Raw genomic sequence first — 61,109 nt, 5'->3', positions numbered from 1 at the left:
GCATAGGTACGCGAACGCGGTGAAGTTTATGCGAACGCGATGAAGAAACTGGCCTCCCTCCAAGATTACACTATGTGAACGCGAGAGGGAAGCCGCGATCGCGAAGAGGAAAAGTCTGCAACAGCTGAGTTCAGCTTTCTGCAATATTTTCCAACTCCAAAGTGCTCCGTTGAGCACCCGGAACACACCCGAGGCCCCCGGGACCTCAACCAAACCTATGGACATATCCCGTAACATTATTCAAACTTGTACCAATCCTTAAGCCACCTAAAACAATGCCGGAAACACGAATTAATCAAGGATTCAAGCCTAAGAACTTCAAATTCCAACCAAACACGCTTTCGATCAAAAACCTACCCGAACCTCATCCGAATGACCTGAAATTTTGGACACACATCCCAAATAACATGATGGAACTACTGCAACTTCCGGAATTCCAATTCGACCCTCGGATCAAAAACTCACTATCGGACCGGAAACTTCAAAAATTCAAACTTCGGCATTTCAAGCCTAAATGAGCTACGAGCCTCCAAAATACATTCCGAACACGCTCCCAACCCCAAAATCACCTAACGGAGCTAACGGAACCATCGGATTTCCATTCCGAGGTCGTCTTCACACTGTTCTGATTACGGACTATTTTTCAACTCTTAAGCTCTCATTTAGGGACTAAGTGTCCCAAAACTCTCCAAAACTCAACACCGAACATCCCGGCAAATCAAAATAGCAGAAATGAACTTAGGGGAAATAGTTAATGGGGGATCGGGGCGTAATTTCCAAAAACGACCGGCCGGGTCGTTACACTTTGTACTTAGGCATATGTCTGGATTTGTATTTGGAGGTTCCTAGGATGATATGACTTTTTTTGTCAAAAGTTGGCAATTTAAAGGTTTAGAAATATCATAAGTTTGACCATGAGTTGACTTTGTGGCTATCGGGTTTGGATTATTATTCTGGTACTTGGAATGGGTCTGTTTTATCATTTAAAACCTGTGTTCAAAGTTTGGTTTCATTTTGAGTTGATTTGGTACGCATCAGACGCTTAATTGTGAATATCTGAAGTTCTTGAATTGGAAGGTTGCATGATGAGTTTTGGTGTTCGATTCCTGATTTTCATGTTATTTATGATGTTTCGAGCTTTCGGATAAGTTTAGATAACATATTTGGACTTGTTAGTAGGATTATACGGGGTTCCGGGGGCCTCGGGTGTGTTTTGGATTGGCTTCGGACCATTCGAAAGTGTTTTGGTAGGACTGGTACTAGAGTCGCACACCCGTAATGGTTTTTGCGCAGGTGCGAGGTCGCAGAAGCATTGGGTGGTCACACCTGCAAGGAAATCCAGGGATGGTAAGACCGCAAATGCAGAGTATTTACGCATCTGTGCAACAGTAGGAGCAGGTATGTGTTCGCAAAAGCGCAGATGCATGAGTGAAACCTTTGTTGAGAAAAATATTGGGGTCTGAGGTGAGGTAGCTCGCATAAGCGAGGTTTTGGCCGCATATGCAATTTCGTAGAAGCGGGTATCTGAACCGTAAATGCGATATTGCCTAACAGCATGTTATAATTCGAGGGCTCACTCATATTTCATTATTTTGAGAGTGGGAGTGTGGATCAAGGTGATTTTTTAGGAGATTTTTACCCACTTGGATTGGGTAAGTTTTCTTGACTCAAATTTGATTATTAGTCATGATTCTATCTTTGATTTTGGCATTTGATTAGTGAATCTAAGAGAGAAACTAGGGATTTTAGCAATACTTTTCTAAAGACAAAAAATGGAAATTTCAACTCTGATTTGGAGTTGGTTTTGGATAAAAATTGTATATTTGGACTCGAATTCGAATGGAGTTTGAGATTTATGAGTTTTCTTAGTTTCAGGGTGCGGGCCTAGTTTGACTTTTGGTTGACTTTGAGTATTTGATTAAAGATTCGACCATTATTGTTTAGGTTTGATTCATATGGATTTATTTGATCTTATCGAGTTCTTTTTTGCTAGATTTGAACCGTTTGGGGGTCGATTCGCATGGGAAGATATTTTTAGAGTATTGATTTGGCTTATTTGAGGTAAGTGTCTTGCCTAGATTTGGTTTAATTTTTTCTAATAATTAATATTGTTTGCTACATGTGGCGGTGATATATATATATATATGAGGTGACGAGCGTATATACATGTGCCATGGGTATTCATGCTCGGAGTGAATTCTATATTACTCTATGCCTTGTTGGTTGTGTGTTCTACTTGATTTTATATATTATTCAGTTAATTAACTACGTGAGTATAATAAATCATGCATGAGCTAATGTTAAGGTTATTGGTTTCTTAGTTTGAACATGATAAACTAATCTTGAGAATGACACTATACTACCTCGGAAATAGTCACATGTATGTTATGAACACACATCTGTACTTGTTGCTCTCGTGTTGTGCCTTGAATTGAACAGGTGCTCTCTGTGATGTACGTGTGATCCTTTGTATGACTACGGGGGTTCATCCCTTTTTCATGCTAGATCATGTTTTAGGATTACCATTTCCTAAATTGGCCAAGTTGGGCATTTGTGGAATCGTTTCTAAGTTGATTTAGCCATAGGCATGCTTTATATATTTGACCCTCACATTCATTTATTTTCATGTCCTTGTGCACTTTGTTGATAAATTATGAGCATATGTCTTTGATGATGATGGTGATGATGGTGTTTATTGAATTGTTGTGATTATGGCACATGTGGACATGTTGGTTGGGTGTTGGCACGAAGTTTTTGTCGTGCGATTGTGATTGATATTTGTATTGTGTCAAGGTATAAAGCGATAAGGGTATATATTTTTATTATGTTAGGGTACATAGTGATAAGGGTTGATATTGTTATTATGTCACGTGCAAAGCGATACGGGTGGATATTGTTATTGTGTCGGGTGCAGAGCAATAAGAGTGAATATTATTATTGTGTCCGGTGCGGAGCAATAAGGGTGGATATTGTTATTCTATCGGGGTGCAGAACAATAAGAGTTGATATTGTTATTGTGACAAAATATGGAGTACGAGGGTTAAATATGCATATAAATCCTTTATGTTTGTCATGCATTTCTACATGATTTTATGTTGTATCTAACATGTTAATTTATGCCTCTATTATTATTTGATGATTTGGTTGTCAAGATGGATTTACCTATGTGGAGTTGATATCTCATGTCTTTTTGAGTTGTCGGTAGCGTGTCAGATCGGTATGATAAAGAAGCTGTCATCGTGCATTGATATATTTGATTCTTGGAAGGTTCTCTTGAATGTTTTATTTGGAAATTGATACAAAATTGAATCTTATTTGGCACAAGTATACAGTCATGTATGAGTATTGAACATACATATTATATTGTGCATACCTCTTCGGGAGCGAGGTTGGTGTAAATTGTATTTGTTGGATATATCAAATTGGTAGAGTTTATTTCTTACCCTATCCTAGTTGTACACCTTTACTATTGATATTCTTTATTTTGTGATTGTCTTTATAAAATATTTTCTTTGCATTATACATGTTATTAAGCTACATAGGTTCTGCTAGTGAGTTTAATTTGACTTAAAAATCTCGTCACTACTTCTTTGAGGTTAGTCAAGATACTTACTGAGTACATGAGGTTGATTGTACTCATACTACACTTTTGTACCTTTCGTGCAAATTTTGGAGCTAAGTAGATGTGGAAAACGAAGCCTTGCATTGAAAACTTATCAGGATACCAGATTCATGCTACAGTTTGTTCATGGTAGTTTAGGATTTTATTTTTGTTTATGTAAACTTCAAACAGATGTTGTAATATTCTTCATAACCACTTGGTAAATCTAATCTTAGTGGCTCATGACTTGTACTACTAGTCTTTGGGATAGTTATATTATTTTTTTTTACAATTTATTAATAATATTTATGATTTTCTCATTATGGTAGTAAGTTATATAGTTTGGCTTACCTAGCGGATTAGGTTATGTGCCATCACGACTTGGTAGAATTTTTTATCGTGACAAATTGGTATCAGAGAACTAAGTTCATAAGTTCTATGAGTCATGAGCAAGTTTTTAGAAGAGTCTTGCAGATTGGTACTGTTACGTCCATAACTATCTCCGAGAGTCTACAGGGTATCTAAGAAACTTCCCTTCTTTCTTTCCTTCTTGTACGACCTTTTTATCTTGAAGTATGTATCTTTAATTTCTTCCTATTTGTCTGTATGTGATATTGAGCACTCAATATAGGTGTGCACCAACAGGTTGTGATGTTGCGCATGGGCTACAAAGGGCTATGGATGCCTGGTCATCATCTCGATATGTTATACAGTTTCAGGATGTGGATATGTTGGTGGATCTTTCAGTTGTTCACATGTGGACCAAAGTGGATTCTTATATTGTGTTGACGAGTGTATCCTCGGGAGGATTAATTGGTTTTCTTGTTGTTGTGGCCATGGTAGGTCATGGTAAGATATCAATTTGAGACTAGCTGGTGGGTTATCTCTAGCGAGAAAATGTGAGGTTGTATGTTTCTTATGAGTCTTACTATTGTTTTGGAGCACTTGAGGAAGTTGGCTTGACTGTCACAATGATGAGTATGTACTTGGCAGAGTCTTTAGAGTATTTTATGACTAGTGTTGCATGATTTTATGAAGTATTCAGCTAATTAACAATGCGGGATCGAGGCAGCTATGAAGGAAGGGTACTGTGGGTTACAGACGATATGTTCTATGGCTTCGAGCCAAGTGTGGGGAGTCTGCTATCGATTATCGGATCACATGGTCATGTGTTATATCAGTTCTGGACTAGGGGAAACTTGTGGATTTGCTATGACTTGAAAGGGATGACTTCAAGGATGATTTGAGCAAGGGATAGGCTGGATGCATGATGTACTATACTTTGTGGGTATATAGAAATCTTGAAATGATTAAAGTTTGATATTCGTTGTGGATGTAGTAAGCAAGAAAAAGAAATCACTGGGTTACTTCTTTTGGATATTCATATGTTGGTGGATCACATGTTGTTTGGTACATATTGTTTATACATCAAAGATTGGAGCGGGGTGGATGACCATCGAGAAGGTTCTTATGGGTTCAATATTCATATGTGGTATTTAAAGATTTTTGGAATTGTGTATGGCTAGGACTTGATATCTATATTAGATGGTGGTGAGACTTGTGGTACTTCTATATTATTATTGATTCTACATTACAGTATTTGAGAGATGGAAGAAACAACTTCGAATTCACGAAGGTCTCTTCAGAGTGAGCATTTTGATTTGAGTTACCTTTGGGTCTGACAGTCTGTGTGATTTGGTTAATTCAGAGAGATTTGGTCCCGATGGCCGAATGGGTTTCGAAGAGTTCATAACAATTTTGACTACGGCTTGAGGTTGACGTGTTCTTCTATAGGTATAGAAGGTTGTTGTGTGCCACCATGTTCTCCTAGATTGAGTTAAGTGGATGGTTCTTGGTTAATGGAGTGTCTATCCTTCTCGTGATTCAAAGTTGATGATGAAATTATCGTGTCTTCATAAGTTAACATTGATAGTTGCGGTGCACACTGGGGGATGGAGATTTGCATGGACAAGGTTGTAGATCAGTATCAAAAATAAGGTCATTAGTTTATACAGCATGAGTGATTTCAAATGCTTAGAGGATGCTAGCACTATCTTGTGTCGCTTGAGAAGAGTGAGTGTTGGAGAAGATGCATTGCGTTTTAACTTGCGGATGCTTGACTAGTACTACAAAGATCGCCTGGTTGTTGATTGTTGATGATTAGGTTTTGCTACGTGGTGCGGAAGACTTATGGAAGTATTTCTCATGAGGTGATCGTATGAGTGATGTGTCAGTCCTTTGAGTGGAGAGGCGGGATCATATATGGGGATTCCTGTATTCTTGAGATTTAGAGACAGGACGTTATCAAAGGCAGACTATTCCTTAGTTGCAGATTGTAAAGGTATATTAGGAGTTAGGCAGCTGATGATATGTGTTACGGCTAGCTTGCTACATACTTTGGAAGGTTATTTACCTATTTTGGTACTATCAGAATTGATTTGGGGCCCATTGATAGACCTAATGAGAATATGTATTCTGCATCAGAGCAGGTTTGTTGGCTCAGCACATCCATTGCTGGGGTGAGACAGCGGCTATAGTTGATCTCATTCATATCTTGATATATTCCATGTGTTACTCCTTTACGCTATGATGGGCTACGAGACTACTTGACTATTCACACACATGATGTGGTTTTGTTTCGGCTAGGTGGCGAGATTTGGAGCGAGATGTCTCTTAGGGTGTCGAATTGTTTATTGCGCCTTGGTTATGGTTTTCCTGTCTATGTTATATTGCTATCCGTTTCTCCATAATTATGGTCATGCAGTTCGAATGTTTGTTGTTGATATGCATGTGGTTGTTGATTGTGAGCATTATGGCTCAATAGGTATTCCATGTGGATTAGTGTGTTTGGATCGGGCTATGTGCTACAACAGGAGTATGCTAGAATTATTTGTGGTTATTTTGTATGTTTTGCTTGTCCCTTGTGGGATGGATTCATAGCATGGTGTCATTAGGGTTGTACCTGTTGAACTTGTTGGGTAGATATCTTATTTGGTCCTCCTTCTGTCTTTGGTTATATTCAAGTTGTTGCTTGTTGGGTGCGAATTGAGTCATATGTGGTTCTAAGTGGCATTGGATGTGGCTTGTTAGTCGAGCAGATTGTACTAGGTAAGATAAGGTTATTGGACCTGGAATTAGAGCAATCGTATTGGGATAAGATATGTTTAGAAGAATAATGTCATCAGTCAGCTTAGAATTTGGCAATGATTCTTGTTGGGCAAAAGAGCTCCACGACTTGTTAACCTGGAGAGTAGTTATGAGTTTCTACATGTTTCTTTCATCATTAGATGTGCTGCGAAAGTTTGGAATAAGGTTTTACATGATATGAGGTATGTAATCAGTACCGGATTTGGCAATAACCAGCTATTACAGTCTGAAATATTATTATGAGTACATGAGTTATGTAGTTGTCACGACCCCAGTTCGCCCTCCGTGAACTGTCGTGACGGTACCTAGTCTCTACGACTAGGTAAGCCTAACAAGTGCGGAAAAATAAACTAAACTTGCGGAAGGAATAATCAAAAACAAAATAACTGAATGGAAGCAATAGTTATAATGCCACTCGGCATATACAACACAACATTCTCAAACCAAGTACACTATCCAAAAACGCGGAATCTCATGAATCCACAAGCCTTTGAATATCTAACAAGGTCTATCTCCAGATTTGTCTAATCAAAGAAAAGAAATACAGAAGGGCTAATACTTAAAAGCGAGAATAGAAAGGGATTCCTCGGTCTGCGGACGCGGCAGATATACCTTGAAGTCTCTACAGAAGCGCCTCGCCTCAAGGATGATAAGACTGAGCGAAAGTACCTGGATCTGCACATGAAAAACATGCGCAGAAAGGGCATGAGTACACCACAGCGGTACTCAGTAAGTGCCAAGCCTAACCTCGGTCGGGTAGTGACGAGGAAGGTCAGGGCCCTACTGAGGTTAAATAAAATATAAGGGTTAACAGTGTGAAATAAAAACAGTATAAAGAAGTGCAACAATAAGAAATAACATAGAATTGAAAGAACAACAACAACTAGAACAAAGACAACAAACCACGGAAAGAAATACAGCTCAACACAGAGGTAACAACCGGGGCACCTTCCAGGATACTGTCCTGTAGTCCCAATTACAACTATCCAGTGGATCTCCCAGGATACCGTCCCGTAGTCCATCATATATATGTCCGATGGATCTCCCGGGATCCCGTCCCGTAGTCCAACTATCAATGCGCGGGGGATCTACCGGAATCCCGATCCGTAGTCCCCAAATATAAATACCCAGTACTGGGAGAAATCTACCGGGTGCATTCCCGTATTTCCATAACTGTGCAGGGGGATCTACCGGAAATTTAACCCGTTGTCCCAAAGTAAACGTGCAGGGGGATCTACCGGGAATCTAACTCGTAATCCCAAAGTAAACAGACAAGGGGAAAGCTACCGGAGTCCCACATCCGTAGTCCCAATGTAAATATACCACAACAGCAAGAAAATATTCAGAGAAGGGAAATTTCACATTAAGGCAACCAATAATTCTAGCCTAGCATACTGCACAGGGTTCAGGTAAACAGATTGAACAATTAAAGCAATTAAATCACTTAGACATGCTTTCCTAAGCTAACAACAGGCTTAATAGTACAAGTAATAAAAGCAGGAGAAGAACATACTAATAAGTACTTAAGAAAAGCCGGATTTCCAATAATTTGCACAAGTACGCACTCGTCACCTCACGTACAAGGCATTTTAATTACCAAATATATCAAACCTAAGGGGAAGCTCCACCACACAAGGTTAGACAAGCCACTTACCTCGAACAAGTGCATGTCAACCCGAAACCACGCCTTTGCCACGAGTATCCGACTCCAAAAGGCCCAAATCTATTCAATTCAATTACATATCGTAAATAACATCTCAAGCAACTGATTCTACTATTAACTTTAAAGCTAAGACGCGAATTTAGGTAAAATGACCAAAACGCCCCTCAGGCCAATGTCTCGGAATCGGATAAATTTTACATTTTCAGAACCCTCGCACTCTCACGAGTCTAACCATACAAAAATCTCCCAAATCGGAGGTCAAACACCCACTCAAAACTCAATAATTCGGTCTAAGAAGTTTCTTCCAATTTTTCCCAATTTTTGATCCCCAATCCGAATTTAAATGATAAAATTAACTATAGATTGATGAAATAAAACTAGAAAGGATTAAAGAAACGTTACCCAATGATCTCCTCTTCAAATCCCTCTCAAAATTGCCCTCTCCCGAGCTCCAATTTGATTTTTCTAACTTTTGAAACTAAACCCTCGAATTTCATATTTCAGTCCAGTGATTTCCGCTTCTGCGGTCAAGGGACCGCATCTGCGGCACATGTGCCGCTTCTGCGGCTTTCATTAAGGACTCAAATTTCCGCATCTGCGGTCTTGATCTCGCAGATGCGGTTCCGCTTCTGCGGAAAATCCACCGCATCTGCGGAAGCTGCTGAACCACCCTAAACCCGCTTCTGCGGTTTCCTTAGCCGCATCTGCGGTACCGCATCTGCGGTTCCCAAACCGCAGATGCGAAAATACCAGAAGCAGCAAAAATCTGCCATCTCTCAACTTCAAAAATCTTTCCGTCAACCACCCGAAAACATCCCGAGGCCCCGGGACCTCAACCAAAAGCACCAATAACACCTAATACCTCATTCAAACTTGTACCAATCCTTAAACCACCTAAAACAACGTCGGAAACTCGAATTAACCAATGATTTAAGCCTAAGAACTTCAAATTCTAACAAAATACGCTTTAGATCAAAAACCTAACCAAACCTCGTCCGAATGACCTGAAATTTTGCACACACGTCCCAAATGACATAACGAACTACTGCAACTCTCGGAATTCCATTCCGACCCTCGGGTCAAAATTTCACTATCGAACCGGAAACTTCAAAATTCGACCTTTCGGCATTTCAAGCCTAAATTAGCTACGGACCTCCAAAACACAATCCGAACACGCGCCCAAACCCGAAATCACCTAACGGAGCTAACGGAACCATCGGATTTCCATTCCGAGCCCGTCTTCACACCGTTCCGACTACGGTCAACTTTCCAACACGTAAGCTCTCATTTAGGGACTAAGTGTCTCAAAACTCTCCGAAACTCAAAACCGAACATCCCGGCCAATCGAAATAGCAGAAATAAACTTGGGGAAAGTAGTTAATAGGGGATCGGGGCGCAAATTCCAAAAACGACCGGCCGGGTCGTTACATCCTCCCACACTTAAACATTCGTTCGTCCTCGAACGAGCACAAAGACATGCCTGAAGTAGTGAAAAGATGAGGGTACTGGCTGCGCATATCCTGCTCGGTCTCCCAGGTAGCCTCCTTGGCCTGTTTGTCCAATATTGCCACTGGCTCCTCAACATAAGATAGATCCTTTTCCAACTGGACTGAGCTGAAATCTAACACGTGCGACGGATCACCGTGATACCTCCGGAGCATCGAAACATGAAGAACCGGATGAACTCCTGCCAAGCTGGAGGGGGGGGGGGTAAGGCAAGCTCGTAAGCAACCTCCCCAACACGCCTCAATATCTCAAAAGGGCCAATAAACCTCGGACTCAACTTCCCCTTCTTCCCAAATCTCATAACGCCCTCATAGGCGAAACCCGAAGCAGAACCCGCTCTCCAACCATATAGGAAACATCACGAACCCTCCGGTCCGCGTAACTCTTCTGTCTGGACTGGGCTGTACGGAGTCTATCCTGAATCACCTTGACTCTCTCCAAAGCATCCTGAACCAAGTCTGTGCCCAATANAGCTGTTGTTGTAGGCAAACTCCGCCAATGACAAGAACTAATCCCAAGAACCTCCAAACTCAATCACGTATGCACGGAGCATATCCTCAAGAATCTGAATAGTGCGCTTGGACTATCCGTTCGTCTGGGAGTGAAATGCCGTGCTCAACTCCACCCGGGTACCCAACTCCTGCTGTACGGCTCTCCAGAACCGCGATGTGAACTGAGTACCTCTGTCTAAAATAATAGAAATTGGAATACCATGCAGACGAACAATCTCCCGGATATAAATCTCCGCCAACCGCTCCGAGGAGTAGGTAGTACACATAGGGATGAAATGCGCAGACTTGGTCAGCCGATCCACAATAACCCAAATGGCATCGAACTTCTTCAAAGTCCGTGGGAGTCCGGATATGAAGTCCATGGTGATCCGCTCCCACTTCCACTCCGGAATCTCTATCTGCTGAAGCAATCCACCCGGTCTCTGGTGCTCATACTTCACCTGCTGACAATTAAGGCACCGAGCTACAAACCCAACTATATCCTTCTTCATCCGCCTCCACCAGTAGTGCTGCCTCAAATCCTGGTACATCTTCGCGACACCCGGATGAATGGAATATCGCGAACTGTGGGCCTCCTTTAAAATCAACTCCCGAAGCCCATTGACGTTTGGTACACAAACCCGACCCTGCATCCTCAATACTCCGTCATCACCAATGGCCACATCTCGAGCATCGCCATGCAACTACTTGTATTTGAGGACAAGTAAATGAGGGTCATCATACTGCCGCTCCCTGATAAGGTCAAACAAGGAAGACCGAGAGACCACACAAGCTAGAACTCGGCTGGGCTCCGAAAGATCCAATCTCACAAACTGGCTAGCTAGGGCTTGAACATCCATCGCCATAGGCCTCTCTGCTGCTGGTAAATAAGCCAAACTCCCCAAACTCTCTGCCCGGCGGCTCAAAGCATCGCCCACCACATTGGCCTTGCCTGGGTGATACAAGATAGTGATGTCATAATCCTTTAGCAACTCTAGCCATCTCCTCTGGCGCAAATTAAGATCCTTCTGCTTGAATAGATGCTGCAAACTCCGGTGATCAGTATATATCTCACAAGGCACGCCGTACAAGTAATGACGCCAAATCTTCAAGGCATGAACAATGGCAGCTAACTCAAGATCATGGATAGGATAATTCTTCTCATGTATCTTCAACTGTCTGGATGCGTAGGCAATCACCCTACCGTCCTGCATCAATACCGCTCTAAGGCCAACTCTCGAGGCATCACAATAGATAGTATAAGATCCCGAACCAGTAGGCAATATCAAAACTGGTCTGAATCAACTGTAGGGGTATCAATACTGACATCTGTCACATAAGCTGGATACACGTCGCACTCCTTCTCAACCACACGCTGAGCCTTATGGAAAGAAATAAATCTACTGGGAGTGTGACTTAAATCACCTCTCCACTCAATACGTGGTACACCTGGCATGGCCAGTGTCACGGTTTTGGCGTGACAATCAAGAATAGCGTAATGGGGCGACAACCAGTCCATGCCCAAGATAATATCAAAATCAACCATGCTGAGCAACAATAAGTCGGCTCTGGTCTCAAAACCACTAAGAATAACCAAAAATGACCGGTAAACGCGGTCCAAAACAACATAATCTCCCACAGGAGTAGAAACATAAACTGGGGAACTCAAAGAATCCCGAGGTACCCCCAAATATGGAGCACAATAAGAAGACACATAAGAGTAGGTGGAGTCTGGATCGAATAGAACCGATGCATCTCCGTGACAAACCAAGATAGTACCTGTGATGACAGAATCGGAGGCGGCGGCCTCAGTACGGGTAGGAAGGGTAGTAACTGGTGCTGGAATCATAGCCTGGAAACTCTGCGGCGCACGCTGTGGCTGAGAAGTTTACGGAGGTGCACCCCTCCTGAGTCTGGGGCAATCCCTCACCATATGGCGTGTGTCACCACACTCAAAACAAGCTCTGGGAGGACGTGGCGGCTGTGACTGGCTCGGGCCAGGTTTGCTGGACTGACCACTGGAAATACCCCGTGTAGGAGGCGCACTAGAGACTAGAGGTGCATAATAAGGCTCCTGAGGCCTAGGTGGAGTTGGAATACCACTGTCTGCTGGAAGAGATGAATGAACGGGGCAACCCATATCACCCCTACCATGACGACCTGCAGCTGGGGAACGGGCACTAGAATAATAGCCCGACTCTCGAGACCTCTTGGCCTCCCTCTCCTCTCTGTCCCTAGCATGCATACCCTTAATCCTCCTAGCAATGCTCACCACCTACCGATAATGAATATTAATCTCCAACTCGCAAGCCATGCTAGACCTGATGCTGGGAATAAGCCCCTCAATAAACCGGCGAACCCTCTCGCGAACAATAGAAACCAAGGCTGGTGCATGTCTAGCCAAGCTGGTGAAATGGACAGCATACTCTGAGACAGTCATAGTACCCTGGCGCAATTGCTCAAACTCTGCGCGCCATGCGTCCCTGAGGCTTTGAGGAACATACTCTCTCAGGAACATATATGAAAACTGAGTCCAAGTTAGGGAAGCTGCCTCATCCGGACTGTCTAACTCGTAAGCACGCCACCACTGATAGGCAGCTCCTCGAAGCTGAAAAGTAGTGAAGGAAACCCCGCTCGATCCTGATATTCCCATAGTGCGGAGAATACGGTAGCACTCCTCCAGAAATCCCAAGGCATCCTCTGATGCTAACCTACTAAATACCGGAGGATCATATTTCTTGAACCTCTCAAGTCTCCGCTGCTCATCCTCTGAAGCCGCTGCCCTATCCTCGGGCTGAACTAGTACTGCAGGTGGCGCAGGTATAACCTCTGGGGCCTGCTCAACATGCAATCGCTTCTCAGGAGTGCGGGCGGCGGGAGTTTGCGCTCCTCCCCCAGCCCGGGATGTGGCTGCAGCAAGGGGAAGCAACCCTGCTTGAGCCAAAGTGGTGTACATGCTCATAAACTGTGCGAAAGTCTCCTGGAGTGCTAGAGTAGTAGTGGCAGACGTATCCGGTGTCTGGACTCCGGCTGGTACAGCCGGTGCTACCTCGGCGGCAGCTCGCGCGGGTGCTCTGGCTGCACCACGAGCGCGTCCTCAGCCTCTACCCCGGCCCCGGCCTCTGACGGCTCCAGTAGGGGGCGCGGGTGCCTGGCCATCTCGAGTAGCACGTGTCCTCACCATCTTGAGAGAATAGAAAGACAGAAGTTTAGAATTAGGATATCAAAAATCTCGCACGACAAGGAACTCAAATGAAGTGAAATTTTACCTAACAATTACATAGCCTCTCGTAGATAAGTACAGACGTCTCCGTACCGATCAGCGAGACTCTAATAAACCGGCTTGTGATCCATGACTCCTATGAATCTAGAGCTCTGATACCAACTTGTCACGACCCCAGTTCGCCCTCCGTGAACTGTCGTGACGGCACCTAGTCTCTACGACTAGGTAAGCCTAACAAGTGCAGAAAAATAAACTAAACTTCCGGAAGGAATAATCAAAAACAAAATAACTGAATGGAAGCAATAGTTATAATGCCACTCGGCATATACAACACAACATTCTCAAACCAAGTACAACGCGGAATCTCATGAAACCACAAGCCTTTGAATATCTAACAAGGTCTAACTCCAGGTTTGTCTAATCAAAGAAAAGAAATACAGAAGGGCTAATACATAAAAGCGAGAATAGAAAGGGACTCCTCGGTCTGTGGACGCGACAGATATACCTTGAAGTCTCTACAGAAGCGCCTCGCCTTAAGGATGATAAGACTGAGCGAAAGTACCTGGATCTGCACATGAAAAACATGCGCAGAATGGGCATGAGTACACCACAACGGTACTCAGTAAGTGCCAAGCCTAACCTCGGTCGGGTAGTGACGAGGAAGGTCAAGGCCCTACTGAGGTTAAATAAAATATAAGGGTTAACAGTGTGAAATAAAAATAGTATAAATAAGTGCAACAATAAGAAATAACATAGAATTGAAAGAACAACAACTAGAACATAGACAACAAACCACGGAAAGAAATACAGCTCAACACAGAGGTAAAGATCGGGGCACCTTCCAGGATACCGTCCTGTAGTCCCAATTACAACTATCTAGTGGATCTCCCGGGATACCGTCCCGTAGTCCATCATATATATGTCCGATGGATCTCCCGGGATCCCGTCCCGTAGTCCAACTATCAATGCGCGGGGGATCTACCAGAATCCCGATCCGTAGTTCCCAAATATAAATACCCAGTACTGGGGGAATCTACCGAGTGCATTCCCGTAGTTCCATAACTGTGCAGGGGGATCTACCGGGAATCTAACCAGTAGTCCCAAAGTAAACAGACAAGGGGGGAGCTACCGGAGTCCCACATCCGTAGTCCCAATATAAATATACTACAGCAGCAAGAAAATATTCAGAGAAGGGAAATTTCATATTAAGGCAACCAATAATTCTAGCCTAGCATACTGCACCGGGTTCAGGTAAACAGATTGAACAATTAAAGCAATTAAATCACTTAGACATGCTTTCCTAAGCTAACAATAGGCTTAATAGTACAAGTAATAAAAGCAGGAGAAGAACATACTAATAAGTACTTAAAGAAAAGCCCGATTTCCAACAATTTGCACAAGTACGCACTCGTCACGTCACGTACAAGGCATTTCAATTACCAATATATCAAACCTAAGGGGAAGGTCCCCCACACAAGGATAGACAAGCCACTTACCTCGAACCGGCTCAAAATCAACTAGAAACCACGTTCTTGCCACGAGTACTAGACTCCAAATGGCCCAAATCTATTCAATTCAATTTCATGATGTAAATAATACTTTAAGTAACTGATTCTACAATCAAATTCTAAGCTAATACGCGAAATTATGTAAAATGACCAAAACGCCCCTCATGCCAATGTCTCGGAATCGGATGAATTTAACATTTTCAGAACCCTCGTACTCTCACGAGTCTAACCATATAAAAATCTCTCAAATCGGAGGTCAAAAACCCACTCAAATCTCAATAATTAGGTCTATGAAGTTTTTACCCATTTTCCATTCAAAATCCGAAATTAGATGATGAGATTAACTAAAGATTGATGAAATATAACTAGAAAGGGTTAAAGAACCGTTACCCAATGATCTCCTCTTCAAATCTCTCTCAAAATCGCCCTCTCCCGAGCTCCAATTCAATTTTTCTAACTTTGAAACTAAACCCTCGAACTCATTATTTCTGGCCAGTGAATTCCGCATCTGCGGTCAAGGGACAGCACCTGTGGTCCCGCTTCTGCGGAACATCTGCCGCATCTGCGGCTTCATTAAAAGGGTCAGGAGTCGCATCTGCGGTCCTTCTTCCGCAGATGCGAAACCGCTTCTGCGGTTATACTTCCGCATCTGCGAAACCTGGAAGCCACCCAAAAATCCGCATCTGCGGTACACCTAGCCGCATCTGCGGTCCCCAAACCGCAGATGCGAAAATATCAGAAGCAGCAAAAGCAGCAATCCCTCAACTTTAAAAATCTTTCCGTTAACCATCCGAAATCATCCCGAGGCCCCCGGGACCTCAACCAAAAGCATCAATAACACCTAATACCTTATTCAAACTTGTACCAATCCTTAAACCACCTAAAACAATGCCGGAAACTCAAATTAATCAATGATTCAAGCCTAAGAACTTCAAATTCTCACAAAACACGCTTTCGATCAAAAACCTAACCAAAACGCGTCCGAATGACCTGAAATTTTGCACACACATCCCAAATGACATGACGGAGCTACTGCAACTTCCGGAATTCCATTCCTAACCTCGGATCAAAATCTCACTATCGGACCGAAAACTTCAAAAATTCAAACTTCGGCATTTCAAGCCTAAATTAGCTACGGACCTCCAAAACACATTCCGAACACGCTCCTAACCCCGAAATCACCTAACAGAGCTAACGGGACCATCGGATTTTCATTCCGAGGCTGTCTTCATACTGTTCTGACTATGGACCATTTTCCAACACTTAAGCTCTCCTTTAGGGACTATGTGTCCCAAAACTCTCCGAAAACCCAACACCGAACGTCCCGGCAAACAAAAATAGCAGAAATGGACTTAGGGGAAGCAGTCAATAGGGGATCGGGGCAAAAATTCCAAAAACGACCGGCCGGGTTGTTGCAGTAGTATATTATGTGATTATATCTTGGAATATGGTTATGGCTTGATGCAACTTTTTTAGACTTATAAAGTGTATAGATGTGAGAATTGGGTCTTACAAAAAAATTCGGGTGTTGGAGATTGGGTTCTAAGGTTTATGGATTAAGGTTCAAGAAAACATCTTCAGTTAGGTTATGTTGACAGGCTTATATAGATTGAGGTAACGTAAGATCACCCATAGGTAAGTGTATGGTGAGTTTATATAGTGATTTGATGGCTTTGGAACGACTCTTGGCACGTTCGGGGACGAACATGTGTTTAAGTGGGGGAGAATGTAACAACCCTATCGATCGTTTTGATCATTGGCATTCCATTTGATGGATTGAGGTCTTGGGTAGCTTCATATGATTTATTTCGACTTGCGTGAATAGTTGGTTTTGATTGGCGAGAAATTCGGGATTGATTAAGAAGAGTAATTCTCAATTTAGAAGCCTTAAGTTGGAAGAATTGACCAATATTTGACTTGTGAATAAACAACCTCAGATTCATATTTTGATGGTTCCAATATGTTTGTATAGTGATCTTGGACTTAGAGATATATTAGGATTTGTATTTGGAGGTTCCTAGGATAATATGGTTTTTTTTTGAAAGTTGGCAATTTGAAGGTTTAGAAATTTCATAAGTTTGACCATGACTTGACTTTGTGGCTAACGGGTTTTGATTGTTATTCCGGGACTTAAAATGGGTCCGTTTTGTCATTTCAAATTTGTGCGCAAAGTTTGGTTTTGTTCCGAGTTGATTTGGTATGGATCAAACGCTTAGTTTGTGAATATCTGAAGTTCTTGAATTGGAAGGTTGCATGATGAGTTTTGGTGTTCGAGCTTTTGGATAAGTTTGGATAATGTATTTGGACTTATTAGTAGGATTAGACGGGGTCCCGGGGCCTTCAGATGTGTTTCAAGTTAGCTTTGGGCCATTTGGGAGTGTTTTGGCAGGCCTGGTACTGGTGTCGCACACCTGCAATGATTTTTGCGCAGGTACGAGGTCACAGATGCACTGGGGTGGTCACATCTCGAGGAAAGCTGGTATGGAAAGTCCAGAAATGCGGATTATTCGTGCATCTGCGCGTCCGCAGGAGCGGGTATGTATGCGCATGAGCGCAAACTTTGCCGGATAAACGATTGGTGGCTGAGGTGAGGCAGCTCGTAGAAGCGAGGTTTTGGCCGCATATGCGGTTTCACAGAAGCGGGTATCTCAGTCATAGGTGCGATATTGCTTGATAACATGTTAAAATTCGATGTTATTCATATTTCATTATTTTGAGATTGGTAGATTGGATGGAGGCGATTTTTGAGGCAATTTTCACTCACTTGGATTGGGTAAGTGTTCTTGACTCGGATTTGATTATTATTCATGATTCTATATTTGATTTTGACATTTGATTGGTAAATCTAAGAGAGAAATTGGGGGTTTTGGCAAAACTTTTCAAAAGTAAAAAATAGAGGTTTGAACTCCGATATGGAGTTGGTTTTGGATGAAACTTATATATTTGGACTCGTATTCAAATGGCTGCTCGGATTGGTTAGTCATGTCGAGTTCCAGGGTGTGGCCCAGGTTGACTTTTTTGATTGACTTTGAGTATTTGATTAAAGATTCGACCTTTATAATTTGGGTTTGATTCCTATGGCTTTATTTGGTGTTATTGAGTTATTTTTAGCTAAATTTGGGCAGTTTGGGTGTCGATTCGCATGGGAAGGCATTTTTAGAGTAATACTTTCGTTTGTTTTAGTAAGTGTCTTGTCTAGCTTTGGTTGAGCCTTTTCTAATAATTGATATTATTTTCTATATCCGGGGGTGATGTATGTATGAGGTGATGAGCGTATATACATGTTCCATGGGTATTCATGCTCGGGGTGGATATTAGATTACTCTATATCTTGTTGGTTGTGTGTTCTACTTGATTATATATATTATTCAACTAATTGACTATGTGAGCATAATAACCCATGCTAGAGCTAATGTTAAGGTTATTGATGCCTTAGTTTGAACTTGATGAACTAATCTTGAGAGTGATGCTATACTTCCTCGGAAGTAGTCGCATGTATGTTATGAACACACACCCATTCTCGTTGCTCTCGTGTTTTGCCTTGAATTGAACGAGTACTCTCTGTGTATGTGCGATCCTTTGTATGACTATGGGAGTTCATCCCTTTTCATGGTAGAGATCATATTTGAGGATTACCATTTCCTAAATTGGCCGAGTTGGACATTTGTAGAATAATTTCTTAGTTAATTTAGCCGTAGTCATGCTTTATATGTTTAACCCTCCCATTTATTTATTTCTATGTCCTTGTGCACTTTGTTAATAAATTATGAGCATATGTCTTTGACGATGTGGCTTATTACATTGTTGTTATTATGGCACATGTCGACACGTTGGGCGGATTGGTTAGGTGTTGGCATGAGATTTTTTATCGTCCGATTATGATTGATATTGTTACTGTGTCAGGGTACGGAGCAATAAGGGTGAATATTATTATTGTGTCAGGGTACGACGCGATAGGAGTGGATATTGTTATTTTGTCATATGCAGTGTGATAAGGGTGGATATTGTTATTGTGTCGGGTGCAAAGCGATAAGGGTGGATATTATTATTGTATTGGGTGCGGAGTGATAAGGGTGGATATTGTTATTCTGGTGCGAAGCAATAAGGGTGGATATTGTTATTGTGTCGAGTGCAGAGCGATAAGGGTGGATGTTACTATTGTGCCGGGGTATGGATCGATAAGGGTGGATATTGTTATTGTGATAAAATGTGAAATACGAGGGTGACATTCTTGAAAATGCATATAAATCCTTTATGTTTGTCATGTATTTCTAAATGATTTTGTGTTGTATCTAACATTCTAATTTATGCCTATGTTATTATTTGATGATTTGGTTGTCAAGATGGATTTACCTATATGGAGTTGATATCTCATGTCTTGTCGAGTTATCGGTCGTGTATCAGATTGACATGATAAGGAAGTTGTCATCATCCATAGATATATTTGATTCTTGGATGAGTCTCTTTAACGGGTTATTTGGCAATTGATACGGAATCAGATCATATTGAGCACAGGTTTACAGTCATGTATGAGGATTGAACATACACATTATATGGTGCATACCTCTTCATGAGCGGGGTTGGTGCAAGTTGTATTTGTTGAAAATGTCGAATTGTTAGAATTTATTTATTACCCTATCCCAGTTGTGCACCTTTATCACTGATATTCTTTATTCTGTAATTGTCTTTTTGGAATATTTTCTCTATATTATACATGTTATTGAGATGCACATGTTCTCCTAAGTGAGTATCTTTTGACTTATAAACCTCGTCATTACTTCTCTGAGGTTAGCCAAGATACTTACTGAGTACATAGGGTCGGTTGTACTCATACTACACTTCTACACTTTACGTGCAGATTATGGAGATGAGTAGTTGTGGAAGACGAAGCCTTGCATTGGAGACGTACAAGCATACTAGATTCATGCTACCTTTTGTTCATGGTAATTTAGGATTTTATTTCTGTTTATGTAAACTTCAAACAAATGTAGTAAATATTCTTTATAACCGCATTGTAAATCTAATCTTAGTGGTTCATGACTTGTATTACCAGTTCTTGGGATAGTTGTATTGAATTCTTTCACAGTAATATTGATGATTTTATCATTATGATAGTAAGTTATACAATTTTACTTACCTAGCGGATTGGGTTAGGTGTCATCACGACTTGGTAGGATTTTGGGTCGTGACAGTTTTCAAAGAGGAGAGCATAAAGATGTAAAGTGTAATATAAATCGAGTTCATAAGCTTTTGGTGATTCAAACATTTGAGGTAATTCAAAACAAAAGGACTAGAAACTTGAACAAACTATACTTGGAGTTTATAAGGAGTTCATGGAATCCAATTCTATGGGAAGGGTTTAGCCAAACATACCTTAATCAAGCTTCCTTAGGAGTCCTACTATGTTCCACTACTTGTAATACTTCAATCTACATCACAAAAGTTCAACTAAACCAACATTAATGAGGGTTTCTATGCTTTTAAGTCTTTGAGGCATTATATCAAACACCTATAGGACATAGCCCTTTATCACCTTTAATAATGGTGTTTCTTCATCCCCAAATCGTCTTTGGGTAGTATGTGACCTTTAACTGCACATGCATGGTCATCCAAATTGCACCTACCCAATAATTACGTCAAACAACACCTTCTCCTTACTCTCCACTGTACCCAAACTCAAGATTGGGAGCTTGTGGCTTCTAATCACCATCCCATAAGCTCCAATATTCGATTCTCATCTGACATCTTCATTATTGAAGATTGCATGAGATCTTGGGATGGAATCTTACCTTGATAGTAGAAGACCTTGTAAATTGCATCTATGAACTCCAAGAATCGAGTTAAGGTCTTGATATGTAGAAGTGTTAGTGCTCCCCCTTATCTCTCTCTCAAAATAGATGAAAATCCCCTCCTAAAATGCCCTTCCAGCCTTATATTAAAAATATTGTCAGATAAAAAAATTCAAAAATGTCCCTAGAAACAGATTCGCAATCGCGAAAAGGAGTGCATATCGCTTCTGTGATCCGCCAAAAGGGACCGCGAAATGATCCTCTCAACTTTTGAATTGAACTGGCTAGATCTTTGGCAATTTTGCGGTTCCCACTTCTGTTATGTGATCGCACATTAGACCACAGATTCTCCTTCTAAAGATTTCCCAAGTGGCTGGACCATTTTCGCAACGGGTCTGCAATCCACATAACTGGTATGCAGTCTGCATAATCTACCGAAAAAGACCCACCCCCCCCCCCCCCCACAAGAAAAACTAGCACCATTTTGACCCATTGGCTAAATACTTTTGGAAAACTTTTTTCTCATGAACTCATTTTTCTCCAATTTTATTTTTTCCCTCATAAGATGAGGGTTCAGGGTTCAGGGAGGAAAAACATTTTAAAAACTCGTTTTCAACCTTTCTCACTCTACTCCTCCCCTCACCAACCCACCCACCCCCACCTTCCATCCAACCAACCCCCACCCCTACCCTCCACCCAACCCACAACATCCCCACCCAACCCTACCCCACCCTACCCCCATCCCCTGTTCCCCTCCTACCCATTCGTCTCCCATATTGTTTGCCGAAATTAGATATTTACCAAAAATTATTTTCTACTCACTAACCAAACACTAAAAAATATTTTTCGAAAATAGTTTCTACTTACTAATCAAACATTAGAATATAAGTAATAAAACCACTCATTTTCTAGATGGGCATTTGGACATAAAAATTGTGAAATTTTGAAAAAAAGTAAAAGAATATATTCAAGTTGAAAATGATATTTGAAAATTAGAGTTGTGTTTGGACATGAATACAATTTGAAGCTATTTTTGAATTTTTGTGAGTGGTTTGAAGCGAAAATTTTGAAAAGTAGTTTTTTGGAGTTTTATAAATTTTGAAATTCAACTTTAAGTGAAATTTGAAATTTCATGGCCAAACACTGATTCTGAGAAAAGGTGAAAAAAATTTCGAAAAAAAGATAAATTTTCACAAAACAACTATTGTTTAGTGGTTATTAAGTAGTTGTAGCCACCATTTACTATATTACTTCCTATAGTTATGTTTTCAGGTTTTTTAGAGTGTATTCGATGTATTTAAGCTACTGTATTCATGAACACAGTATCATTTCTCGGCGTGAAACAGGGGATTACAGCTAGACAGATTATTGTATTCGACTGTATTCACGACGTGAAATAGGGGATTACAGCTAGACAGACTATTGTATTCGACTGTATTTACGATATGTATTTGTGAATACAGTAACGTAATTACGCAATTCATGGTCTATTCAGCTATTTTTAAACGGAAAGTGAATCAATTAACATAATATACTCCTAATATAACTCAAACTCAATTCTAACACACAAAATTTGTATTTCCACTTATAAAAAAGATTCTCAATCTAAAAACACCCCAAAAATATAGCAATCTTCAGAGAAATTACATAATTACATTGAATACAGTTAAATACATAAAAATACATTGAATACATGAAGTATAGCAGGTCATCTATAGTGCAAAAACGTATGAATACATACTGCAGATACATTTGAATACATAAACTATATATTTAAAAAAAACATATTAATACATTCATGAAATATAGCGAGACAGCGAATACAATGAAATACATGGAATACAACGGGATACATTGAAATACAATGGAAAAAAAGACGATGAATACAATAAAATACATAGAATACAACGAGATACATTGAAATACAACGAAAAAAAGGTACAGACTCTTCAAGTTGCTCAGCCCCAAACTCCGTCGTCTTTGTTCAAGAACAACCCTAATGTCGTCTCGTCAAGAGGGTCGCGATTCTGACTCGAAAATCTCAAAATTTGGTGCAAAAACGAAAGAAATTCCTTATTTTCAATAGTAGATTGTCTTCTTTTGTTAGTAATTGCGAATTTGGTAGATGAAGAAAAGCAGCAATGGAGGTGGCGAGAGGCAAGAGTTGCAGTGGCTATGTCCAAATTTCATGGCAAAGTACGGCCATCAGAATGGGGTGGATCTTTCTCTCTAGGGCTTGATTTCGACATTGATTCAGAGCCCCATCCCACTGACAATGAAAATTTCGCGAGACAATGGAGATGAATCTCCGTCGCCGGCTCCGACGAGCATAAATTAAAAAAAACAATATGTCAACGCGTCCTTCTGCCAAGCTGGTATCCGAAGTAGGCCATGAGATCTGATTCGTTAAAACAAGCCATAATATATTTAGAAACGAGAGAAAGAGGATTTATGGATTTATGGCTTGAATAGAAACAATTTGATTGTCCTTTTGTCAACGCGTCCGTCTCAAGACTACTACAGACTACTTATCTTCCTCAGTAGGCCATGAGATCTGATTCGTTAAAACAAGATAAATTTTTATGGAGAAAGACTGGAGTTGAGAGAGAGAGGGCGGAGAAAAATCTGAAAGAATAAGAGAGAAAAATAATACAAAGGTATTTTATGGCTTAAGGATAGGAGGTGACCATAAATAGATATTTGACTATAAAAATTAAAAGGTAGTTATGAAATATAATTTTTTTAAATGGTATTTATTTAAAATAAATAAGGTATTCCATCATTTTTTATGGCCAAACGGGCCGCAGGAAAACATTTTGCAAGGGCGAAACACACCCTTACTTGATTGGGTAATATTGACGGACGGAAATGGGGAAAATCGTATTCAGGTCTTCCTAATTCTTAGTTCGCCGTTATTATAGAGTTGCTTTAATTGGTGAAATGACACTTTGAATCTCCTTCAGCAAATGGCTTCATTGACCTTTTTCAAATTGATTCCAGAACGCAACCAAACATTCACAGCTAATCCTCACTTAAGTATAGGCTTCAAGAAAATCAACCCATTAATCCATTTCTCCTCCATCCACTTTCCTCATTTCTTCCCCAAAATCTCTCTTCACAACCATAACTCACATTTCCAACTTTGCTTCTCGCAACGTTCACATGCAGCTCACGACTTCTTCGACAACACCCATTCTTTTGTGACAAAGGTTGTCATTCTTTTAACGTTTTCATTTGCACTTCTTTCCCTTCGCATCGTTTCAACAATTCTTGTTCCTCAGTTTCCTCAAAGATGGACCCGACTCATTGCTTTCTCTAAACGAGCTGAGTTAGAGGTGATGAGTAGTTGTCCTCAGCATTTGATAGAAGCTGTGGTTGCCTACGAGGACAGACGCTTCTTTCACCATTTTGGGGTCGATCCCGTTGGCGTTGCTCGTGCTGTTTTGTCGCTCTCGTCTCTTGGTGGTGGCAGCACAATTACCCAACAGGTACTCAAGTACGCGGATAGGTTGTTTGTTGTTATGCCTCAACGAATCCTTTAAATAACTTTGTGTACTTTTCGGGTTTAAACAACCGGGCCAAGATAGCTGGGCCACAGATCAGCAGGCTCAAAGCCCACACATGAATCACTTTTGGGCGTTGACTTATGTCATTTCTTTAACGCCAAAAATATAACTGACTAACTGAGTGTCCCATTTTTTAAAACCTTAGCAAATTATGACCTCCCCTTCATAAGCATATAAGTTTTAAGTTTTAACCCAGGTTCACTGAGAAGTTGTAGAAGAAGTTTTTAACCAATTCGGAGGGTTTCACTTTCACCTATGATCTAAATCACTCAAGTTCACTGGGAACTTTAGGCCCAATGCCGGAAAACTATAAGAAATGTATGACCAAATTAGACCAAGTGGTAACGTATATTTCCCACTCTTCTGATTGTGTAGCGTACAGGTTATATTTGCAAAATATTTTAAAACAGTGACAAAGTATAAACAGTGGCCCCAAAAGAAGCTATTTGAGCACTTCAGCCTCTGCTTTCTACTTTACTTATTTTATATTGGGATTATGGCTAGGATAGTTAAAGCTGGAAAATTAATTTAGCTGTGTAACTTTCCTTTCTTTCTTTTTTAAATTTACTTTTATCATGTGGATGACTCTCTCATTTTGGATTAGATATTTTAGTGGGGTGTTTTTAATGCTTGACATGCTAAATTGTAGAAGTAGGATGATCTCTGTGTATGGTAGGATATTTTAGACAAGAAATCGGCTGTCAGTGGGAAAGGTGTATGATGGGTGTCATTAAAGACTTAATTTAGGTAACAGTTGCTGTCAACTCAACTATCTCCAGTAAAATAAAGATTGAACCATAACTCCATTGCTATTACAAGTGGTCTTCGGTAAGAAGAATTACATGTTGCACTTTGTCTTCTTTCTTTATAGTTCTAGGAAAACCACTACTCTTTTTAATTAATTAAATAATGGGTAGTGTCACCTCAACTGAATATAGAATTCAAAGTAAATGATGCCTTTTGTTTGAATAATGGCTTTAGAAAATATTTTATGAGGTCATGGTTCATGAATGTTCAATATACTTACTATTTATAACCATATATTCAGGCGATCATGCCAGATAGACGCTGCAATGTTATATTTTACATCCTCAGTTGTTGCTATCACCTAATGTGACACATATCTCAACTTGGTCACCAATCATTATCAAGCTGGTGTAAACAGAGTTAATTCAGTAGTCAACTTTAAACAATAGAGGGAAGTATGAAAAAGCAAATGCATAAAGTAATAGTAGACCAATTCCAGCCGCATCTATACAATTTCCAGCCAAGCTGTTTTTGTTCTTTCTTTCATCATTACTCTATATGGAGTCCATCTTATTCTTTCTCATTGTATCTTTGTCCATTAGTCCTGTCTTTGGATTTACCTTGACAGAATTTGTCTATCCCAACTTTACTGCTTCCAATCTCCAATTTATTGATAGCACTGGAAGTTTCTTGTTTTCTCGCAATGGAACGTTCAAAGCTGCTATCTTCAATCCCGGTTCTGAACAAGTTAATTTTTATTTGTGTGTTATCCATGTGGAATCCAATACCATTATCTGGTCAGCAAATGGTGATTCACCTGTTTCAAATTCAGGAGTTATGAGGTTGACTAAGAATGGTATCAACATTACTGAAAAAGATGGCAGCTTTAAATGGTCAACTCCACCAGCAAAGTCAGCAGTATACGCGATGCAGCTAACTGAGGCTGGAAATCTCCTTCTTCTTGATCAGTTTAACGGGACACTTTGGGAAAGCTTTAATCATCCGACAGATACAATTGTTATTGGACAGAAGTTGCCTGTTGGCATGATGCTTTCTAGTGCAATGTCAGGTGATGGCTTGTCAAAGGGTCATTACAGGCTTTCTTTGACTGCTTCTGATGCTATTTTACAGTGGCAAGGTCTGACATACTGGAAGTTGTCCATGGAGACCAAATCTTATACTAATTCAAATAATGAAGTGGAATACATGGCTGTCAATCAGACAGGTCTGTATCTTTTTGGTCAAAATGGTTCTGTAGTTGTGATAATGGTGAACTTGTTAAAATCCACTTTTCATTTTGCCAAGTTGGATGATTCAGGCCAGTTTATCATTAGTAGTTTTGTTGGCGCTGACATTAAACAGGATTTTGTTGCGCCAGTAGATGGGTGTCGAGTACCTTATGTTTGTGGAGGGCTTGGTATATGCACCTCCGATGTGTTATCAGATAATCCTATATGTTCCTGTCCTGCTAATTTCAATCTTAGATCACATAATTCAACCAGCTGTGTGCCTACTGACAGTTCTTATTCTTTGCCAGTTTCTTGCAATTCCACCAACTATAGCAGTCCATCAAATTCTTCCTCTGCGTCATACATAAGACTTGGCTTCGGTATGGACTACTTCAGTACTGATTTTACCATGCCCTTCAGGTATGGGGTAAATCTATCCATGTGTCAAAATCTCTGCTCAGTAGACTGTTCATGCTTGGGGATATTCTATGCAAACTCATCTGGTTCTTGTTACAAACTTGAAGAAGAATTAGGGTCAATTATGGCAAGGACAAGTAATAATAATCTGTTGGGATTTGTTAAGATCTTGGTTGGAGCTTCAACAACCTTTGGGGATAATAATAATTTTGATCAGAGAACTGTAAGCTTTCCTTTAGTTGCAACAGTGCTCTTACCTTTCACTGGAGTCTTCCTCCTGATGGCACTGGGTTTCATATTGTGGAGAAGATCACGACCCCAACAATTCGGGAAGATAAAATCAAAAATAAGCCGACCTAATTCTCCTTCTTCAGAGGACCTAGATGCCTTCTCCATCCCAGGATTACCTGTAAGGTTCGAGTACAAAGAGCTTGAGGCTGCTACTGATAATTTCAAGATTCAGATTGGGGCAGGAGGCTTTGGTGCTGTATATAAGGGTGTGCTCCCTGACAAAACTCTTGTTGCAGTAAAAAAGATAATAAATTTGGGCATTCAAGGACAGAGAGATTTTTGTACTGAGATTGCAATAATTGGTAGTATTCACCATATAAACTTGGTCAAGTTGAAAGGTTTCTGTGCTCAAGAGAGACAACGCCTATTGGTTTATGAATATATGAACCGTGGGTCGCTTGATCGCACTCTTTTTGGTAATGGACCTGTCCTGGAATGGCAAGAACGGGTTGAGATAGCTCTTGGTTCTGCCCGCGGACTTGCATACTTGCATAGTGGCTGTGAACAAAAGATCGTCCACTGTGATGTAAAGCCAGAGAACATTCTCTTGCATGATAACTTTCAGGCAAAAATATCTGATTTTGGCCTCTCCAAGCTTCTGAATCGTGAACAGTCCAGTCTATTCACAACAATGAGGGGGACTCGTGGCTACCTTGCTCCTGAATGGCTCACAAGTTCTGCAATCTCAGAAAAAACTGATGTTTACAGCTTTGGAATGGTACTCCTTGAAATTGTAAGTGGAAGGAAAAACTGTTCTAAAAGAACACAAAGTCACAGCCTTGATGATACTGCCACTGGAGATCACTCATCATCTTCATCTGCACAGGGACTTGTGTATTTCCCTTTATTTGCATTAGAGATGCACGAGCAAGGAAGGCACCTTGAACTTGCCGACCCAAAACTTGAAGGGCGGGTCAGTAGTGGAGATATCGAGAAGTTCGTGCGGGTTGCATTGTGCTGTGTCCATGAGGAGCCAGCTCTCAGGCCAACTATGGTTAGTGTGGTAGGCATGTTGGAAGGCGAGATACCACCAACTGAGCCAAGAATGGAATCTCTTAACTTTTTACGTTTCTACGGGCGACGTTTTGCTGAGGCATCAACCATGGAAGAAGCTGGTGGCCAGATTGATGTCATGTTATATCCGCAAGCAAATACTTCTCATACAACCTCTAGGAGCATCTCTAATGCTTGCTTCTCTTATATTTCCTCCCAACAGATCTCGGGTCCAAGATAGAGTCTAGCTGGTGCTACTTGATTTTATAGAAGTGGAGTGCAGATAATCTGTAAATTGTGTCCAAATGTATATTAGGTTACTCTTGAAGAAACATGAATATTGAATTTTTACCCAAAAGGGAATGCATTCCATTCTTAACTCTTGGTTCAAGCTTGTTCAGATACAGCAAATGTGTTTGATGTCTGTGTCTGGTAAATGGCACAAGGCAGTATCTAATCTCTATATCGGATCAGATATTAGGTTTTGTTCCTTCCACCCAAAAGGGGCAAAAGAAAACGAAACAAACTAGAAGTAAAATAATACTGCTTATCCTAAAAGCAAAGATGTTTTAGTGGCAGAACTATTCAAAACGACATGGAGGATGCTATGTCTGGGCTATGTTAAGTACTCAAAAATAAGAATAACTTGGTTTTGATTGAGGTATGTTAGACTTGCAGAGTATGTTAGGTCAAAAAGAAGCAACAGGAGATTTCATTGTGGAACATCTACAACTTGACAGTCGTTCGAATGAGACTTCGAATTCTATATCAGCTTCGAGGGTCTTCAATAGTAGTCTTTTATTTTTAGTAGTGATCTAGAGCAAGGTTGGATGAGCATCACGTTCATGATATTCTGATTTCTTCATTGGAAAATAGCTAGCACCTTTTCATGCATACCTCATTCAACGTAGAAATGTATGTTTCATCCGGACACCTCCACTATGACCATCCCTTTTCCCTTACACCCACCCTCCAACCCCAGTAGAAAGGAAAAAGATCTTGCTTTATGTTGAACTATTTGTTATACTTCATTTATACGTCGAAAATACCTGGCGATTAGAAGAAACCATTAATTTCATCTCTTAACTAAATGAGGACAAAATGGCGATTAGTGCTGCTAGCAGCTTCCCCTAGATTTGTTGCAAAAAGAGCACTTCTCTTTTTCTTTCTCATTAAACACAAAGTGTACTATCCTTCTGGACTGGTCCTATCTGAATCTCATCTGTTGCACTTGTAGGAAGTCCAACTTTACCAGCCAAAGGAATCAACTTTACAGCATCCGTGATTTAACATGATTGCTTATGCTCACTAATATGTGACAACACCTTGCTGAAATTTCAACCTAAAGATCTGGCCAACTATAATGCCTTTTTAAGGTTCAGGCGGCTGCCAGCTTTTCCTTTTCTACTTCAGCCTTTATTATTAAGTCAAGATTCCGAGTTTAAGTTCAGTTTGTCCAGATCACCTTTGCACCATTACTAGTTTCCTTTATGTGGCAATTACCTCTGTCTTGTCTACCCACTTGAATTCCTCTTTTTTTTTTTTTTTCTTTCTTCTATTTTTTCTACTTGCTGTTTTCAACTTCTTGAAATGCCTCCGTTACTAAAATATACTAAACATTAGCAATTCCCATTTCTACTCGTTTTCTTCTCCAAACTATAATTTCCTTTTTGGTCTTAGAACAGGCTAAAACGTGGTATTAAGCACCAGTCTGATGAGTGCATCCTGGAGAACATATTGAAAGTTTCACTATGGCATAAAATTTATTTTTTGTTTGCCTCTCACATCATTATGCCTGATATTTTAAATATATATTGATAATCAATGTTAAGTTTCTGCTTCTCCACTTAGAAAATGATGTTGTCTACCACAGTAAAATGTTCGTAATTCTCATTATTTACCTGCTATTTAGTTCTATTTATTGGCAAGGCAAGGGTGTGACTTTTTGTGTGTGCTATTAGACTCTTTTTCAAATAAGTCGTGTATTTCTGTTTATTCATTGTAAACTTCTTACCTGTGGCAGCTTGTCAAAAACTCATTCTTGAAGAATGAACGCACATTCTTGAGGAAAATTGTTGAGATGATTCTGGCTTTAGCACTAGAGGGAACAATCTCAAAAATGGAAATCTTGAGTGCTTATTTGTGTAAGGTCAAGTACATCTTCAATCGTTGCTATCTCAACTTCATTCATAAATTACTTCAAGTACTGGAAAATAAATGCATTTTTCTTTTTTTCTTTCTTCAGATTTGTTTATTTTTGCTTAATTCGTTTACGGTCCGGTTGTTGCTTCGGATGAGATAAAACTGAGGAATGCAAAATGACCTTTGTTGGTAAATACATCGACTAAATGATATTCCAACGATATTATCAAATGGATAAAAATATCATGTTTGTCCCTCCATGACATGTCCTGTAAGCTATTTTGTTTTTCCTTATTGTTCGTGAAAATTTAACAGAGCCTGTGACAAACCAGATATATTGGGGACATGGCATTTATGGTATTCAATCTGCGTCCAAATTTTATTTTGGGAAGCATATATCTCTTCTTAGCTTGGGGGAATGTGCTATGCTTGCAGCAATGATACCAGCCCCAGAACTCCGGTCGCCGTTCAGGGACTCTAGCAGGTTTTGTAGCTCAGTGAACTTGTTACTTACTTTTCCTTGGCGTGACATAGCTTCTTCTGGTGTTTTTATGGGGTACTTCTGCATTTTATTTCTTGTCTGAAAATATAAAACCTTGCTGTGATATCCTCAGAGGAAAGACCTTCCAAGCTAGAGTGCTGAAAAGGATGGTGGAATTTGGATTTCTTGATGTCGACATGGCAGGCATTGCAGTAAAACAACCTCTCATACTGAATTCTGGAAGCCCAGATCATTCAGATGGGTTGTTGGTTATATCGGCTTCCTCTCAAGTGGTAAATACAGTTTTTTTTAATCCCAGTCTCATTTCATTTCTGATCTGAAATTTTGAGCCGGTGTGTTTTCCCTTTCCAAAACTCAATGAGAAGAAGCAGCTTTGCCAAATCCATATAACATCAAAGTTATTCAGTTCCATTGACCTTCGTTTCTCAAAACAAGATCATTTTCCAGGTTACATCCATTTATTGAGTTTGTTTTCATGATCATTTTTACTCCATTAGGCACCCTGAGAAAAGCATTTAAACATTTAAGCTTATCAAATTGGCCCAGGAATTAATACTCACGTCTAGTGTTGACAACTCCAAAGGCATGTTCTTCAAGCAAGTCTGCTGGTTGATTGAGCTAGCTTCTGATCTTCTTTGTCTTGTTTCTGGTGAATTTATCATATAGCATTCAGGTATGAACACAACGTGCGACAGAGGTTTATTCTCAACCATCAAGAGAATATGGGACTGGGAAACAGAAAGCAAGATATGGGAAGTGAAAGAGGACATGGAGAGATGGGCAACTGGTGTAAAACGATTGGGAAGCATCAATGGTTCCCAAGTCCAATTCAGAAGAAGCTTCTTTTCTTGATCAGACGTAAGAGATCTCTTCCAACATTCTATATGAATTGTAGAAATGGTTGATGAGTTTCAGATTTGATTATCTCATGCTAGTTGGTTAAAGTACTTGTGTGTGGCAGTGAGTTTTCATAGATGCATTAGAAAGAAACAAAACAAAGTTAACTGTTAGTTTTGGTGGTCAAGATATAAAAGCACTTGATTACCAAAACATGTAAAACTGAATGTTTTGGCCATAAAGTTTGTTTGTAGTAAGTGCTTTCGGGTATTTATGAAACACTGTAAAAGTACTTCCAAATGCCCTAAGTACTCTCTGCAAAGCGATTTGCTTATTGAATGAAATAGGGGCTTTGTAGAATTGATAATAACGAGTCTTACCACAAATGTGATGGCAGGTGCAAAGCCAGCAAAAGGGGATCATATGAATTGGTGCAATGACACTACCCATAAAGATAATTTGAAGGCTTCGGAAGGAATTCCGAAATGGTCCTAGAAGAATTAAGAGTTAGGCTTTTTGACAGCGCCAGAGATCCCAACGGAGGGTCTTTGAATATAAGTTCCTATGTGAAAATGTTCTTTAACTTGTGAAACATTGAAGTACATACTTTAAATGACTAATGTCTTCGGACAAATGCGTTGGCATTCATTGCTTTGCTAAGAGCTTCCCCCACCCTTAGCACTAAACCTTTCCAAGCCTTGCCTCGCCCCATTGCCATGCCCAGTTAGTTGACTATTATAGGCCTTTCATAAATGGGCATGATCTTGTTAGATCTCAAACCAATCTATTGAAGAAGGATAGCTCTCAGTGGAGCCAACCAAGCTTTTGAATCTCTGAAGCTGTTGTAACCACAGTGTTGGCCCTCAGGATGCTTCTGGAAAATAGAAAGGAGATTGGTGCAGTCTTCATCCAAAAAGGAGATGTCATTGCCTGGCCCTTTCTTATGAGAAGGAAGCCTTATTAGAAAAGGCTGCTACCTATCGTTGCACATGCGCAAAGCTGGAAAATAGGAAGACACTCTGTCATAAAGACTAACACAACCGCCTAAAATTCAAACATCAACGCGGACTATGCAATGATGACCATTAAGACCGGCTTTCACTTTGCAGTTAAGACTGTAAAATATCATCCTTTCATCATTAGATGCTTCTTTTCAGCTGACATAAAAGCAGTTGAGGTTTCTTAGATTTGCCAATGGGATTTGTAGCACCAAGCATTTGATGAAGGAGAGACATGTTATTTTTAGGTTGATCACTACGCACAAGCATTTAGCAATCAAGAATTTGTTGTATGCCTGTATCTACCTATTCAAGGTTGAAGGTCTAACATCCCTTGGCATGAGTTGTATTACAATGTTTCAAATTGGTCAAACAAATAGCCGAGAATAAGCAACTTAATTTTTCGCATTGAGTGTCATTTAACTTATAGGTTAGTTATGCGGAGATTCTAATGTATGAATTAATATACAGTAAGCAATATTATAAGGATTGTTTGAACCGCGAATAATAATGTAGGAATCGTCAATGTACATGAATTGTGATGGTGCAACAATTGTCAATTTTAAATGAATCACCATATTACAATGATTATTCTGACGTTAGACACATGGTGATGTCTTCGGAACTACTGGTTCTCTAACATCAAAAATGCTTTGATCCCATTACAAAAGAACGTAACCACATGGTTACTTGATTTATAAAACCAGGTTTTTCTGATCCAATAAATAACCTGAGTCTAGTAATTTTTTTCTGTAAATGCTCTTATTCATGTATTTCTCATATACTTATATATCATATATTCTTTCTTGCATAAAATAATATATATATATATATATATTCCCATAAAAATTATCTTGATTATTAATGGAGCTAACTAAGTTTTGTGATGCAAATCAAATATCGCACTAGTTACCAAAAATTAATATTGTGTGTTATAAATAGAATTGTATTTATGGTGAATGTCTATATTTAGAGAGATTCTAGGGTTTATTACTTGGTGGCTAAGTCACCATCTCCCTATAAATAGAGGGTTCTATTCCATTGTAATTCATCCCAAATCAATAAGAATTCTCTCTCCCTACTTTTCTCTGCAACATTCTTCTTCTTCTATTATTGTTTCATAACACGTTATCAGCACGAGACTCTAACCAATTGAGTAAAAACTTTGAGATTGAGCATAATGATTGTCAATTGTTCCATGAACTTCCTTTGTGATTAAATTCTGGATTTAAGGTAAGTATTTTACCGTATTTTTCTCTTTTATTCTATACTTTGATTTTAAATACAAGCAAAGACAACAAAATTTGATTATAACTCTAATGGAATTTGTAAGAAATTATAACCACCTGAAGTGGTAAAATTTCTATGCCTTGCCATGATCAAATTCATGTATGATTGTGGGCAAAGAATTGAAAACCCGTCCCATTGAATTTGGTCCATTCTCATTCCCTTAAGAGAATGTGATAGCAGTATGTGATAAGTCTGAAAGAAGACAAAATTATTAACCGTGAAGGTATCAATGGATGTAGACGTGGTATTAGACGAAATTATAATCGTCATCATTGTGATAATGTGAATAATAAGGATTCTCAAAATAATCCTTCACTCTGTGAAAGTAATATTTGTCATCGATTTGACATGATATTTTATAAAGCACATATAGATGATTATGGTCCATTCATGATGTGAATGTGAAAACATCTGATTTATGAATACATATTTATTCTTGAAAGAATATGAATGTGCTAGTGGTAGTGAATATACCACACTCACCTCTAAAAGGAGGTTTGAGATGATATAAGAAAACAATATCATTATTATCGCATGAATGGTCATTGGTCACGTACCTATTGTACGCCAAAATATTTTGGTAATGTGATTATTAAAGAATAACGGTAATGCAAGAAACAGATCTTGCATATAATTTTGACCATAACCATAATGGTATAACTTTCTCTTTAAAAGAGATATTCACCATATGGGTGTTGATGAATATGTGGTACTACAAAATTAATTGAGAACTCTGCAAGAGCCAATTATACTATTTTGGAGAAACACAATTAATTACCAATAAGGTATTGTGTCGTAGTAAATCTCAAAGAAACTTATTCAGTTTCCAAAGTATACGCGAAAGCGGTTGATTATATTGTGACTATAAATAAAGAAAAAATTTAATATCTTCTATTACTACAACTTGTAGCGGGGTAATATGTATGTGAAAAGCTACCCGCTTTATTCTCCAATTTGTTCTACATAAACAAAAGAATACCACAATGAAGTGGATATTTATTGATATAAAAACCCATATCATAATAAACTTGGAGTTTATTCATAATTGCACACATCATGGTGTAAATCTGAAGTTTATCAATATTGATAATTTATTCAGTTGGCATAATTGGTTTACCCATATCAATTTAAGTATGATGTGCAAAAATAAAAGAGAATTCACATGGGTAAATATTAAAGAACTAGAAAGTTCTTTACGAATTCTCTTATATTGCTTGTTCTCATTAATTAATAGACCAACTAAAATTGGGATTGAATCCCATGAATGCTGGAAATATCAAAGGTGAATATGGGCCCATTCACCTGCCATGTATACCACATAAGATGCATCTATGAGATGGTTACATGTGCGATTATTAATAACCCGCAACATGGTGTTTTGCGAGGTAACTTGCTCAATAATTTAATTTCGAGCATAATTTCCAGATTTTCTATTCAAGAAGTTCATCTTGATAAGTTGGTTTACATCACAGTTGGTTTAGCAAAATGATTTATTGAGTGCCTCCACTTAATAGCTAAACAATTGCTTATGAGAACAAAGTTATCTATATCAGTTTGATATACGTTATATACGAAAGTATATTATTTTCTCCCCTCACAAGTGGTTCAGGGTCAGGAACCAAATAATTCCATCTTATTATTATTGATGTGCGGTGTATATTTTGATTAACACCATAACGCACAAAGATGGGTTCTCAAAGTTGAGGAAACAAGTTAGTTTTTCTAACATGAGGGGGAGACATGATAAACAGTTGAGAAAAAGTTACGTGGAATGAATTATCATTTGTACATCTAGATCCTCGAATAAAATAATATGAACTTGAAGTTCATAAAAGGATAATTCATGTGCAATTTATTGCAAAGCATGCCAGACGCATTTGCTGACCCAAAGAAAGTAACTATATTCTCATTGCAAATGCTCCTATTAGAATAAGTCCTAGAAGGACAAAGTCTATAGTACGCTTAAAGCATATAGACAAATCGGTTTCAAATAAACTTCTTGATAAAGAAGATGAGCAAATGATCAAAATGATCATAATAAAGGAGGCAAGTGATCTAGAAGATCACATGACATAACACTTCATAAAATCTCAAGAGAGATTCAGGTACCTGAAAATATGAATGAAGAGATCTCTATGTTATGTCTTTATGAAAAAATATTGAAACTGATATAAAATGTTTGTCGACGACATCTATGATAGCGCTAAATATATATATATATATATATATATATATATATGAGGATCTTAAGTCTGAAGAAACAATTCGAATAGAATTGGTTTCATATGAAAGACATGTAGTTTTGAACATGTAGTTCAAACACTTGAAAGTATAAAGTCAATGGTATGTGCAATCAGTTTTCGATATCTTATATGTGTAGCATGACATGAAAACTTGATATGCATCTAAAGTCCATTATATGGCTTATATGACTTAAAAATCCTTGAAGGATTTAAATTGCTTAAAGCATATAGAATTCATGGTCATGAAGTACTATATCCTCAGTGCAATTTGTGTACAAATGTATCTTGCTATAACTATATGCATGATAATATGATAGCAAGAGTTTTCACCTCTATGTGAAGATATTGAAATGATGATTCCAACAAGATCATATGAAGACAATACATCTATCAGGGATGATGATTTCAAGGTGAAACAAATTCATTGAAGTTAATATGGCTGATATTGTTTATCAAATATCCACCAACGATCTCTGGAAGATGGTACACAAGATTGGAATGCAAATGCTTAAAGATGTGAATTGATGCTCTCATCAGGGGGAGTTAATACGCGTTGTACTCTTTTTCCCTTACAAGGTTTTGTCCCACTGGGTTTTCCTTGCAAGGTTTTTAACGAGGCAACCAAAAGGCGTATTGTAGATATGTGTACTCTTTTTCCTTCTCTAGAGTTTTTCTCCCACTAGGTTTTATTTTAGTTAAGGTTTTAACGAGGCACATTATCTGTTGAATAGACATTCAAGGGGGAGTGTTATAAATAGAATTGTATTTATGGTAAATGTCTATATTTAGAGAGATTCTTGGGTTTATTACTTGGTGGCTAAGTCACCATCTCCCTATAAATAGAGGGTTCTATTCCATTGTAATTCATCCCAAATCAATAAGAATTCTCTCTCCCTACTTTTCTCTGCAATATTCTTCTTCTTCTTTTATTGTTTCATAACATTGTGAATAATTTTCATAATGCAACCAACCAAACAACCTTAATCTATCTATATCTATACTATATTAAAAGCACGAAGGCCCTTAGCGAAATGTCGTTCGCCTTTTTTACCCTTTAAAAATAGAGTTTATATTGGACAAAATTGTAATTTAAGTTACTTTCCTATTATTTAGAATTTTAAAATTAATTCTCATTAATATACTTGGCCTAATATTTAGGACCTTCCTTAAATTAAAATTTCTCTTCGTTAGGCAGTATAATGAAACCATTAAATATTAGATGTCATACCCAAAATAACTAATGATTCTTTATTAGATGCGTATTTTCTTTTGTTATTTATGTTAAGAAATCTAGGAATGTTTTCTTTTTTACCTTTTCTTATTTTAAGAAATTTTACGAATACTTTATTTTATTAAGAAGACAATTGACTAAACATAGAATTAAAAGTAAATTACAATACGTTCCTCTAATTCCATGCCATCGAAGTTACACTTTATTTATAAAAACAAGTGACTAAACATAGAATAAAAAGTAAGTACAATTCTTTGTTTAGTTAGTTAAATATCATTAACCTTCTTCATATTCAGAGATTTAAATTTTTATTTAATCTTTAGTTTACATCTTTATATCTCACATACATCACTTAATAATATTTATGCAATTTTAAGAAAATATAAGTTATTGTAAGGTACACGCGCACCGCGCGTAGCCTAAGACTAGTATAAAAAAAGTTCGTGTTCGACAAAGAATACGGTTAATCTCAACTAAATCTTGCATTCCCTAGTTTTCATGACCTGAGGCCCCAGCCCATCAAAAATTGAACTCAAGGCATTGACAACGAGAAACATGGCGTAAATGTTACTCCTGATTCCTAGTTTTCATATCCAATTCATTCGTTTAAGAGACTGAATGTCTGTTTGGTTTAGTGACTTCTGACTTGTTATATGATTTTCAGCTACTTATAGAATTCAAGAAATTCATTGCCAGTATTTCGTCGGAACTTGGATTAGACAATGGACGCACTTGGTTTAAGAGGTTAATTATATTACACCGTGTCACGACCCAATTCCTCCCTTCGTAAACTGTCATGAAGGCACCTAGTCTCTATGACTAGGTTGTTTAACCAAAAAGTGGAATTTCAGTCAAAGCTTATTTTAGAAGAACTCGGGTTACAGATAATCAAATAGAAATAAGGATAATGGATGTAAATAAAGGATGAATAGAAGGCGAAGTAAATCAGTATCTTCAATAGTCTTTTTGTGTCCCTACAAATGATCAGTCTTCTCCTTTTTATAACTATTTCTAAGATTATACGTTTTGCCTTTGTCATAATAAGACCATTATAAATAATTAAAGGCATTTAATGCTACGTTATAAATGATAATCATTTGTAATTCAATACAGATTCTATAACGTTTCCAGTAATTAATGCTTATTAAATACTGTATCCGTACTCTCTTTTGCTATCAGGTTCATTCTCTTTAACTTTTGAACTTAAATAGGTACGAGCGGCGAGTCTTTTGAATCTCTGCTCGTGTCTCTGCTCGCGTCTCTACTCGTGTCTCTGCTCGTGTCTGTTGCAACTCGTGCCTCTTTGCTAATCATCATTCTTTGACCAGTCTATGTGTCATGACACGTCATCTTTCATTAAATATGTATATGAACTTAATTTTTACCAATACAGATAGTCCCCCTACCCCCCCCCCCCCCACTTGCCATGTATTCATCAATAGAATATTTGGGAAGTGAATTTTATTAAAGCGGGAATATATTGCCGCCATTAGTTCTTCTATGGAACTGACGCTTCATTTGTCACTTCTATTTAATGTCCACTACACGTGGCATCTTCTGATTGGTTCTGCGACTTTCCAGCGTTTTTAAGGCTTTTTTACGGCTTCACCAATTACGAAATGTCAGTTCTCATCATGACGTTTCCATTATTACAGCTTTTCCTTTGACGGTTGCTTCTGAGTATAAATATAGTTTTCACTTTTGTCTTTCTCACATAAAGTTCTCAAAATATACAATTCTTGTTTCCTTCTTCCTCGTACTATTATGTCTTCGTCAAACCCTAACCCTAGGAGAGTCCCCATTGTTGATAACCTTCGTCTTGCTCCTGTTAGGGGTAGGAGAGGAGGTAGACTTCGTAATCTAGGGTTTTCATCCGCACGAGGTTCTTCTCTTCCTTCGTCCAGTTCTACTCCACCTTCTAGAACCAGAGGCTCCCTTTCTCAAAGGTCTTCGTCTAGAAGTAAAGAACCCACTGAGCCCCTTCGTGAACCCACTGTAGATGAGATTGTTCCCGTTGAACTATCTTTTTATAATGATAGAGAATCTCTCAAAAACCAACTGTCTTCATTAGATCGTGCTGACATCTACCCAACTCAGATTACTGAAGGTCTGATTTCTTTAGTTCGTAAAGATTGTCATTGGAGCCATGACTTCCCTATTATAGTTCCAAATGCGAACCAAAAAATTACCTCTTATTTAATTGGTTTTTTTTTTGTTTATACATATCCTTTCACGGGGTTTCAAACCTGCTATTGACCCTATTATCCTCGAATTCTGTCGTTTTTTCAACGTCTATTTAGGACAAATTGGCCCTATTGTGTGGAAGCTTGTTGCTTGTTTGAGACACTTAACCAACATGGCTGGTATGCCTTTTACTCTATCCCATTTAATTCACCTTTACTCTCCCAGACTCATTCGCCAAGGAGTTTTTACTTTAGTAGCAAGAAGCAAAAGAGTTCTGGTCAATCCAGAAGACGATAAGGACCGTGGCTGGTATGCCAGGTTTGTTGCTGCTCCCACTGTTAGTTTAGTGGGTGAAGAAAACGTTCCCTTTCCTGAAAAGTGGAATTTTGCACGTGAGTTTTCTTTTTAATAACCTTCACATACCTTTTTCTTAGTTCTGTTGATTGTCGTTTTAATTTCCTTCTCTTTTTTTTTTTAGCAACCATGGGAATTGTCTATGAAATTCCCAATTTTCGTGGTTGGGTAGGAAAGTTGTTAAATGCTACCCCAATGGAGGGTAGATCTTGGAAAACTCTCTCTCAACGATTTGGTTGGAAAGTGAAAACTCACGGTAAAGTCTTTTTTATAACTTTTCTTATCGCTTCTTCCAGAATTTATCTTAATCCTTCTTTTTATCAGGATTTGCCATTCGAGGTATTACTGCTGAGGCTGTCGTAGCTTCTCGTAATTTTGGGCTTTTCATCGAAAAGGAAAGCTACTATCGATCAAGACTCTGAGGAGGAGGAAGAACAAGACGGGGGTTCTTTGATAAAAAGGCCACGAGCTAGGAGACGAATTATTTCAGATGATGAAGCATCTCCCTCTTGTTCTACCTCTTACACCGAGCCTGTTGAAACCTCGTTGGTGATTCCCGATGATGATACCCTCGCTGCTGCCCATGATACTGTTGAGCAGCTTTTTATTCGCGGGTTTGGTAGTGAAAGTGTAGGACCAATTTCTGATGAAGCACCCCTTGCTTCTTTTCCTTTACCCGTTCCTACGATAACTCCTTTGCCAGCCGAGACTGTTCCCGTTGCTGCTTCTCCCCCAGCTATTTTGACTCCTTCTACAGCTCCTCCCCCAGCTGTTTTGACTTCTTCTACAGTTCCTCCCATAGCTGTTCAACAAACTGAGGTTGGTTCCTCAAGTAGAGGTGGAGCCATGAGACAGGTTATCATCGAAGTCCCTGCCGATGGTAATCTTTTGAGAAAATCAGGAGGGGCTGATATGTGGTTGAAACCTCTAATTGGTCCAATCGAGAAGGCCAATCTTGAGAGCCACAATTCTTTAACTTTGATGAACGACATAATACACTCATCATTAAAGGTATTTTAATGATTTGTTATTCCTTTTTGTAAAGATCTTACCTTTTTTTTTAGATCAACCTCGTTGGTACAGAAATGATGAAGAGGGTTTCTCACACGGAGCAGTTGATGCATGAGTACCAAGTTGAAGCAGATAACTGGAGAGAGCAATATGAGAGCCTTCAAATTGACATGGAAGCATTAGAAGAGAACAAGTGCACCTTAGAACAACAGCTGGGAGCTTTAACCTCGGAGTTGGCGGTTGAAAGAGCTTCCTCAAATCAAGCTAGTAAAGACAAAAATCTCCTCGAAACTTCTTTTTTCCGAGCAACTCTCTAAGGCTAGTGACGAAATCAGAGAGTTGAAGGCTCTCTTAAGTAAAAAAGAAGCTTATGCTGGTGAACTTGTGCAAACTTTGACTAAGACTCAAGAAGACCTCCGGGAATCTTCTGGTAAGGTTCGCTTTTTAGAAAGTTCACATGCTTCTCTTCAAATTTCTTATGATTCTGCCTTGGTTGAGAATGAGAAACTTAAAAGTGAAATTGCTGAGTGGGAAAAGGATTACGAGATTCTCGAAGATAAAACCGCAATTGAAGTGAGTTGGGCATTTTTAAATTCTCGCATGATACCCTTGTAGAAGTTAGCCAAGAGAATTTTAACTTGGAGGCTGAGTTGGCTAAAATAAAAGAAACCATCGAAAAGACTCAGCAAAGCCAAGACTTTTTTCTCCCGTGGCTGAAACTTCTGAAAATATAGAAGATGATACGGGTACGGTGAGTGCTCCAATTCCTTTAAGTCAAGTTGAGCCTGCTGCTGCTGACGATCCTGCTTCAGTTCCTTCTTCAACTCCTTAGTGACAAGTTCATAATATGCGACTTCCTCTTTTTGTTTTTTTCTTTTTGGATGGTATGTGGTTGTAACCCTTGGTCCTTTTTGAGGGTTTGTTGAAAACATTAAGTCCCCAGACCTTTTTCGGGGCATTTTGTATAAACAACTTTTAGTTTATGACTAAGTTTATACTTAGTCTATACTTTTTTAATATTAAGAAGTTTTCTATTATTGCTTGAACTTCTGTTTTGCTTATTCCCGCCTTTATATTTAAGGACTTATTGGATAACTTGCATTTTTATTTTGCAAAAATGCTTTTTCTTTTACTTCATGAATATTTGAATCAATCATGAATTTTAAAAAAGAGGGCCCTTTTATATTCGACACTTAATGAAGAAGACGTCTCAACTTCATAATGGTGTTAATATACGACAAAAGAAATAGGAATACACTTGTTTCTTGAAATACCTTTCACAAGTTTTTATTTGAACTCTGTCAATCTTTAAATAACATTTTACATGTATTTAAATAACTTCTATAACTTTTTCGTAACTGTTTTCCTTACAACAGATTTTCAAAAAATAATATACAACAAGGTTTTTATTTATAACCCGTTTCAATACATGTATATTGCCTTTAACCTAACTATGATGAGATTTTTCTTTGGCTTTAGCTCGTGACTTTGCTTTTTCTTTGGCTTTAGCTCGTGAATTTGTTCTGCACCTGACTCATTCAATGAGTAAACTTTTCAGGCTTGAACTTCAATCTTCTTTGCCTTCTTTATGCACGTGTCTATGTATATTATATAGTCCCCCAAGTGTTTAAGATTTGAAGTATGAAGTCTCGAGAACTTGATTACTCTTCTTGTTTGGTCCTTTTCCTGTAAAGGAATAAAACATACGGGACTCGGAGGTACGATTATAGATGAAGACTGCTTAACCCGTCTCAATTTCTATCAGAATAGTTGTAACCCTAGACCGGAAATTTTAATGTATTCCACATGCCTTGTAGGTCGTGATTCATCATTTAGTACGGGTTAGCTTTTTGCCTATCATCTAAAATCGTTAGTAAAATTTTAACAATTCAACAACGAAATTTTAAAATGAGGATACCTGCCCGTGGGTACTCCTTAGAAATAGTGTCTCTTCAGGTGAACAACATTCCAATGTGAAGGTAATATCTTACCATCCATTGTTTCCAACTTGTATGCTCATTTCCCTACAATACCATGAATTTTGTAAGGTCCTTCCCAGGTTGGACCTAATTTTCCCGCATTAGCCGCCTTTGTGGATTGAAAAACTTTCTTGAGTACGAAGTCCCCAATCTTGAAGTATCTTAGACATGCTTTTCGATTGTAGTATCGTTCCATAACTTGTTTTTGCGCTGCCATCCTTATTAATGCAGCTTCTCTTTTTCCTTCAAGTAGATCAAGATTTAGTCGCATTTCCTCTTCATTAGATTCCTCAGTTGCTTGTGTATATCTCGTGCTAGGTTCTCCTATCTCCACTGGGATCAAAGCTTCAGCCCCGTACATCAGTGAAAACGGTGTTTCACCCGTGCTTGTTTTTGTTGTGGTGCGATATGCCCATAGAACACTAGGTAGCAATTCTGGCCAATTGCCTTTGGAGTCTTCCAATCGTTTCTTCAAATTGTTGATAATAATTTTATTTGTTGATTCAGCTTGTCCATTACCCACTAGATGGTAAGGTGTTGAGGTAATCCTTTTGATCTGCCAACTTTGAAAAAATTCTGTGATTTGTGCGCCTATAAATTGCGGGCCATTATCACACACGANTTTGATGGGTGGATACGATGGGTCTTCATTTAACTTGTGAGTCATTACTCCCGGTGGAATTCCTGTCATATCAGAATGGGACCAGGCAAAACAAACCACGTTAGTTTTTAAAAATTCAATCAACTTACATTTTATGTCGTGGCTCAGGTTAGCACCAACGTAGATTTTCCTTTCTGGCCATTGTGTAAATAACTCCACAGCCTCCAGTTCCTCAATCGTTGTTTTGATATTTTCATTTTCCTCTGGTTCTTGAATGGAATCGGGCCGTGAGTCCATATCTGTTCGCCCTTGTTTAGTTGAGGTTTGTGTTGTGGTATCCTCAACTGGATTCTGTAATTGCTATTTTTCTTCGTTTCTCGTATTTGAATCTGCTACAGAGTTGATGCACCTGGATGTTTGTTGATCCCTATGGATTTGACATATTCCCCATGGTGATGGAAATTTAATGACTTGATGTAAGGTAGACGGAACGGCATCCATCTCGTGGATCCATGGTCTCCCGAGAATCATATTGTAAGCCATTTCGAACTCTACCACCTGAAATTTCGTATCCTTGACAACCCCTTCTACCTCCTCTTTTGTCAAAACGCTTGAATTGTCGAATCCAGACAAAGTATGCGCCTTTGGTACTAGTTTATCTTCAGCTTGCATCTTAGCAGGATAATGTTCACAGAACTACCTGGATCAACCAAAACTCGTTTCACATTAGTATCATGTACAAGTAGAGATATTACCAGGGCATCGTTATGTGGAGTTAACACGCCATCCGCATCTGCATCATCAAATGTAATACTTTCTTCCTCCAAAACATGTCGAACCCGCTTCCCGTGGGTAATCGTGACTTTTGAAACTTTATTGGCTGCTGTGTACGTCACACCATTAATTTCTCCACCTCCGCTTATGACATTAACGGTCCTTCTGGGAGAAGGCAGTTTAGGGGGCTCCTGCCTATTCTTCATGTATGCTTGCTTACCTTTCTCACTGAATAATTCGGTGAGATACCCTTGCTTCAGTAGATAATCAACTTCACCTTGTAGCAATCTACAATCTGCCATTTTATGACTATGATCGTTGTGAAATTCGCACCAGTGATCAGGATTGCGCCTGTTAGGATTTGATCTCATTTTTTTTGGCCACCGCACCTTATCACCCATACTTCTTAAAACGGATACAAGCTCGGAAGTGCTCACATTAAAATTATAGCCGCCAAATCTTGCCTTCAAGTTTCTATCATCATCCCGTGTCTCTCGCGTGTTTCGATCGTTCCCAAACCTTGATGATGAACCCGAATCTCTATTCCTCGATCTATGATCATACCTTGAATTGTCCTGCTTTGATCGTGAATCTTTTCCCGCTGGCTCCATATATGGTTCGTATCTGTTTTTACCGGACCTTTTTTCGATTCTGCACGTCTCGATTTCTGCACGTCTCGAACTCACCTTTTCCTCTTTTTGAGACCGTGAGATAATATCTTCTTCTATCCTTAGCTTCGTGCTATACCTGTTGTAAACGTCATTCCAAGTCGTTGCTGGGAACTCACAAAGACTTTCCTTGAGTCGCCTCGTGGCTTCTGAGCTTTTTTCATTCAAATTACTGGTGAAGGCTATAGCTTCCCAATTGTCTAGTACACGTGGTAGCGTCATTCTTTTAAGCTGGAACCTATCCACGAACTCTCTAAGCAACTTTGAGTCCCCTTGCTTGATTTTGAAAATATCTTCCATTCTTTTCTCGACTTTTTGAGCTCCCGAATGTGCTTTGATAAATGAATTTGAAAGCTCAGCAAAAGAATTTATGGAATTTTCGGGTAAAAGAGAATACCATGTCAATGCTCCCTTGGTGAGTGTTTCACCAAATTTCTTGACCAATACTGATTCGATTTCTTGTTTGGTTAAGTCGTTGCCTTTCACGCCAGTTGTGAATGCAGTCACGTGATCTCGTGGATCAAGTGTGCCATCATATTTTGGAATATCAGGCATTTTAAACTTCTTTGGAATAGGCACCGGAGCGGCACTTGGCTTCCATGGTTGTTGTGAGTATTTGTCCATGTCTATTCCTTTGATAACAGGTGGTACTCCAGGTATTTGCTCTATGCGATCGCTTTGTTCCTTGAGCTGCTTCTGCAGGGTTAGAACTAAATTTTGTAAATCAAAATTAACTATGTTACCTGGTTCGCCATCACGAGACTCGCTTGGAGTTCCACCAGTGCCTGAATGCACGAACCCAGAACGTGGGTTTTCCAATGTATTTTGATTTGGAGTTAGTGTTGGTGGCGCAACTGGCAACTGGCTAGTAAAACCACGGAGAGCATTATTGACTTGTTGAGCAATCAAATTTTTTAAGGCATCATCAAGTGCTTGTTCGTTTACAACTCCACCATTTTGAATCGTCTCGACTCCGTTTCGATTTGCAACTCCATTGTTTGTCTCAGAGCCATCTGGAGTTCCTTCTCGTGATTGATGTTGTGAGTCATGTGGTGAAGGAGGTGGAGACCTGTCACCTGCATTATTTTCTTGTTGTTGAAGACCTTGTAGACTATTGTCATTGATATTCCACATAGTAGGTTGTTTGATGAGAGGATTGACTTAAGAAAGCAAAACGATTATCAGATTCCCGGTAACGGAACCAATTTGTTTAACCAAAAACTGGAATTTCGGTCAAAGCTTATTTTAGAAGAACTCGGGTTATTGATAATGAAATAAACAATTAAAGGCATTTAATGCTAGTTATAAATGATAATCATTGTAATTCAATACAGATTCTATAACGTTTCCAGTAATTATAAATACTGTATCCGTACTCTCTTTTGCTATCAGGTTCATTCTCTTTAACTTTTGAACTTAAATAGGTACGAGCGCCGAGTCTTTTGAATCTCTGCTCGTGTCTCCGCTCGTGTCTGTTGTAACTCGTGCCTCTTTGCTAATCATCATTCTTTGACCAGTCTATGTGTCATGACATGTCATCTTTCATTAAATATATATGAACTTAATTTTTACCAATACATAGGTAAGCCTAATACATTACAGAAATGAAAACAAAGCATGAATATTAACTATTGGCAACACAACTATCCATTAAGCAACTAAATGCCACTCGGCATATACAGTTATAACTTCAGAAAAAGTACTGAACAATACCTAAAACCCGGAAACTCGCAAGTCACAAGCTACTAAGATGTTCTAATTGTTCTATACATTATCTCTACATAAAGAAAGAGAAATGAACATAAGGGGATAGAGGGGGACTCCGAGAATCTGCGAGCGCGGGAAGATATACCTTGAAGTCTCCAATAGGTAGCAACGACTGCAACTAGTGATGAGGCTGGTACGATGAACCTGGATCTGCACACGAAAAATATGTGCAGGAAAGGGCATGAGTATACCACAGCGGTACCCAGCAAGTGCCAAGCCTAACCTCGGTCGAGTGGTGATGAGATCAGGTCAGGGCCTTACTGGTGCATATATATATATATATATATATATATATATAACAGTCAGCAAAATTGAAATCATAGAAAAATAACAACTAAATACACAGAGATAGCGACAGGGGATCTCCCGGAATACCGTCCCGTAGTCCCAAACGTAAATATACAGGGGATCTTCCGGGATACCGTCCCGTAGTCCCAAACATAAATGTACAGGGGGATCTCCCGGAATACCGTTCCGTAGTCCCAAAGTAAATATATACAGTACAGGAGATCTCCCGGGATACCGTTCCGTAGTCCCAAAGTAAACATACACCCCAATCAATATAAATAACAGTTTCAACAAGAAATTCTACAGTTTAGATTGAATTCATATCAAAGAAGACAGGTAATTCTTACTCTAAACATGCTGCACAGAGTCCAGGTAGGCAGTTAAGACAATTAAGGCACGTAAGCATGCTTTCCTAAGCTAAACAGGATGGCTATATATACTATTATTGCTCAATTAAAGGAAAACATAGATATTTACTTAATGAAAACGGGATTTTTCAACAAATAACTCATGTACGCACTCGTCACCTCATGTACACGACATTCATATATCAACAGTACCAAATCCTAAGGGGAGTTCCCCCCCACAAGGTTAGGCAAGCCACTTACCTCGAACCAAGCTCAAATGAATCCAAAATCACGCTCTTACCGCGATTATCCATCTCTGAGTGGCCCAAATCTAATCAAATCAATTACATAACGTAAATATAGCTACAAACAACTAATTTAGCTAATGAAATCAAAGCTAAGGTGAGAAAATAGGAAAACGCTCAAAAATCCTCCCCGGACCCACGTCTCGAAATTGGGTAAAAGTCACGAATTATGTACACTCGTTCACTCACGAGTCTAACCATACCAAATTTACTCAAATTCGATACCAAAATCTTGATCAAAATCCCAAAATTCAGCCTAAGAATTTTTCTCAAATTTTCCCAATGTTTCACCCCAAATCCGAAATTAAATGATAAAATTAAGCTTAGATTAATGGGATATAATCAAAAAGGAGTTAGGAATCATTACCCACAAACTTCCTCTGAAAATCTCTCCAAATTTTGCCTTCTACCGAGCTCTCAATCAAATTTTGGAGTTATGAACTCAAACCCTCGATTTCTCTCTTTTCTGCCCAGCGATTTCCGCTTCTGCGCTCATAGGAACGCATCTGCGGTCCCGCTTCTGCGGCTAGAGCTCCGCACCTGCGGAAATTCATTAACTCCCCAAACGCCGCACCTGCGCTCACTCCTCCGCAGATGCGGCTCCGCTTCTGCGGCTCTTGCGTCGTATCTGCGACCACTGGCCCTCACGCCTCAAATCGCACCTGCGACCCCTTCCTCACATCTGGGGGCTTCCCACCGCAGGTGCGAAAACACTAGAACCAGCCAACTTCAGATTTTGCTCAAGTCCAAATTTTCATTCGTTAAGCACCCGAACTCACCCGGGGCCCCCGAGACCTCAACCAAACGTACCAACCAATTCTAAAATATCATACGAACTTAGTCGAGCCCTCAAATCACATCAAACAACACTAAAACCACGAATCACCCTCCAATCCAAACTTAATGAACTTGAAATTTCAAAATTCTACAACCGATGCCGAAACCGACCAAACCACGTCTGATTGACCCCATATTTTGCACACAAGTCATATTCAACACTACAGACCTACTCCAACTTCCAAAATCGGATTCCGACCCCGATATCAAAAGTTTCACTATCGGCCCGAAACTCCAAAAATTTGACTTTCGCCATTTCAAGCCTAAATGAGCTACATACCTCAAAAACACAATCCGGACACGCCCTTAAGCCCAAAATTACCCAACGGAGCTAACAGAATCGACGAAATTCCATTCCGGAGCCGTCTTCACACTGTTCTGACTGCGGTCTAAATTCTAAGACTTAAGCTCTCATTTAGGGACAAAGTGTCCCAAAACACTCCGAAACTCAAAAATGAATCATCCCGGCAAATCACAATAGGAGAAAATAGATATGGGGAAGCAACTAATAGGGGATCGGGGCGTTAATTCTCAAAACGACCGGCCTGTTCGTTACATCCTCCCCCTTTTAAAACATTCGTTCGTCCTCGAACGAGCATAGAGACATACTTGAAATGGTGAAAAGATGAGGATAACGGTTGCGCATATCCTGCTCGGTCTCCCAAGTCGCCTCCTCGACAGGCTGACCCCGCCATTAAACCTTTACTGATGCAATGCTCTTTGACCTTAGCTTTCGAACCTGCCTGTCCAATATAGCCATTGGCTCCTCAACATAAGATAGATCCTTGTCCAACTGGACTGAACTGAAATCCAACACGTGAGACGGATCGTCGTGATATCTCCGGAGCATCGAAACATGAAATACTGGATGAACTGCAAGCTCATAAATAACCTCCCCAACACGCTGCAACACCTCAAAGGGACCAATAAACCTTGGGCTCAACTTGCCCCTCTTTCCAAATCTCATAACGCCCTTCATAGGGGAAACCCGAAGCAAGACCCGCTCTCCCACCATAAATGAAACATCGCGAACCTTCCTGTCCGCATAACTCTTTTGTCTGGACTGGGCTGTGCGAAGTCTATCTTGAATCACCTTAACCTTCTCCAAAGCGTCATGAACCTAGTCTATGCCCAGTAATCTAGCCTCGCCCGGCTCGAACCAACCTACTGGGACCTACACCGCCTACCATACAGAGCCTCATTCGCTGCCATCTGAATGGTGGAATGATAACTGTTGTTGTAGGCAAACTCCGCAAGTGGCAAGAATTGATCCCAAGAACCTCCAAAATCCATCACACACGCACGGAGCATATCCTCAAGAATCTGAATAGTGCGCTCGGACTGTCTGTCCGTCTGGGGGTGAAATGTTGTGCTCAACTCCACCCGAGTACCCAACTCATGCTGTACGGCTCTCCAGAATCGTGATGTAAATTGTGTGCCCCGGTCAGAGATGATAGATACTGGCACGCCATGAAGCCCGAGGATCTTACGGATATAAACTCGAGCCAGCTGCTCAGAAGAATAGGTAGTCATCACACGAAGGAAATGAGCTGACTTGATCAGCCTTTCTACAATTACCTAAACTGCGTCAAACTTCTGCTGAGTCTGTGGGAGCCCAACAACGAAGTCCATAGTGATCCGCTGCCATTTCCACTCCGGAATCTCTAACTTCTGAAGCAATCCACCCGGTCGTTGATGCTCACACTTCACTTGTTGGAAATTTAAACACCTAGCAACATACTCCACCATGTCCTTCTTCATTCTACGCCACCAATAATGCTGCCTCAGATCCTGATACATCTTCGCGGCACCCGGATGAATAGAGTACCGCGAGATGTGAGCCTCCTGAAGAATCAACTCACGCAAACCATCAACATTAGGCACACATTGCCTGCCCTTCATCCTCAAAGCACCATCATCCCCAATCGTGACCTCCTTAGCATCACCGTGCTAAACCGTGTCCTTCAGGACAAGCAGATGGGGGTCATCATACTGACGCTCCCTGATGCGATCACAAAGAGAAGACCGAGAGACCACACAAGCCAATACTCGACCAGGCTCAGAAATACCCAATCTCACAAACTGCCTGGCTAAGGCCTGAACATCCATCGCCATGGGCCTCTCTGCTGCTAGTAGATAGGCCAAACTCCCCAAACTCTCTGCCCGGCAACTCAAAGCATCAGCCACCACATTGGCCTTCCCGGGTGGTACAAAATAGTGATATCATAATCCTTAAGCAGCTTTAACCACCTCCTCTGATGCAAATTAACATCCTTCTGCTTGAACAGATGCTGCAAACTCCGGCGATCAATGTAGATCTCACAAGGGACGCCATACAAATAGTGCCTCCAAATCTTCAATGCATGAACAATAGCAGCTAACTCAAGGTCGTGGACAAGATAGTTCTTTTCATGCACCTTGAACTGTCTGGACGCGTAGGCAGTCACCCTACGGTCCTGCATCAACACCGCGCCGAGGCCAACTCGCGACGCATCATAATAGACTGTATAAGACCCCGAACCTGTAGGAAATATCAGTACTGAGGCTATAGTCAAAGTTGTCTTGAGCTTTTGGAAGCTCTCCTCACACTCTTCCGTCCACCTGAACGGAGCACCCTTCTGGGTCAGCTTGGTTATAGGTGCTGCAATAGATGAGAACCCCTCAACAAATCGACGGTAATAACCCGTCAAACCAAGAAAACTACAGATCTCTATAGCTGAGGACAGTCTGGGCCAACTCTGCACTGCTTCCACTTTCTTCGTATCCACCTTGATCCCTTCACTAGATACTACATGACCCAAGAATGCCACGGAATCCAACCAGAACTCACATCTAGAGAACTTCGCATATAAATTCTTTTCCCTCAAGGTCTGAAGCACTGTCCTCAGGAGCTGCTCATGATCTTCCCGACTCCGGGAGTACACCAGAATGTCATCAATAAAGACAATGATGAACGAGTCAAGATATGGCCGGAATACACTGTGCATCAAATGCATAAATGCTACTAGGGCATTGGTCAACCCAAAAGACATAACAAGGAAATCGTAATGACTATATCGAGTCCTGAAAGCAGTCTTCGGGATATCTGGCTCCCAAATCTTCAACTGATGATAACCTGAACGCAAATCAATCTTGGAAAACACTCGATCACCCTGTAATTGATCAAATAGGTCATCAATACGAGGCAAAGGATACCGGTTCTTCACTGTAACTTTGTTCAACTGGCGATAATCAATGCACATACGCATAGAACCATCCTTTTTCTTCACAAACAAGACAGGAGCACCCCAAGGTGACACACTAGGCCGGATAAAACCCTTATCAAGCAATTCCTGTAACTGTTCCTTCAACTCCTTCAACTCAGGAGAAGACATACGATAAGGAGGAATAGAGATGGGATGAGTACCCGGCAACAAATCAATGCCAAAATCAATATCTCTGTCGGGGGGCATGCCCGGAAGATCAGCTGGAAACACATCAGGGAAATCCCACACTACTGGGACTTAATCAACTATAAAGGTATCAATACTAACATCTCTCACATAAGCTAAATACGCATTACACCCCTTCTCAACCATTCGATGAGCTTTAAGAAATAAAATAACTCTACTGGGAGTGTAATCTATAGTACCCCTCCACTCTAATCGTGGTAAACCTGGCATAGCCAGCTTCACGGTCTTGGCGTGACAATTAAGAATAACATAATGGGGAGACAACCTGTCCATGCCCAAGATAACATTGAAATCTACCATGCTGAGCAATAATAAATCGGCTTTGGTCTCAAAACCACTAAGAGCAATCAAACAGGACCGATAAACGCGGTCCACAACAAGAGAATCCCCCATAGGAGTAGACACATAAACAGGAAAACTCAAAGAATCGCGATATATGCCCAAATACGAGGCAAAATAAGAAGACACATAGGAATAAGTGGAGCCTGGAATAGAACTGATGCATCTCTATGACAGACCGGAATAATACCTGTAATGACAGAATCAGAAGCAACAACCTCTATAGGGCAGGAAGGGCATAGTATATGGCCTGGCCTCCCCCTCTAGGGCGACCTTTACCTCCCCGACCTCCACCTCTAGCTGGCTGGGTAGGTGGGGTGGCAGTTGGTGCTGTGATCATAGCCTGGGAACTTTGTGGAGCAGAGGCGGACCTACAACAGTCCTTGAGGGGTCACGTGAACCCGTTAACTTCTGCAAAAACTCTGTATATACATATTCGATGTATAGCTGTATATACGTTGAGGACCCCTTAAATATTTTTCTTGGCCCCCTCATTAACGAAATTACACATAGAGCAATGGTCCGCTTCTAAGCATAAGCCCTGCTCCTTGTCACACGACACAGGTTCGAAACTCGCTGCTACAATTTTTTTAAAGTTTCTTTTACTTAGTACAATTGTACTATTTATTAGTCACTAGTCAATAGTTGATTAATTAATAATTTTTTATTTCACCTATTCTCAATTCAATTATATTTTGAATTTTTAATAATTAAATAATAGTCAAAAGCCCTAAACATCCAAAATCCCCAATTCCCAAACATCAAAAGCCCCAAACGACATCTTCTTCTTCACTTCGGCAGACGGCAATCCCCCTCTCTAGTTCTTCTTCTTCACTTCTTCCGTTCTTCCTCAATCAAAAATCAAAGCTCGCCTTCACCAGTCCGCCTCCGTCACTTCTCACTTCAAATTAGAGAACCCTTCTTCCTCAATCTCTGGTTAGTATCTCTCTTACTTTGAAACTTATTTTTTATTTATAACTTAAAGCTTCTCTTACTTTGAAACTTGCTGTTGATTTTTTTTAATTGAAGAATTTCTTAGAGGGACTTGAGTGTGATTTTATAGTTATTACTCTATAAAATAGTAAGCATTTAAGTTTCATCAGTTGTTTCACTACCTCGCTATGACTCTGTTAGCTTTTTATCATTTTTGAATAATCAAACAAAATGTGCACCTGATTTTTTGTCACATTCTGCGAGAGACAAAGAGTTGGGACAATATTATATTCCTTCAGAGTGGGAAGATTATATTTAGTTCTAAGTGAACCAAAAAGTAATTTCGGTAATTTTAGAATGCTATGAAATGCTCCAGTTTGGTAAGAAAATAGTTTAAGACCCTATAATAAGATTTCTCAAGTTATCCCATAAAATGTCTTCACAAAAGAGTTGTAGTATTAGATTCAATAAGTTGTAGTATTTGTTTTATTCTTGATAAAGGGGTGTGATTGCTCTATTGATATTGTGTTTGTTTGTATTCTTGATAGACTCTTAAATTTACTGGACTCGTTTTTTGTAGGAAGTTCTTGTTCTTATGAATTGAGATGGACGTATTTTTGACGAATTTTAGAAATAATTCCTCCCATCTTATAGATGAGTTTGACGAGAAATTACTCAATCCCGATCCTGGAGAGAGAGTATCCATTGATAACTATAGTCCTAGAATATGGGATGAGGTAAGAAGACACTACATTCACAATGGACCTTGCCAACCGGTTGATCATAAGTTTCCTAAAACTTTATTCGGTAATAAAATGCGTCAATTTAGTCCGGGTTGGTTTAAAGGTTTCGTATTCTAGATGGTTGGATTATAGTGTGAAGAAAGATGCCGCATTTTTTTATGTTGTTATTTATTCAAAAATAATTATGTTCATGGAAGCACGGGTGACTCTTTCACAAAAACGGGCTTTAAGGCTTGGAATAAAGCTTCGGAAAGACTTCCTTTACATGTTGGTCAAGTAAATAGCCTCCACCACAAGTGTTTCAACAAGATGTTAGACTTATCAAATCAATCTCAATCAATTCAAGTTGCTTTTGATAAGCAATCTGAGAAACAAAGAAATGAGCACCGAATTCGTTTAAATACATCAATCGATGTTGCAAGGTTCATCTTGTACTTTGGATTGTCTTTTCGAGGTCATGATGAAAGTGATTCTTCAAAAAACAAAGGCCTTTTCATAGGGCTTTTGGAATGGTTTGCCAAGAGGCTCCCTCAAGTGGATAGAGTCATATTGAAACATGTTCCAAAAAATGATATGATGACTTCGCCAAAAATTCAAAAGGACATTGTGAGTGCTTGTGCACAAGAAACCGTGAAAGCTATAATCAATGATTTAGATGGGGATTATTTCGGGATATTAGTTGATGAGTCCAAGGATATTTCACACCATGAACAAATGGCCCTTATGTTGACAAAAAAGGCCAAGTGAACGAGCCATTTATTGGTCTTGTTCGTGTTGGTGATACCTCTGCAAAGTCGTTGAAGGAAGCAATACTTTCTTTGCTTATGAAACACTCATTAAGTCCATTCAAAATACGTGGACAAGGCTATAATGGAGCTAGTAATATGCAAGGAAAAATGAATGGTCTTAAAGCTTTAATTTTGCAAGAACTCCTTCATCACATTGCATACATTATTTTGCTCATCAATTACAGTTGACGCTTGTAGCGGTTGGTAAAAAACATAAGGAGGTGGAAACTTTCTTTGCTATAGTTGCTAATGTGTTGAATGTGATTGGAGTATCCTTTAAACGTAGAGATAAACTTCGGGACCATCAAGCAGAATTATTGGAGCGGTTGCTAGAGAGTGGTGAAGTTCAAAGTGGGAAAGGATTAAATCAAGAACGAGGGCTTCAAAGTCCAGGTGACACTCGTTGGGGATCACATTGTAAAACATTAGATAACTTTGTTGTTTTATTTGCATCTATTGTTCATGTGCTTGGGGTGATTGAATATGAAGGTTCTGAGGCTAATGATAGATTGCAAGCAGAAGCTTTTTTGAGTAAAATCAATTCATTTGAATTTGTGTTCATGCTTCACTTGATGTTGAAGGTACTGTTGATGTCTAACAAGCTGAGTAAAGCTTTACAGAAGAAAGAGCAAGATATTGTCAATGCCATGATATTTCTTGACCTTACAAAGGAAAGGTTGCAACAAATGAGAGAGGAAGGATGGAAATCATTAATGTATGAAGTCTCTTTGTTTTGTGCTAAACATGACATTTTGGTGCCCAATATGGAAGAATTCTATATTTCTGGAAAGTCGAAGCGTAGGCCTTCTAGTGTTACTTATTCACATCACTTACGTGTTGAGCTTTTTTATACAGTGATTGATTTGCAACTTCAGGATCTTAACAGCCGTATTGATGTTGTTAGTGGTAACTTGCTTCTTGGTATGGCTAGCTTGAATCCGGCTAATTCGTTTGCCAATTTTGATAAGGAAAGAATAATGACATTGACCAAGTATTATACAGATGAGTTTGGTGAATTGAAGCTTCGAGATCTTAGTCACCAACTTGACACTTTCATATTGCACATGAAACATGGTGACCCTAGATTCTCGGATTTGAAAGGAATTGGTGATTTGGAAAAAGCTTTGGTTGAAGCAAATCTTGTGGAGACATATTTACTTGTTTATTTACTTGTGAAGTTGACTCTATTTTTACCTGTCGCGACTGCAACGGTAGAAAGAGCATTCTCATCCATGAAATACATCAAGGATGAATTGCGTAGTAGTATTGGTGATGCATTTTTAAATGATTGTTTAGGTTGTTACTTTGAAAAAGAAGTATTTGAAAATGTAAGCAATGATGCTATTATTGACCGTTTTTAGAGTATGAGAACGCGTCGAGTTCAAGTATAAGTGGATGTTGTACTTTTGTTATATTAGTATCAATTAAAGATATTCTATAATATTGAAGTTTGTATTTTGATTTAAGTTGTGCCTTCTTTAGTTCTCTTTTTTGGGACAACAGTAGATTACTGTTGTATGTCACGGATTGCTATTAAGGGCACTAACCTTGTTTTACATTTTAAAGTTTATTCCAGTTTAGTTCATGTGTGCGCAAGGATGTGCAAGATTTTTTTTTTTGGAATACTTATTTTAAAATTTGTGTTCGTAGGTCAATTTGGGAGTATGATGAAGTTGAAGTTTGTGTTCGCGGGTCAATGGGGTAATTCACTCTAATGATAATGGTGCCCTCGTCATTCTCAAATCCTGGGTCCACCTCTGTTGTGGAGCACGCTATGGCTGAGAAGTCTGTGGAGGTGCACCCCTCCTAAGTCTAGGGCAATCCCTCACCATCTGGCGGGTGTCGCCTTACTCAAAACAAGCTCTGGAAGGGCGTGGAGGTTGTGACTGGCTCGGGCCAGGTCTGCTGGACTGACCACTGAAAACACCCTGTGCAGGAGGCGCACTAGATACTGGAGGTGCATAATAAGGCTCCTGAGGTCTAGGAGGAGCTGGAATACCGCTGGCTGCTGAAAGAGCTGAATGAACGGGGCGACTCACATAACCCCTACCATGACGAACTGCAGCTGGGGCACGGGCACCAGAATAATGCCCCGACTCTCGAGACCACTTGGCCTCTCTCTCCTCCCTATCCAGAGCAAGTATGCCCTCTACTCTCCTAGCAATACTCACCACCTGAAGATAGGCGATATCTATCTCTAACTTCTGGGCCATGCTAGACCTGATGCTGGGAATGAGCCCCTCAATAAATTGGCGAACTCTCTCACGAACAGTAGAAACCAAGGCCTGTGCATGTTTAGCGGACAGCATACTCTGAAACAATCAGTATCCTGGCGCAAATGCTCAAACTCCGCGCCCCATGCGTCCCTGAGGCTCTGAGGGACATACTCCTTCAAAAACATATCCGAGAATTGGGTCCATGTAAGGGAAGTTGCCTCAGCCGAACCGTCCAACTCAAAAGTACGCCACCACTGATAGGCTGCCCCTTGAAGCTGGAAGGAAGTGAAAGAAACCTCACTCGACTCTGCTATGCCCATAGTGCGAAGGATACGGTGGCACTCCTCTAGAAATCCCTGAGCATCCTCTGATGCTAGACCACTAAATGTAGGAGGGTCGAAATTTTTGTACCTCTCAAGTCTCCGCTGCTCCTCCTCTAAAGCTGCTGCCTTACCCTCGGGCTGAGCTGGGGCTACAGGCGGTAGCAGTATAACCTCTAGAATTTGATCAACCTGAACCCGCTGCTCTGGGGTATGGGCGGCGCGAGTTTGTGCTCCTCCCCCTGCCTGAGATGCGGCTGCAGCAATGGGGAATCAACCCTGGCTGAGCTAAAGTGTTGTACATGCTCATGAACTATGCAAGGGGCTCCTGGAGAGCTGGAGTAGTAGTAGTAGGCGTATCAGGCGCCTGGACTCCGGCTGGAGCTGCTGGTGGCTCCTCTGTAGCAGCTCGCGCGGGTGCTCTGACTACACCACGTTCACGTCCTCGGCCTCTACCTCGGCCCCGGCCTCTGGCGACTCTAGCAGGGGGCGCGGGTGCCTGGTCATCTCCGGTAGCACGTATCCTCACCATCTCTGAGAGAATAGAAAACAGAAGTTTAGAATTTCGAAGTCAATAATCTCGCACGACAAGGAATCAAATGAAGTGGAATTTTCCTAACATTTCCATAGCCTCTCGAAGATAAGTACAAATGTCTCCGTACCGATCTGCGAGACTCTAATAAATCGGCTTGTGACTTACGACTCCTATGAACCCAGAGCTCTGATACCAACTTGTCACGATCCTCCCTCCATGAACTTTCGTGACGGCACCTAGTCTCTACGACTAGGTAAGCCTAATACATTGCAGAAATGAAAACAAATAAATGAATATTAACTATTAGCAACACAACTATCCACTAAGCAACTAAATGCCACTCGGCATATACAGTTATAACTTCAGAAAAAGTACCGAATAATACCCAAAACCCGGAAACTCGCAAGTCACAAGCTACTAAGATGTTCTAATTGTTCTATACATCATCTCTACAGAAAGAAAGAGAAATGAACATAAGGGGATAGAGGGGGACTCCAAGGATCTGCTGGCGCGGGCAAATGTACCTTGAAGTCTCCAACAAGCAGCAATGACTGCAACTAGTGATGAAGCTGGTACGATGAATCTGGATGTGCACACGGAAAATATGTGCAGGAAAGGGCATGAGTACACCACAGCGGTACCCAGTAAGTGCCAAGCCTAACCTCGGTCGAGTAGTGACGAGATCAGGTCAGGGCTCTACTGGTATATATATGTAATAAAGTAAAACAATAAGAATTAGTGCGGTAAAATTAAATACTAACAGTTAACAGAATGAAATCACAGAAAAACACCACAANTATATATATATATATATATATATATATATATATATATATATATAATAAGATAAAAACAGTATGAAATATCGTAGTGAAGATAAATACTAACAGTCAGCAAAAATAAAATCACAAAAAAACAACAACTCAGTACACAGATAGCGACAGGGGATCTCCCAGGATACCGTCCCGTAGTCCCAAACGTAAATATACAGGGATCTCCCGGGATACCGTCCCGTAGTCCCAAATATAAATGTGCAGGGGGATCTCCCGGAATACCGTTCCGTAGTCCCAAAGTAAATATATCCAGTACAAGGGATCTCCGGGGATACCGTCCCGTAGTCCCAAAGTAAACATACAGCTCAATCAATATAAATAATAGTTTCAGCTAGAAATTCTACAGTTTATATTAAATTCATATCAAAGAAAACAGGTAATTCTTACTCTAAACATGCTGCACAGAGTCCAGGTAGGCAGTTAAGGCAGTCAAGACAGTTAAGGCACGTAAGCATGTTTTTCTAAGCTAAACAGGATGGCTACATATATTATTATTGCTCAATTAAAGGAAAACAAAGATATTTACTTAATGAAAACGGGGGTTTTCAACAATTAGCTCGTGTACGCACTCGTTATCTCACGTACACGGCATTCATATATCAACAGTACCAAATCCTAAGGGGAGTTCCCCCACACAAGGTTAGGCAAGCCACTTACCTCGAACCAAGCTCAAATCAATCTGAAATCATGTTCTTGCCACGAGTATCCAACTTCGAGTGGCCCAAATCTAATCAAATCAATTACATAACGTAAATATAGCTACAAACAACTAATTTAGCTAATGAAAACAAAGCTAAAGGTGAGAAAATAGGAAAAGTCACGAATTATGAACACTTGTTCACTCACGAGTCTAACCATACCAAATTTACTCAAATTCGGTACCAAAATCTTGATCAAAATCCCAAAATTCAGCCTAAGAATTTTTCTCAATATTTCCCAATTTTTCACCCCAAATTTGAAATTAAATGATGAAATTAAGCTTAGATTAACGTGATATAATCAAAAGGAGTTAGGAATCATTACCCTCAAACTTCCCCCGAAAATCTCTCCAAATTTCGCCTTCTACCGAGCTCTCAATCAAATTTTGGAGTTATGAACTCAAACCTTGATTTCTCTCTTTTCTGTCCAGCGATTTCTGCTTCTGCGCTCATAGGACCGCATCTGCGGCTAGAGCTCTGCACCGGCGAAAATTCATTAACTCCCCAAATGCCGCACCTGCGCTCACTCCTCCGCAGATGCGGCTCCGCTTTTGCAGCTCTTACGTCGCATCTGCGACCACTGGCCCTCATGCCTCAAACCGCACCTGCGACCCCTTTCTCGCTTCTTCGGGGCCGCACCTGCGGGCTTCCCACCGCAGGTGCGAAAACACTAGAACCAGCAAACTTCAGATTTTGCTCAAGTCCAAATTTTCATTCGTTAAGCACCCGAACTCACCCGGGGCCCCCGAGACCTCAACCAAACGTACCAACCAATCCTAAAACATCATACAAACTTAGTCGAGCCCTCAAATCACATCAAACAACGCTAAATCCACGAATCACCCTCCAATCCAAACTTAATGAACTTGAAATTTTAAAATTCTACAACTGATGTCGAAACCAACCAAACCACGTCTGATTGACCCCAAATTTTGCACACAAGTCATATTCAACACTACGGACCCACTCCAACTTCCGTAACCGGATTCCGACCCCGATATCGAAAATTCCACTATCGGCCTGAAACTCCAAAAGTTTGACTTTCGCCATTTCAAGCCTAAATGAGCTACAGACCTCAAAAACACAATTTGGATACGCCCCTAAGCCCAAAATCACCCAACGGAGTTAACAGAATCGACGGTATTTCATTCCGGAGCCGTCTTCACACTGTTCGGACTGCGGTCCAAATTCTAAGACTTAAGCTCTCATTAGGGACTAAGTGTTCCAAATCACTCTGAAACTCAAAATGAATCATCCTGGCAAATCACAATAGCAGAAAATAGATATGGGGAAACAGTTATAGGGGATCGGGGCGTTAATTCTCAAAACGGCCGGCCAGGTCGTTATACACTGGTAGCAGAATATATTTATATTTTTCAATGTATATATAATACTTTATCTGAAATATAATGAGTTTTCATACTATTAGTGTATACATACAATTTATTTGAAGTTAACAATTAATGTTATTATTAAATATGCAATTTATTATCTTCTAAATGACAAAATTTTGTAAATATATTTTGTACCTTCAATGGATTTGATCATAAAGAAATTTGGGATTCTAGCTGTAGGTTATTAGCATACGAAAATCATCCAAAACCTTTTGTCTGTACTATTGGCTGATGAGTCAAATCCTTCTCCTGTCCGAATTAAGTACTGTTCATCATGTTTCTGAGGAGCCTGTTCTCTTATTCATGCAATACAGTTGCAGAGAGTTCTT

At 39.9% G+C, this 61,109-nt stretch overlaps 3 protein-coding genes across 7 annotated transcripts; all 3 read left to right on the top strand.

Moving 5' to 3' along the window:
• The first annotated feature begins 23,716 nt into the window (after positions 1-23,716).
• LOC109238821 (penicillin-binding protein 1A-like) lies at positions 23,717-32,327 on the top strand. Of its 4 annotated transcripts, none has more exons than XM_019405304.1 (6): positions 23,717-24,137; positions 24,210-24,416; positions 30,195-30,320; positions 30,646-30,797; positions 30,928-31,087; positions 31,482-32,327. In XM_019405304.1, exons 1-6 carry the CDS (start codon positions 23,895-23,897, stop codon positions 31,665-31,667), a joined length of 1,074 nt encoding a protein of 357 aa, XP_019260849.1. In that variant the 5' UTR covers positions 23,717-23,894; the 3' UTR covers positions 31,668-32,327. The 4 variants fall into 4 exon arrangements, 3 of the variants coding, with proteins under 3 accessions (XP_019260849.1, XP_019260848.1, XP_019260847.1); XM_019405303.1 differs by having other exon boundaries at positions 23,717-24,416; positions 31,482-31,673; positions 32,050-32,327; XR_002069816.1 differs by having other exon boundaries at positions 23,717-24,416; positions 30,928-31,262; positions 31,482-31,569.
• LOC109238820 (G-type lectin S-receptor-like serine/threonine-protein kinase At5g35370) lies at positions 24,863-28,562 on the top strand. Of its 2 annotated transcripts, XM_019405301.1 has the most exons (2): positions 24,863-26,466; positions 26,779-28,562. In XM_019405301.1, the coding sequence occupies exons 1-2, from the start codon at positions 25,800-25,802 to the stop codon at positions 28,410-28,412; spliced, it is 2,301 nt and encodes a 766-aa protein (XP_019260846.1). In that variant the 5' UTR covers positions 24,863-25,799; the 3' UTR covers positions 28,413-28,562. The 2 variants fall into 2 exon arrangements, with proteins under 2 accessions (XP_019260846.1, XP_019260845.1); XM_019405300.1 differs by having other exon boundaries at positions 24,863-28,562.
• Positions 32,328-54,866: 22,539 nt separating the features above from the next.
• LOC109238807 lies at positions 54,867-56,145 on the top strand. The gene is made up of 2 exons (XM_019405290.1): positions 54,867-54,875; positions 54,970-56,145. Exons 1-2 carry the CDS (start codon positions 54,867-54,869, stop codon positions 56,143-56,145), a joined length of 1,185 nt encoding a protein of 394 aa, XP_019260835.1.
• The last annotated feature ends 4,964 nt before the right edge of the window (positions 56,146-61,109 follow it).

Source organism: Nicotiana attenuata, unplaced genomic scaffold, assembly GCF_001879085.1.
Source record: "Nicotiana attenuata strain UT unplaced genomic scaffold, NIATTr2, whole genome shotgun sequence".
NCBI classification, from domain to species: Eukaryota; Viridiplantae; Streptophyta; class Magnoliopsida; order Solanales; family Solanaceae; genus Nicotiana; species Nicotiana attenuata.
Note: the sequence above shows the minus strand (reverse complement) of the source record. Positions and strands in the feature narration are given on the sequence as shown.

What these genes read in the sequence shown, in the direction of transcription:
- LOC109238821 (XM_019405303.1), top strand. Translation starts at nt 23,895, where the DNA reads ATGGCTTCATTGACCTTTTTCAAATTGATTCCAGAACGCAACCAAACA. An exon ending in GCAGCACAATTACCCAACAG is followed by an intron (nt 24,417 to 30,194) that starts GTACTCAAGTAC and finishes TACCTGTGGCAG; the next exon opens with CTTGTCAAAAACTCATTCTT. An exon ending in CCGTTCAGGGACTCTAGCAG is followed by an intron (nt 30,798 to 30,927) that starts GTTTTGTAGCTC and finishes TGATATCCTCAG; the next exon opens with AGGAAAGACCTTCCAAGCTA.
- LOC109238820 (XM_019405300.1), top strand. Translation starts at nt 25,800, where the DNA reads ATGGAGTCCATCTTATTCTTTCTCATTGTATCTTTGTCCATTAGTCCT.